This window comes from Lytechinus variegatus, chromosome 1 (assembly GCF_018143015.1).
Source record: "Lytechinus variegatus isolate NC3 chromosome 1, Lvar_3.0, whole genome shotgun sequence".
NCBI classification, from domain to species: domain Eukaryota; kingdom Metazoa; phylum Echinodermata; class Echinoidea; order Temnopleuroida; family Toxopneustidae; genus Lytechinus; species Lytechinus variegatus.
This window is the reverse complement of record NC_054740.1, coordinates 54349493-54414197: the sequence shown is the minus strand read 5'-3', so window position 1 is coordinate 54414197 and position 64705 is coordinate 54349493. Positions and strand designations below refer to the sequence as shown.

Here is a 64705-nt window from a genome sequence, read left to right as displayed (position 1 = left end):
CCCAGATTTTGATATGTTGTAGTTTAGAATGTACTCTCCCTCCTCAGTTTCCATGAATTTTCGTTTTGAGAAACGCATCATTGCGTAAAACAGCGATGAAAAGAGGCATGTCATTTTTCCTCATTTTGCGTGTAATCTCTACGGGACATGACTTTCTCAAAACTAGATTCGACATTCCTCTATTTCGTGAGCCATATCTCCATTTTTTCTTGTCGGGTTTCCCTGAGCTTTTAGTATGTTGTAGCTGAGATTCTAAGCTTTCGGAAGTGTGCCCTCCATTTTTTGATCAGATGCCGGGATCATGCCCGTATTTCGCTTGCAAAATTGGAATTGTAATTCTCAAATTTGCTTACGTGTAAAGTCTATGGGAAATATGCTAGCTCAATCGGTTAGGCGTCAGACTTGCATCTCATTCAATCATGCGGGCAGGGGTTCGAGTCCGCGGGTGAACATGATTTTTTTTTTTACTATCTTGCGCACGATCAATTATAACAATTCTAATAATTAATAGCTAAAATATTGCAAAATAAAACAGATTATAATTACTTTTTTTCGTATTATATCTATCTAATCATATCCGTCCATCCGCTATCTGTTATAAATCTATCTATCTATCCATATATATGTCTATCTGTCTATCTACCTACTTTGTATATGTATCTGTCTATCTCTCTCTCTGTCTAATATAACATCTATCTGTTTAGATATGTATATCTATCTATCGTTCTATATATCCATCAATCTATCTGCCTGTCTCTATCTTTCTTTCTATATGTATGTCTGTCTGGCGATCTATCTATATCAATCTATTTGTCTCTATCTATCCATCTATCTATCTATTTATCTATCTATATGTCTGTCTATCTATGTTTTATTAATATAACCACCTATCATTTATCTCTCAATCGATCACTTGATCCATCCATCGCTCCATCCACCACTCCATCCATCTATATATATAATCATCTATCTTGTATGTATCTGTTTGAAGATGTATGTCTGACGATTGTCATCACCACATCAATAATCACATTTAGCAATGGTCAAAACTTATTCTTGGGATGTCTACGATCAAGATTATCAATAATATCTAAATGATTTATTTCATACATCAACCGACACTGAACAAATCATGACAGACCACCTAATTCGTCCGCATGACGAATTAAATTATAGTTATTATTTATTATTGAGTGCTTTTTTCATAAGGTCTAAAGGGGGAGGCACACTTATTGGGTATGATTGATGCTAGAATTTAACTTTAAGAACTCCAAATAATTGGGTTCCAATGCGTTTTAACCCTATCTAGGCTGCGGGCCCCCCTCAACGATTCGCGCAATGTTTCGCTGCACAATTTTTTTTTACTGCGCCGCTTGCTGACTTTACTTTCAAGTCTTGCACATCTTTTGAGATGAAATTTGAAATTACGCAACATTTTGTATGTGCATGTCAGACCTAAAATTGCTCAAAAACATGATATTGTGTACAAAGTCAATGCAAATTGTGTTTTCAACCAAAAATAATAAATGTATGATTATTTTAGTTTTGCTGGTCTAAATGGATTTATTTTATGCTGTTTATGATCTCAAGAGCCCCCGAAAAAGTTCATCGAAAAAACAATGAAAAAAACGTCCAAAAAGAAATAAAAACAATATAATACAAAAGAAATTGGTCTGATATCGCAATTTTTTAACATTCATTTGCTACTAACACCACAAAGATTCTACACCAAAAATTAAAACATTTGGAGCTTCATCCAGGAATCAGAGGAAAGAATGATTTTGCATACTAGTACGCATAAATTAGCATAATCAATAGCAATTTGCATGAAATAATTACCACAGAATTTTGTAGATTATGTCCCAGGCAACCTGCGTGCCAATTTTCAGCGTGATTGTGCGATCAATGGCCGAGATCTCAAGGGGGAGTGGGCATGCCCCCCCCCCCCGGCCATATGATCTCCCGAAATGCCCCAGCCTAGATAGGGTTAATGAAGATTGATTATGGATTATTCTGCAGGCACAGACCATTTTGTTTTTCACAATTTACATAGTGCAAAGAGCAGAGTCTGAGGAAATGAGACCAGATTCACTAGAAAAAGTCCACCCCAACTAAAAGTTGATTTGAATAAAAAGGGAAAAATCTAACAAGCATAATACCAAAAATTTCATCAAAATCGGATGTAAAATAAGAAAGTTCTGACATTTTTGAATTTCCCTTAAAGGACAAGTCCATCCCAACAAAAACTTGATTTGAATAAAAAGAGAAAAATTCAACAAGCATAATACTGAAAATTTCATCAAAAACGATGTAAAATAAGAAAGTTATGGCATTTTAAAGTTTCACTTCATTTCACAAAACAGTTATATGCACATCTCGGTCGGTATGCAAATGAGGAACTGATGACATCACTCACTAATTCTTTTGTATTTTCTTAAATGAAATATGATTTTTTTTTAATTTTCTTGTCATTGTCATGTGAAATGAAGTTTCATTCCTCCCTGAACACGTGGAATTCCATTATTTTAACATTTTGTGCTTCAGGCAAGGAGATCCTTATCGTCAAATACATACAAATTGAAATATTGTATAATTCAAACAATAAAAACAAAACAAATAGTGAGTGACATCATTGACTCTCTCATTTGGATGTAACTGGATCGTTCATATAACTCTTTTGGTAAGAATAAGCAAAACTTTGAAATGTCATAACTTTCTTATTTTACATCCGATTTTGATGAAATTTTCAGCATTGTGCTCGTTTGATTTTACTCTATTGATTCAAATCAACATTTTTCTGAGGTGGAATTGACCTTTAATTTTACAAAATAGTTCTATGCACATCCCTGTCAGTATGCAAATGAAGGAACTGATGACATCATCCACTCACTCTTTCTTTGGTATTTCATTATATGAAATATGAATAAAATTCTTATTTTCTCCTCATTGTCCTATGAAACAAAGTTTTATTTCTTCCTGAACATGTAGAATTACCATTATTTAACATTTTATGGTTCTGTCAAGTTGGTCCTTACTGTCAAATCTGTAAAAAATGAAATATTGTATAATTCAAACAACAAAAAACAAAAGAAATCGTGAGCAAGGGACATCATTGGTTCTCTCATTTGCATGTGACTAAATTATGCATATAGCTATTTTGTGAAAAAAGGTGAAAATTTAAAATGTCATAACTGTCTTATCTTGCATCTGATTTTGATTAAATTTTCAGCATTATGCTTGTCTGATTTTTCTCTATTGATTTAAATCGACTTTTTTCTGAGGTGGACTTGACCTTTAGTACTGTGGCTGCCACTTACTAGTATTTGACAGAGTTTGGAGTCTAGTCATCACTCTAGTCATTGTTTAAATTGGCAAAGTAATCAAGGAGCATTTCATCAATTTTGTCCAATAAGTTGTCAGTTTTGCCAATTTTCATTGATCAAATGTTACTATGGTAACTTAGATAAACCAAGACTTGTACACGAAGGATGAAACATCCGACAAGTCTTTTTATGAAATGCTCCCCTTGTTATTAATTCTTCATTTCTTTAAAATAAAGGACAGAGAGACAAAAATAATGAAAAGAGGGAAAGGGGAAATGAAGTTGAAAGAGAAAGAAGGGGAAAAGGAAAGAAGAGGGGAAATAAATGAAGAGAGAAAAGAGAGAGAAAGAGCAAAAAGCGTAGAAAGAGTGGGAAGAAAAGAAAACGGGAGGGGGATAAAAAAAGAAGAACCTCTGCTCTACTCATTAGCCTAGACTTTATATACAAAGGGCAGGGCTTGCCAAGTTTTTTCAAAAATTATTTTTTTCCCTTTTCCATCAAAAGAATGTGGAAAGTAAGGCATATTGTTTCAATGGCAGTTGCAACTGATGGCAGAGTTGCCATCAATTGAAGATTTCGCGCAACCGGATCCTGATATCTCACTTAACATTAACACTCGTAATTGGCCATGAGACGTAATAACAGATACGGGTTGACACAGCTTTGTCATTATAGGGATTGAAACATTTTAATAATCCATATCATAATGATAAAGAACGAAAACCGGGATAACGTTTGAAAATAATGGCAAACAATATGATAATACATAAATCAAACACATCAAAGTCGGATGTGCAGAGAGTACATAAATGAGACTGTTAATGAAGATGTTTCTTCTCCATTAAAATGCTCATTCATTTTCAGATGCAGAGAGATATAAATCAATATGATAATGATAATAATATAAGATTACACGTCCAAACAAAAAGTCATAAGAATCGTTATGTTTTTGATACCTTGTGACTAAATATCAAGTATATCGCAAATACATCAGATAACTATTGAAAAACAAATACCAACTACACGGAGACTATTCATCGGCTTTTTTCTTACTCAACTGCTTTTATATGATAACAAAAACAATGTTTCACATTTAGGTGAGACATTGCTCAAATATTAACAGACAATACGATTTGGTCCCACAGAAAGGTTTTAAGTAAAGTCAATACTCTGCCTACAATTAACTAAAAAGAGCCACATATTTTTCATATGATATATCACAAATTAAAATTCTGTATCATTAGCTTTTCCATTCTACATCAATACATAACTTTCAGAAGGAAAAACAAAAAATTATTAGCACATTAATTAGGCAAAATGGGAATGTCGGTTGCAGGGAATCATGTCATCTTCAATAAAGGGAGAATCCTGATCTTTTCATATATTGCAACTTTTCCCCATTAAGTAAATAGGACAATTGTTTTTGCTTTAATACCGGTAATGCATATGATTCCGAACCATATATTTCCATATGTAAAGATAAATACAATTAATGCTTTGTCCTTTCATCTTTAGCTAATTATATTTTTTACTTCTATCTGTTGACCAAGTGAAGTGAAAAAAAAAAGAAATCAAACACATCAAACTATTGATTGAAATATCAAATGCAGAAATATTTTCATTGCAACTTATAAAGTGCTCATATATCTACTCTTTAGAGTGCTAAGGCGCCAATATTTTCATTATCAAATAGCATTTCCTGAAATGAGCATGTTTCTTTACACTGGCAAGGATTAAGAAGTATAAATATATATCAATAATTAATGGCAGTAAATTTGTACTGAGGTCAACCTTTTCATGTGTTTTTTTTAATGGAAAATGAACAAAATTATTGTGCGTCATCATTTCATCTTTCACTACAAAATAATCTTTTAGCCTTCCGCCAATCAAATAGGCACATTTATTTTATATTGACGAATGTCTTTCCTTTCTATAACTGGTCAAAGAGGGTTTGACAATGTGGGCACTAACATTTTTCCAATAATGTTTAACTAATTAATGTTTAATATTGATAAAGAAGAAGAAAAAACTTTTTTAAATATTTTTTTATTTCTCCTTTTGATGGGGGGGAGGGGAGAGTTATCACAGCATATTGTTTGCCCCTCCCTCAAATAGATTTGTCCCCATCCCGCTTGACATGCTTCTTATTACTGATTTTATCTCAATGTTGAAGCCAATTTGTAAGCAATTAAAATATTTAACTATTAATGTTTCACTTGAAAAACTGTGTGACTATAATTATTGTAATAGGGTGTAAGAAATCAAAAGCTCAGCAAAAGATATAGCTATTGTTTTTCAAATATACAATTTTTCAAGGAAGATACATAATTTTTTTTTAATATTACAAGATTGGCATAAGTCACAAGGAAAGATGCCCTGTTAAAAACAATGATAATTTGCAAATGTCAGAGATGGAACATATAAAACATCTAAACCAAAAGTATAGATTATGCTTAAACTAAATATGTTCTAATTTCACATTCCGTACATAATGAATATAAATACATAAGTACATTTTACCTGATACATATAAATACAAGATAATACATAAACAACATTCATATTCATATAACATATTTATTGATTGTATCATGGATTTTTTTTCTTTGTCTTAAGAGGTCGACAACAAAATTTTTTCGTTTGTTTCCAATTCGTAAAGTAAATCCACTGAATATAATCGTTAAAAAGTAGTAAATAGTCCATAAATGTCCATTACATATTTGCATATTATTGGTATATAATACTTGTAAATAACAGTACAATCTGGTAGAGAATTAGAAATTACATGTATACATTTGGGCAAGTGGTGAAAATTGATTTTAGCTATATCTATAAAATCAATCTAATCAGTAAAATGGTCTAGTAAGAAAGAAATAAAATACATGAACATCTCTAAGTTTGCAGATGTATTTGTAACACAAATCAATTTCCACTAAAATATTCTACACTATAGGCTGATTGATACTACAATAAAGACATCTATGTTTGTTATCTCCCAAAAGAGCAGTATACAGATATACACAATAAGCATGAAAGATTACTTAATATATATATATATATCTTTAATAATTATATGTTTTATCATATTATATGGCGTATTTCTCCTATTTACATTATATAACAGTAATATAATGTGTATTGAACATGCATTCATAAATAACATAAAGAAATGTTTGCATTTTACAGTATGTTTCATATTTCACCGGAACTCTACTTTCTCCATACCCAGCCATATAATTCTGTCTCTCATACCATACCATTTGATAGCATATACCCCATATCATTAATAATATCTATGAATATAATTAGAGAATGATATATATTACCTGAAATGAGAATTTAATATCACCATTATGTTGGCCAAGACAGAGTAATAATCTGAAGAAAAATTATTTCAAATCATAGAATATATGAAGAGATAACCAAATATCATGCCTTCCTTACTTTAGAATATTGGAAATTTCCATGTTAAATGTTCAATTTATCGTTTGAAAATGAGAAGTAGCTTCAAATTCATCCTCTGTTTAAAAGTATTTTGGAAATGACAATTAAGGAGAAAGAATTTCACTTGCATTGTATAACTAATATTTCATGTTATTATCAAGGAAATATGAAGCCTTCAATTCAAGAATACCCTTTTAAATGTTTATTTGAATGAATTTGAACCCCACCCCCAAATCATGGAATCTTGGAATGTCATTTGGACTACCTGATAACCAAAACAATAACAAACAAATAATGGAAACGTATGGAATAAGAATTCCTAACACTTTAGAATGGAATGCAATTTTGTGCCAATAAGAGCATGAGATTCGGAGTTCATTGTATTAACATTGTTTTCTCTTTGGTAATAGGCATTTTTTTCCACTACATATACAACATCTATACAAGATTCTTTCCAGAGAATATATATATATTCATATATCTATATACCTCACCTTTCAGTCAGTACACAAATAAAGCTGAAGATTCGATAGCATTCAAGCTCCCTATATCAATAAATATAATGATCTGCAGTTATGACAATAAACATCGTTAAATATCACCAAAGCACATAATCAAAATAATAAACAATAAAAGAGCATTTTACAGAAAACAATCATGATTCTTGCGTCTCTTAAAACCAAGACATTCACTTGTAGCACTATAAAGCAAGTTAGTGCTTAGGATTTACACATATGTCAAAGTGTATTATATATTTACACAATAATGATTATCATATGTACACATATATTTTTCCCATGATGTTATTGCATTTGAAATGACAAAAAATGTATGTGGAGATCATAACACAAATGTCTACTCAATTTACACCAGTCAAAATCTATACCTAACCGTCTACCACAGACTAAGCATGAACTTTTTCATATCTAGGCTGCTTGAACTTGTATTCTAAGAGGTTTCCACGGATATTTCGAAGCCATTCAATGGAGGCCACAACAACACATCTCAGAACTATCACTACGAGACCAATAAACTGTCTACTTTTTAATTCTTTTTATATTTCCATAAAATGTATGAATGTTCCAGAACAAAATCCAACCATTCATATAACAAAATATCAAAAAGTTATATAAATCTAGTCTCACCTGCAGCTGTTTCTCTGTCTAACTTCTTACTCCATAGGCTTTCATAACACTCATGGGTTCCCAGCACCCACCCTATATATCAGCTTCTGTAATTGGTTTAAAATACTCAGTCTTTCATAAGCCCACCAATCAAAACAGAGTTTACAAACCTATAAATGAAGTGTATGGTTAAAGTACTTGCATATACCAACATTAGAAAAATACCCTATGTAGGCATTCGAGTTCTATTTTATCTCATTTTTTTTCTTGTTTTCTCTTATTTCCAATCAGATAATGAAGGGAATATATGAATGAAGTTGTACAAGAAATTCACAAGCTAAAATGTAATCTACTATACCCTACATAGACAATAATACATGTAATATTCATAGCACACATGCCTAGCACAAATTAAGAAAAAAACAAATCAATGTGAGTTTCAAATAACCTATGTTCTTACGCAACATGATGGGATGTTTCGCTCCCTTTCTGCTGTTTTAAGGTTTTTAAAAGAATTTCTTCCACGGAGAAAAAAACAACAACACAATTTCCACTAAAGAGACAAAGTCAATGTAGATATTTTGCCCACATTCATGGAATAACCGATCGCTTGAAAGAATGAAATCGGCTATGAAATAAACAAAGTCCATTGGTATTTGCAGTCTAAGCATATCTCTATCCCAAGTTACATGGAAGTTCTTACTAAGATTTAACAAACATTTCGTATAATTAATGGAGATTACAGTATCTTCATTTTCCATCCTTATAAACTTCAACAGACTACTACAATTCCCATAAATCATCTCCCACATCCTCCTATTACCACACCATAGGCACAATTGTTTTTTCTTTTCCTCTTTTACTCGGGAAAAGAAGGCTTGATATTTTGATCTTGTCAATTCTTCTTTTTTCTTTTCAAGATAAAGGTGTGCGTTTCTCAAACACAGTATAATGTCATTAAAAAATGACAGTAGTTGGTTAGGACAATCTCCAACTTCCAAACCAATTTTTGTTTATTCCACTAATACTATCAATCAAATGTAATTCTCTAGGGTATGAAAACTATTGCCAATTTTCAGAAAATGACAAAGGGAATGATCAAGTAAGCCGTAAGCACATTCTAATTACATGTAATAATAATAATAATAATATTAACGGTATATTTACCCAGGGTAGCCACTCCAGTTCCGAAAACTGTTTTCCCAGCGGGCCCTGCTATTATTATTATTATTATGTGAGGTGCATAGATAAGAACTGGGTTGAATGTCTCTTTTTATTCAAAGTGGTCATAGTGGACTTAGCACCTTGTGGAATAACACATAATGGCTTCTTAAGTGCAAGGGAGAACCAGAAGGCTGTAACTCACAGGTTATTTTTCAGTCAGTGCTATGCAAACATGAATAGAAATACTTCAGCAATATTCCCCAATCATTTAATGATGAAGTAGACATTTTTTTGGTAAACAAAATTCTACATATAAAGACACTCTTACTCTTTGTAGACAATATTTTTGTTTCAGGGATAATTTTCATCACATCAATATTCTTGAAATTTGCATTGTTGAACTGTTTTTTTTTTGTCATCAAAGTCAAGACTTAAATGTCTTATCAGACAACACATTTAGACTTGTTGAAAAGTTTAAAATGTCAATTTTAATCAAAAGAGGCAAGTATTCAATAGTGGTTGTAAATGATTACAACTAGTGAAGTCTGACATTGCTGCATATTGTTGTCTGGTCTAAGTTGATTTTTACTTTGTGGGCACTTGGATGGATTCGAGTGTACAACTATGAGAATAATCCAAATCCACGATACTTTTTTAAGTAAATTTCAAGGAAAAACAATGATTTGGGCCATTAGGATCTTGTTCAGTTTCTCATATATTCCAGGCACGCCTGGATAGAATTCCAGGATAAAAACTATACACAAGATGGAATCATGTATAAGAAATAATTTCTCATACTTAAAAGAGATGGACCTGGGCTATTCTCATAATCATACACTCAATCTCAATTCGTTTTTTTTTAAAGTGCCATTGACTTGTGAGAACTCTGGGCAATATTAGCTTGATCGATCTCTCAGTTTCTGATTGAAAAAATTTAATGAAAAACGATACCCAGTGGGCTTTTCAATATGACAATTCTTCTTCTGGCTTTAGATATTCCACTGCTTATGGAAGCATGAATCAGAATGTTTGCGTGACCCAATAAGGCTTGCTATCACCACCAACATTAGAATAAATCGGGTAAAAATGGAAAAATTTGCACTTGATTTGAACCCTCGTCTTCGGAATCATCTACAAACCTTATCCTAATTTATCAGCTCATTAAGCCTCATGGCAACCTGGAGTTCTGTACGACCAAATATGGTTCGCTTAAGAAGATGCTGACTCGACCTAACGCAGATACCAGAGACAAAATGAAAGATGAATACATGTACCTTTCAAAAGTGCCAATAGACCCTAACCTTCAGTTACTGAGGGAATATAAGAGCTTGGGGACTTTTCCCTGGCATCTGGAAGTCTAAATCACGTCCACAGTGACATTGTGCTCTACGACTGACCCTGATGATCTTCAAACTTCCATAGGAACCAATAACAGGCATCTGTGGCCAGCCAACCTCTGTGGCTAAATGCAGAAGCATCCCCTCTCAAGTGATTAAGATTTGATACATTGAACGACTAAAGGCTTTTAGAGGGGAACTCATTTTGCGCTAGTCAGCGAGACCATGGACCCCTCCAGGGAAGAGATGGAGCCCCGCTGGTGGATGTCCGCGACAGACGAGGTGTTGAAGAGCTTGTACCACCCCATGACAGGGTGTGAGAGATCGAGCTCGGAAAGCAGGATCTGCGCGACCCCCATGAAGATCTTGCGCTCCAGCCGGCCGTAGTCCCCCCACACGGTGATCTGCAATACCTTGTTGCTGTAGTCCTCTTCTATGAACTTGAGTGTCTGTTGGTAAAGCGGATCAAGCGTCTTGCGGGCGATCTTTGTTTTCAGCTTGGCCGCGCAGTGCTTTCCATCCATCAGATACACCTTTACATAGGGAGCTGGAGATGGAGTAACAAGAAATAGAAAAAAAATAAAATCAATCATTTTAAGAAAATTTAGGGTAGAGTATGACTTTTCAAAAAAATTTGATTCAGTTGAAAAAAAAAGAGATTATCGCAAGATGCAAAGGAAAAGAAAGGATTCAGTTTCGTTACCTGGGGGAACTTTGACCCCTGGTTTTGCTACCAGACTCCTCGCCCTGATGACCTCTACTTCCAGGTTACCCCGTTTGTCCTCCAGACTCAGCTGGATGTCTCCCATCCAGGGCGACCCAAGGGCTTGGCGGCCCACCAACTGAGAGGGCCCAAGTCCGTCCAGGAAGTCGTTGAACTGGCTCTCCCCGCCAAAACGGAAGTTGGCTGGGAGCATGAAACTGAAACGGCAAAGTATAAACATTGGATTAAAATGACAAAGAAATTGTAGACCAAAAGACTAATAGTACTGCAGTGACCACATTTGTAGAAGGACCAACTGTCCGCCACCTGTCCATAAAGTCCACAAAGTAGGCTTCCCTCTTTTCTAAGAATTTTGAAGTAACCTCTTTGTTCAGAGAGAGTTATATATGGTATTGGTAAAGTATACTAAAAAATGAATTGAGAAGACCATTATGCTATCTACAGAAGATAGGAATGTACTAAATTTAAAAAACAAAACAGCTGTATCTCAATGTAAATTAATTGGTGCTATGCAAAACTTACAACACAGGCAAATATTCATCCTTATAACAATCATTTCTAAAATAATGTTCATGCTCAAAGAGAGTTATGATGTTAGTAAAGTATACTAAAAAAAATTGAGAAAACATTATGCTATCTAGACAAGATATGAATGTATTACATTTTTTTAGTCCTGCCTTGACCTTGATGTGCACTAATTGGTGCTATGCAAAACTACCCATATAGCAAATATTCATCCATATAATAATCACTTCAGGAATTCAATTTGAATCTCATTTGATGATTTTTCTTCTTCAAATTTGCAAAACCAGTATTATTATTTACATTTTTCAAATCATAGTTTATGTTTCTGCATCCTGATTTTGATGTTACATTTTTTTTCTTTGGAAATTTTCAGTTTTAAATACAAATATAATGGTGCAATAAAAATGGATGAAGTATGTTTTTTTTTCTCTCACTCTCTTCTTATGTTGACCTACTTGTTAAAATTTCTCAACCAAATACTTTAGAGCCAAAACACAAAATAAGGACCCTCTGTTGCAATAAAGGCTGGGGAAAACGGTAAAAAATTTGGAAAATTTATGTAAAAAGAGAGAACTTAGTCCCACATGAAGTATATCACGTGGTAACCAAACCTTTGTTGGACGATACTCACCTACTAGAGCTATCACTGCCAAAACTGCAGATGCTACCATCGTTGCTCTCTCGACTAGCCTGCTTCTGCAACCGATCTCTCATCTCCATAGGCAACACTTCCTCACTACGCTGGATGCTTGCACGGGGCTTCTTACCTGAAAGAAACAAACATGATTTCATGAATTATAAAGCAATAATATTACTGATAATACTAATGATAACAATAAATATAATAATAACTATAACAATAATGATAATAATAATTATTATTAGTATTTGTTTGGCATCACCTGTGCATGGGAAACAAAAGTGAACTGAATCACTGCCCCTCAGGTCTCTCATCCCGATAGAACTGATTTAGGGAGTGCAGGTATGGACCACTACACCGGGGTTTCCCCTATTCTTAATACAAATAGTGCAGTCAGTGGCGGACCGTGACCCCGAGGAAACAAAGCATTGGGGGGGGCACGGCATTGTTCACAAACAATGCAGTGCCCCCCTAATGCTTTGTCTCCTCGGGGTCACAGTCCGCTACTGAGTGCAGTGGATTCTACAGCATGCAAAGGTTGCGACTCTCCTCTACCGAGACCTCCATTTAATGTCGTATTCAAGGGACAGAGTGTTTTTTACAGTAACAAGCCGGCATCAATGGAACAGGGGAGTGACGTTTACACACAGCGCACTGGCTTCAGTCATCCACCCGGGGTGGACTCGAACCCACGATCTTTGGTCTTGACAGGCAGAGGCTTTACCGACTGAGCCAACATTGCTCTCCAATAATAATGATAATGATTATAATAATAATAACAATGATAATTATAAATGCTTACATTTTTGCTTAACGCTTATTGTATCAGGAGTCTATTGGGGATCTTCAGTAATGCAGCATAAGGTCATGCAAAGATGTCAACTTGAATATAATCAGTTAAGTGTCTCAATAACCAATAATACTTTGCAAGTAGTCTTTTGATACAACTCATACCAGTTTATTAAGCTCATAATATGAAAATATAAATTCCATTCCAATTTTTCATTATAAATGTATAAGCAAGACAGCTATGAAGGAATTTATATTAAAAGTATCTAGTGTATATTCAAGCTCTTAAGGTAGTAGCTTCCCAAATAAATGACAATCTCCCTTGACTTAGGCTGAAAAAGCACAAGTATCTGCCTCCGATACTATGGTAATTTTTGGACAAAATAGATTTTGTTAGATAAAAAAACCCCTGACCATTAGGTCATGAAATGCCACCCCCCAAAGGTGTGTGGTGTGGGAGGTGGGGTAAGATGCATATCTGGTGGAATAGCCCCTACAGAAATGGCAGAGATTAATAACATACCTGCAAAATGTCACATCCAAGAAATAGGAATAAATCACTTGAATATTCCCAGAAATAGCAATACATTACTTGGATATTGTGGATATTGTGGAAATTTATTCATTGTGCAGCACTCGACCCAGGTGAGGTGAATGGGTACCCGGTAGGATTTATTCCTTGAACGCTCTAGCGCCTAGTAATATGATACCAAGTATCAAAGCGCAGTTGAGTATATGCATATAAAAACTGCGCTATTTAAATGGACATATTATTATTACTATTATTATTATATTCTATCATCAATATTAGTATCAATTCCTATTTAATAGGAAAAATTGACAGGTAAACATGTAATAAGTCGATGGAATCAAGGATGTTCTCACCAGCCAAATTGGAGGTGCTATTGCTCTTCTTGGAGAGACCGACTAGAGAGGCAACCTTGGCGATGCTACCACGTCTCTTCTTCCCCTCCATGCTTCCCTGCTCAGCCGCAGAGTCCGATATACTGCCCTCGTTCTTCTCATACATGTACATGTCGGTGCTGCTGGTGCTGCGGTTAAGGGGCTTGCGCTGGGGGGCTGGGTGGTGTTCCTGCATCTTGGCTGTGAAGGCACTGTGTAACGATCAAAATAATAAAAACTATATAATTTGAAGCACAAAAAAATACAAACGTGGAAGATAAGCACAAAAGATGTCAAGTTTTTATTACATGGCATTTCTATTTTTCCTACATTGGTTCTTACTTCCATCTCAATATGAATTGCTGTTTTGACTTAACTGGTGACATTTCATCTATATTTTTGGGAAAGTTTTTAAAACGGAGAAAGGGATAGAGTGCAATATAATAATTTCATGGCTCCATTCAAATTATGGAAAAACATTTAATTTGATTGGCATTTGCAATGTATTTTGTAAAGAAAAACATTTGAAATTTGCAGAAATACTTCATACTTATCAATTATAAATATTTTTCATAATGTAAATGATATGTCGGGGACTACGGCTTATCAAACCAGGTCTGAAACAGACAAGTTCATCTAGATATAAAATAACAATAATATAATACATAATATTATTCAACTTAAGCTTTTTCCTCCTTCTTACTGACCTCAATTTTTAGAGAGATTGCTATAAACCGGGAATTACAATAAATCTCACAGCGCTAGACAACACACATCCATCATCAATATTTAAACAAAGTGGCGTGACTACCCTTGCAATATGGATCAATAATATCTGGGCTTGGTTGCCAACAAAACCCAACCCACACACCGACAAATGACACATGTTTTCCTCTCAAACGACCATCGTCATACACCAAGTTCCTTGAATTCCGCCCATTTCCTCGATTGTTTGATCTGGTAACAGATGTTTAATGATGGCTAAGCATACCTTACACCTTTAACCTGGATATTTTATACAACATTGTGTAAACCCTTAGGGGAGTTATAAAACCATAACTATAGGTAAAATGCTAGCTTTTAGAATGCACGTAATGCATAACCTACATTGCAAGATATTACATTTTATTTTAACAATTACAAGTCAAATTTTGCTCTCCAGATCAATCATAAGACGTGAAAACTTGAGATTAATAGCTGGTGTGTTAGCACCTTGTAACTTGCGATATCAATGAAATATATATAAGGGAACATTTATGTCTGAATTGATTTTTTTTCTCTTTAATATGTGAGATTTGAACTATCAGAGGATGCATTGTGAATAATAAAACAGAGGCTCTCCTCCTCAAAGTGAATAAATCTTGTACATTCAATGGGGCTTTTTGAAAGGCCGAGGTATGAAAATTATAATCTCCACATATGTGCCACGCCATGAGAGAAAGATACGAATCAATGGGTGAATAAAATCTAGAAATAATGAACTTTGAGGCTTTTAAAATTCATGCCAACAATTGCTGCATATCACGTTATTCATCATTGGATTAATGTTGATTAGAATCTTTTAAAAGCTTATCCGTGAAGCTCACCCTTGCGTCCTAGTTTAGAGTTCACATGCTATCGGGGAAGTGAAGGACGTGATCGCTTTATAATGATCTGGGCCGGTATTCAATTCAAAGTACTGGTGGAGTAATAAGTATTTTACCGAGCAATTCCATAGAATATGTGTACATCCAACCCCATATATGTGGGACCTTCATGAAATTTCTGTTTCTGATTTCTGGTTCTTATGACAGTCTGTAATGCTCTCAAATAACCATGACTTGGTCAGTTGATTGATTCTTTTATGAAATTGCCCTATTAAGCATTTTACTTGGCTAAGGAAATGTTTCAACTTGTATTCAAATCACTTCTAGGTAATTAAAAAAAATCTAGCAAAGTACTTAATAAAAACCATTAGGATATCATGACATCAAAGCCAAGTAATGAATGCGCAATTATGTATCCACCTTTTTTGTGCAGGATCCACGGACGCATGCATGTATGTTTGTAAACCTCACGCAAGCCAAACTTCAGCCTCCTTACCTCTCTCCCTCCTCTTCGTTTACCTCCCTACCATTCATCTCTCTCCTTCCAGTACCATTAGACTTTAAATTGGCTGTCTTTTTTTATCAAAAAAAGTCTCATCCCACATCTCTCTCTCATGGCTTCACTGCTGTAACCATTTTCCTATTAATTAGAGTATCAATAATCAAATCTTTGATCCTCCAACTACCAGCCTTTCTCGGTCACTCCTCCTTACCTCATTCTCTGCCTTCTTCTCTATCTATCTCTACATCAATACCATTCCTCAACCCTAATTCTCTCTTCTTCATTCCTGTGTCATCAGACACGCCTGTCCTTTTCAAGGAAAATCTACCATCCCATCTCTCTGTTTCTCTCTCTCTTTCCTTCACTGTCATAATCATTTCCCTTTTATCACATCAATAAATCAAATCTTGGTTCTTTGATCCTCCCACTACACTACCTGTTATTAATTTATCAGTCACACTCACCCCCCCCCCCCCCCCTCTCCTATCCTCCTTGCAACCATTTCTTAACCTTTCTCTCTCCTCCATGCTCGTGTCACCGCACTTGGCTAGAGTTAATCACTAATTCAATCTTAAACCCTCCCACTATTTCGCTTCATCATTATCGGTCTAGGGCAAGAGCATCCATTCAATTCACCCACACATGCAAATGGATACAATGAACGTACAGCCTTCCAAATTACCAAGACATAACAGGGATATCCTGTGAGATGATTGGATTTTCTCATTCAGCAAGTTCATAGATTCATCTCATACAGCCCCCCCTCCCACTGGCTTCCCTCCCCCCCCAAAAAAGAGAAACAGAATGAAGTGAATATATATATATATATACACCGTATTCCAAACTCCAGTGTAACTTATTAAACCATGGTCTAATTAAGTCTACGCTAAAATTATGAAAAATCTATAGGTGTCAAACATTTGCTAGCACTGCCAGAATTGGCTAGCCCGGGCTAGATTTTACCAGCCTCACTGGGTTAAACTGCAAATATAATCATTAGAAAGGATGGATAAAAGTAAGAAAAAAAACATACAAAAAGTCTTGATTTTGGATATTTTCTTCATAACAAACAACTCTCTAATATTGTAAACAAGATATAACCCGCAATAGCTGAAACATTGGAGTTTCGTTAATCCTATCATGTTCTGATGGCAAGTGAACGTAGAAACCCATTTTAATATGTTCTGACAAAAACACAGACTATACACAATCTTCCTGGTTATTTTGATCAGCCTTGCATGCTTCACTTCTCTCATACATTACACCAAACGATCGGACGTTCTGCTTGCATGCACACTCAATCATCGCTGCCTTGATATGGTGATCAGAATTCCCAGAAAAAAAAATGATAAAAGATACAGCGAAATGAAGAGAAACCCTAGAAATACATTAAGCTTCCTGAATATCATGTATGATTATATCCATCCACAACACATCCAGCTTTACGAGGTAATCAATTAGATGCTGTTTGCATTTCTGGCAACAGGATGGCGTTTGACCTAGAATCCATTTGTTAGGAGCTCATGATGATATTGCCTCATCTCAAAAACCGAAGTCCTCTTACACAAAAAGTATGAGCAGTTGTACAATTGAATGTCACAGTGGGGAAACCATTTACAATTGTTAAAATCAACTGTGGATGTCAATTGTATAGATATGTTACACCCGGGGGCTGTTTCATAAAGCTGTTCGTAAGTTAAGAGCGACTTTAAGAACGACTTGTGAATCTTTCTTACACGCTTAATCATCGCCAATGAATATACCATTTTCCACAAGAAAGGATCACCAGTTGTTCTTAACTTACAAACAACTTCATGAAACACCTACAGGCCTGATTTGATATCAAAGTAAAATATTTTAAGTTCTGCCTGATACGGGGGGGGGGGGGGGGGGGGGTTAATAAAAAAGAATGCCTTGAAATAAAGAGTTTATCAACAATCATTAAATCCCTATGTTCACCACTTTTATATAAGCATCATCGGTCAAGATTGACTTATCACAATTCTTCCTGATATTCATTGTAAAAGTGACTTCAAAAACCTGAAATTTCAATCTCAATCCAAATCTGACACAACATATTTAATTCTTGGTATCAAATGAGATACACTGGAGTCTAATAAAGAAAAAGGGGAATTAAAAATATATAAGTCTGGGGGTCACAATTATGATGAACATAATTTTCTACAACAAATCATGACCAGACAGGCCGTGTCCCTGGATTTACATTATATACCAATTTAAAGATGGAGAAGAGAAAAAAATCAAACCCACAATGATGTAACCCTGACCTGGCCGAGACTGGCTCGTTTGTTTCCAATTTAGAAAAAGAAACAAGCTTCTAAAAATAGCATCGGGGAGCGGAAATAAAATTGTAGATGGAGCGATCAGCTTTCGAATTATATCCATCAGGGCGGCATCTCATGAAGAAATGAATTGTTGTAAGCTACTGAAATCCTTGCATCTTATTGGCTCAGAGCAAATTTGTCAAAGAAAAATCACCGACCAGATGCTCTGTGAAGCCTTCCCTAGAATTGATGCGTGCCATTGCCAGCATATTGGGGGGCAATAAAAAGTGGCAAAAAAAGAACCTGTTGTTTTTTCAAAATGTAAATGAAGGATTTTCATTAGCATGACGATTTCTTGCCAACTCGTGCATACGATGCCGACTCGATTACAGCTTCATACGTAAAACAGAAGAACCAGTTTGAATGCAAATTGAGTGGCATCCAAACGGGGCATCATCGTCAGTTGATATGAATGCTAAGAGGTTTTAATCTCTTATGAAATGATACTAGAAGTCACATGGCATCATGCATGGTCATTTTCTTTTCTCTGATGATTCAAGTTGTCGTATTAAATTTCAATTCAAGAGGGAGACAGCACGTGTCCAACATGTGAATTTGTCAGTTTTCACAAAAAATCTTAGAAATCAAATCCAAACCAGGATAATGTTGATAATGCCAACTCAGCAATTAAGACTGTAACAAGAATAAACATTATTCCTTGATCACATAACTCTTCTAGAATAATACAGAATGAATTACGATCAAAGAGCTGCACCTGATCCACTCAAGGGTTCATTACATACCGCCGAGCACAGAAAAATCAAGCCATAGAAGTCGTGTGTTAATTGTGGACACCAGAAGTGGGATCGCAGCACGCGCGACCCACTACTTAGAAATCCACTGCCAAACGCGGTTCATGGCGCGAGGTTATTATACTAATACTAACCACGCAATACGTGTGAGTGCACCTGATCAAAAACAATATTGTAAATATTACCCTTGTTCTGCAGTGCTAAGAACTGCATGCCTGAAGTTTCCTGACATGGCAAATATCAGTGCTTGTCGTATGCATTCAACATGTAGCTGTGCACATCCCAGATATATCCAAATGTTCAAATTAGATTTGTTGCAAGGTTAATTCCTAATCTGCTGTGCAAACCATGTTTCGGTCAAAGTTAAGTGGTCAGAATATGCAGCCTGCAAGTACAGAAGACCCTTGAAACAGCAAGTTTTACATGTGTTAGTCTTCTGTGAAGACCCACTTGTTGATCAAAGTTTCAAATCAGGGTCTGTACCTGCAGACTATCTCCTGGGTTGCACCCTATCACGTCCCCAGTGGGCGTTTCATAAAGCTGTTCGTAAGTTAAGAGCGACTTTAAGAACGACTGGTGTACCTTTCTTACGCGCTAAGTAATTAACAATGAACATATCATTTACCCCAAGATAGGATCACCAGTTGTTCTTAAAGTCTTTCTTAACTTACAAACAACTTTATGAAATGGCCCCCTGGTTGCGCATAAAGGCACAAAGCACTTCAGAATGCTAACTCCCATTCAATAAGACTTAGGAATTGTGCATAATTGAATTCCACCTGTTCTCTTGAAAAAAAAAACAACCCAAATACAGGTCTGTACAATGAACGGCTTCTAAATAAACACAATGCTTGCCTGATTTGTTGAATTTGAATGCAGTCATTTTCAGGCTGTTAGTTTTACAGTATGTAAAACTTCACAATGGGGAGAAGATAATCTGGTGCTGAATGTGGTTCATTCTATTCTTGTGTCTCTGTATCTCTCAATCTACCCCCCTCCCCTCTTGTGATCTTTCTTTCTCTCTGAATAAAAAAATCATCATTTATACTTTATTGCATCTCTCTCTTCTCTTTTTCTCCTATCCCACCCCCTTTATCTATGATTAAATACAGCTATTCTCACGCACCAATTTATTTATGTCTTATTCTCTTCATTATCTCCTCTCCTCTCTTTCTAATTTGTTCTCTACATCTCTCTCTCCTATCCTCACCCTCTTCCCTCTATCTCCATCCCCCCGACCCTGCCTCTCTCTGTCTCATAAAGCTGATAACAACAAAATTTACAGGTGCAGAAAGGTGAATATAATAATGATAATAATGATAATAATGATAATCATAATAATAATAATAATAATCATAATAATAATAATAATAATAAAAAACGTGATTTGTAATGCCCAAATCTACTCTGCAAAGTGCTCAAGGCGCAGTGAAAGAGAGAGAGAGAGAGAGAACAGTACAAATACAACGATTGAATAAATATCATTCTTATGCTACCATTAAGATGGGGGGGGGGGAACACACAAACCTGGAGTAATATACAAATTTACAAATATTTTACCATTTAAAATGTGAGAAAAAATATCATGAAATTTGATCAAGTACTCACAAAATAGATGAGATGAATGCTGGCATCTTGCTATGTATTTTTTCTGTCCTCTTTAATTAAGAATCAAAATGAATCAGCTTTGCACTGCTCAATGGCAATCAATGGCAATACAAATCGACTTGTTTGAAAATATAGATATCTTCTGATCTCAAAAATGCAAAAAACTGAAGGCACGGCTTCCTTGCGTTGAAAATGTGAAAAAAAGGCAAAAATAAAATAAACAACACGACAGAGCCAGCTGTGTGTTGGAGCCTTCAACCCGCAAAGGCAGCGGATGTTCCACCGGTGAATGTTTGAGCGGAGAGTGAGGGAAGCGGCAGGAGGCTTGCCAATTTATAGTAGAACATCAGCACAGCATATCTACTGCAGTTGACATATATCTACGCTGGTGAGCCACTAGAGCAGCGTGCTGATTGGCTGGTGGGATTGTCATTAGAGTTTTCTGCTCCGTGGTTTATGCATTCTGTATGAGGTGCAGATATAGGTATGATCAAATCAGAGCAGAGATGACCATATGCATGGTCCGTTTATTCTTAGCGTTCATCCTTTTTTTAACATTGAATTTCTTTTATTCTTCTTCACATCTCTGTGTTATGAAATTTTTCATCAATTTACTAAGTCTCAGATGCTTTTAACAGGACTTGGGTTGATTGCCTATTTCATGCAGTGTTTTTTTTTTAATATATATTTCTTGGTTCTTATTATCCAACTGATTATAGAAACACCACAAAACCTGCAAACAACAATCTTCCTATTCTTTACAGAAATTTGATGCCCTCTCAATGTCTCCCCTGAAATTCCTGAGAAGTTCTGCTTGTTTTGCTTCTTGGCTGCATATATCAAATTAATTAAAACAAAATATATTATCTTTTTAATTCAAAGTGATGTGGGTATATTTCACATCTTTATAGTATTGTTACCTTGAAAGCCACACCTTTCCATCATAGCAAGGTATACACAGTGGAATGTATGGTGTGGCAGGGTTAAGGAGGTCCCATAGAAACTATTTAAAGGTCACGATCACCCAAGAAAATTGTTGATTTGAATAGAAAAAAATCAAGCAAACATAACACTGAAAATTCCATCAAAATCGGATGTAAAATAAGAAAGTTATGTCATTTTTAAGTTTTGCTTATTTTTCACAAAACAGTTATATGCACAACTCATTGATGTGCAAATGAGAGTCGATGATGTCACTCACTCACTATTTCTTTTGTTTTTTATTGTTTGAATTCAACAATATTTCACTTCTTACAGATTTGACAATTGGGACCAACTTAATTTAACCACAAACTGTTGGAATAATGGTAATTGTACATGTTCAGGGAGGGATAAAATTTTGTTCCACATGACGATTCAATACAGTCTTTAAAAAAACACGTTGAGATTAAGATTGGGAGTGACTTTTACTAGTTGTTGAGTGATTTTTACACCTTCAAAAGTGAAATTTGAGTGAAACATTTGTGCATTCACTCTAAACCCACTCCAAATATAGCAACGTTGACATCACTACCATGGGGGAGGGGAGGGTAGAAATGAGAGAAATTTCATTCTTTTATCTTTTAAGAGAAGCAAACAGTGATTACTAGATCATTACAAATTTTGCTGTAACATCTCTTTATCCAATACTATTTTTGTACTACAATATGAGTTCAAAGGGAAAATAGAAGTCTGTTTTTATTTTTGATACATTTATGCCCCACTCCTAAGGCTTGCTGTCTCCCACTCCTCTCCCTTTCTTTTATCATTCTCTTTTTCTTTTCCCCTCTCATTTCCATTTTTTCTTCTGTCATCCCACACCTTCTATTTAAATGTTTCTATCCCTTTGTCAATTTCTTGGATCAGAGGGGGAGAATACAGAGTGCATCAACAACAAAAAAATGTTGGAAAAGCTTTTGAAAATGACTATTTCTAAATATGAAGGATGTTTTCTCTGATTTTGATAGAAGCTCAAAAGTCTCTCTAATCAAATGATATCAAAGGCAATTTTTTTCTAAAAGCTCAAACAAACATTGCAACTTTTGTTTAGAGTATAGAAAATGGCTTGCATCAAAATAAAAGAATGGCAAAGATATTAAAGCAGCAGTCTAGGTTAGAAACTACTGATCAAAAGTCTTGCTCTTCGCATCCATTCATGAAAATGACTGATGTTCTTATTCAGTTTCACAATTGTAACATTCTATTTGTTTCATAATTTGCTTGATCACCAACTTCAAAATCCTTCTTCTGATTTAATTTGATAACGGTTGCATCTGACCATCAATCACTACCTCAAAACTATATTATTTAGAAACAAAATTTGGACAGTTTTCCCTAAAATGTATATTTTTTAATGTACACTGTATAGTTCATTAAATGAAGGCATTTTTTGCTTCCTCATTATGCAACTCTAATGAGGTATCTAGCCGAAGCACACATGTACCAAATTATATTTCAGGGCATGGATCATTTTTCCTATCTCTTCATAGTTTTTTATGATTATATCTAACCAAATCTTATCCACCTGGTTATTAAAGAATAAATTATCCCTTTTTTCAGCCTTGGACTATTCCATCATGACCTAAAAATAATGGCAACTTTTTAATTATGCTAACTACCATTGAAACCTTGATTCTAATTGGCTGCTGAGTCCTATTTCTAGATTCGAGTAACAATTTTTTATATACAAATAAGGCATACTCCTCCGGCAAACTTAGAATAGATATTCACAAAGAAAAAGACAAAAACAGGATTTTCAGATTTAGAACTAGTTTTTTTTGTTGACGTTGTTTTCCTGCAACTTTATTGTTCTTACAATTTAGATCTTCCAATATCCCAAAGTTATTCCCATCTTCAAGTACATCTGGGGCCCGTTGCAGAAAGAGCTGCGTTTAAACGCAAGCCAAAAAATCAATCGCAAGTCCCAAATGCGCGCTGTTGATTGGTTAAAAATCAAGTTGCGCATGATTTTTAGAGTTGCGATTGTTGCAGCTCTTTCTGCAATGGGCCCCTGATCGGATATCCTGCTCTTTATTCAAAGTCCCATGGTACGGCTTCGTTTTTATGAAATCCTACATTAAGTGCTTTCAGACCGAACAGACTTACAAACCGACAACGCAGGGTATTCCTCGATTTGGAAACCCTACTCTACTCTGATTTACCACAATCACAGAATACCTGGTATTACTATCACTGTGCATTAAAGCAAATACTAAAATATCCCTCAAAATGAAATATTGGCTAATTAGTGGGTATTTTTTGAAATTACAAGAACTCCCAGCATCCCAGCATGTACCCTGGTTGTATGAGCCATAGGGTACTTTGGTTCCTAACTGGCTGAACTAGCAATTTCTTAATCAAGCACCTTGCTTGTTTAGAGTAGCCGAATGTTTGCAGATCTAAAAAAACAGACCAAACTAGGAGTTGTAGGCCTATGCTCATAATAATTTGAAGATGATACCCAGAATGGGTGTGTTTCGGGGCTTGTGCCATCACAAGGGGTAATGGCGTCTGGTGGGGCAATCATGAAACCAGACCATTTGAGAAAAGGGCCCCCTAAGATCCTAAAACGTCTGGTCCATTTTACCCGACCATTCAAGAATTCGGCTATTATTTTCACAAAACATGGGGTAAATGAGACCCAACCTTTTGGAATTTTGGGTGCCCTTTTCTCGAATGGATGTGTAATCTGGACCGAAGTTTCAGGAATTATTTAGTGGGCCCCTTCTAAAAAGTAGTTGTGTTACGCGAACTACCGACCAGACGCCATAGCCCGACGTAATGGCACGAGCCATGTTTGGGTGGACATAAGTACAGAATATAATCAAAGATATTGAGAACTGGACAAGTTCTTACAAAAATTGATATTTTGGTAATCTAGTCGGTTTGATGGCATCAAATTACAAACCAGAATAAAAGATAAGGATGTAATTATAATGGTCTGAGTTGTACATCTTCAGATTGTGCCATTTGAGGTTCATATCTATTTACAGACGGAAGCATTACAAAAAGAATTTGACCGGAAAAAAGGGGAGAAATTAGTGATTTTGCTTTAATCCCCATCTCCTCCGCAAACTTTATGATTTTAAGAAGTCACGAAAGAAAACAGAAGACATGGATGTTTTGCAAGAAATCCTGATTGTAAATGTTTGCTTTTATCATTTCTATGAAACATGGGGTGTTTTCAACTTCATACAATCTTCTTTTTTTATAGATAGAGGTCATATCTGTATTCAATGATATACAGTTAGCAAATTAAAAAAGGGGAAGGACAATTCTTTCATGTTTGTTTTATTTCTGTGAAACCTTGGTATTTTCAAGAACAACAGACTAAAAAAAACATGTTATGGAGGTAGAATCTGTCTCTAACAATGCAATTTGTTAATTAAAAACAAGGGACAACACAAGACAGTAGAAAAGTGCCAGTAAACATGAATTCTTGAAGGTTTTCCTCATATTGAGAGTCCAACAAATAGCTCTTCTTCTCGAAATAAGCAAGTTTCATATCTTTCTTGATTTTTCAAAAGTATCACTTTATCATTTAAATGCTTAAGTTGAATTCATTGAGGCTTTTTAAAATTTACCAAATCTAATCCAATTTTTTTGCTTTTTTGTTTTTTTTGTTTAATTATATCTCATCAAAAGTGACCATCTGATAGATATAATAGTAAGGGAAAGATATTTATAGTGACATCGCAATTAATCAACCTGAGTAGGCTATCCTGAGGAAAAATTGATTTTGGTTAATTTTATATCTCTCCTTTAAAAAAAAAACTTGTGTGGATTCTAAACCTTGAACATTTCCCCTCCTTCCTTTTTCGTGCTATATGTATACAACCCCCACTCTTATTAATGAGAAATATGAGAAAATCAGTATTGAAAATTCTGTTTCCAGTAAACAACTTAACTATCACCCTCGTCCAAGTTCTTCATTCTATGGTTTGTCTTTTGTCCAGCTATACCATCCTTCCTTTGTCCGATACATATTATGATTCTGTCTCACCACCCCATATCTCACCATTATCTCCTTCTCTCGATCTCTCTCTATCTCCCTCAATCTCCCACTTTCTTTCTCTTTTTTTTTACTATCTCTCTTCCTCTCTTTTATCCCTCCCTCACTTTTCAAGTTTCCTACTTATTTCCCTGGAAATCAGGTGCTTAAGTTCATAAAGCCTCACTAGATACTAATTTGCAGAAGACACTGTTTTCAGACGGCAAGAGCTAATGCACTCCTGGAACCATATTTTACAAAACTTGAAATAAATTGCAAGTTACAAGCAACGATTGCAATCTACTTGAATACAATGCCATTTGACTCGTTTAACAGATTTTTTCAGTATCCGTTTGTGAAACATGACCTTCCTGTTAGGTTTTAATGCTGATTAGTACTCTCTTAAGGAACATGGAGTGGAAAGTCACTGGATACCTCTACTTTCAATCCCTTAAAATCAAACACATTGTCTTAAGGACAAAAATAATTAGGAATGTACTTCCAGTGCTCCTGAAACTAAAGAGAGCAATTCAATTTTATATATGATAAGAGGAATATGCGTCTGGCAGTGGGCGTTCTTGCCTGCATTATGCAATACAATATACTTGAAGTGCTGACTGGAAAAAATAAAATAATGAAGATATTTTTTAAGAAAGAGATAAAAAAACATGTTAATTTAGGGAGGCGTGATAGCTCAGTCGGTAGAGTGGGGATTTCGGATTCCGGTGACCCGGTTTCGATTCCCAAGTGGTGCGCTAGTGCCCTTTGGTAAGGCATTTATCCTCATTACCAGGTCCCTCGGAGAGGACCTTAAGCTGTTGGTCCCCTGGTTGCTTGCTCACAGGCATTCGTGCTTTCTTAGCAGTCAGGTAAAACAACCTCGGTATGTAAAAAAAATCATAATTTTGTTAACCTCAACTACAGAACTTGCAATCAATTTTTTTTTGCGACTGAAGAAAATGGATGACAATTTTGAATAATCTATCTACCTCATCAATAATCAAAATGTCCTCTCCGAGCTTGAACATTGCTAGATCAGTGCTAGATCAGTGCTAGATCAGTGCTATAAGGATGAGATTGTTAAAGTCTTTATTCTTTAGAATCTGTCAATCACAACATATAACTAGCTTCTAACACTAAATATGCAGTTACAATAGTAATAAAAATAATTTTATACCCACTAAGTCTGTCTATTGATGCACAAAGATGCATTAAATAAGTTTCAAGTAAGTGCACTGCTTTCTAGTTCAGAGCTCAGACGGCTAACATGTGCCATTGCATGTGATTAAAAGAAAATCATCTCTAAGTGGATCCTTCACCTTCTCAAAACTCTAATCCACGCTTATCCCTCTTTGTTCTGAAATAATTAGTGTTTGTTATAAAATACTATTTCCTCGGGGGTGTTGAGGTAAACTGTTTTAGTACCAATCATAAGCAGGGGAAATAAATATAAGCCTAGATTTAGAGAAATGAAAAAACATCCATGTACAGTATATCTGACTGGTTCAGATGGGGACTATTGTGCTGTGCAAACCCTTCACTCGTGTTAAGGGTCTGAATGTGCAGACTACTCATGCCTTGTGTACTGAAGGCCCTCTCACTCAGAATTGAAACAGCAAGTTTTGTATGTGCTAGTCTTTGCGTGGAGACACACTTGCTGATCAAAGTCTCAATCAGGGTCTGTGCCTGCAGACTAGATGGAGACTGCCTTGATCCCCTCCCCCTCACAATATTGAAAGACAAATTCCCCAATCAAGAGGGGGGGGGGGGAAATAAGCCTGAATTCGGAGAACCAAGAAAACATACAATCGAAAGGCAAAATCACCAAAAATGTGAGAGCAAAAGAGGGGGTGAGGGGTGTCACACTTGCCTCTAACATGCATCAAGGCACTGTCTTACAAAGAGCTATGATTTATCCAATCAATCGTAACTCTATGGAAATCCATCAGCGTCAGAATTTTTTCTACAGGAAATTTGTAAAATGTCCTTTGTATACAAAAGAGAACACACCAAATTGTCAAGAAATCAATGAATTTATGGATATACATTCATATCTAGACATTTTTTTTTTTGAACAAACAAGCATTTTATATGTTGACTTTGCTGGCTTTCCATAGTTGCAATTGATCAGATCGATCGTAAATCTTTGTAAGACGGGGCCCTGCTAAGATCAGTCCCTTTGCGTGGATTCAATCCTGAGTACAAACAGAATTATAAGTGTAATCACAAGAGTCTAATGGGGCATTGCAACAAACTAGCGATCAATAACAGATGTATTTGGGATCTCCAAATCAATCACATGTCTTATTATCAATTACAAATTTGCAATCGATCGCTTCTCACAAGGAGTGTAAACTGAGGTCCTACAATTAAAATTGATCTATCAATTGTAATATTGAAAAACAAATTGTAATTGATTGCAGATATTTTCTTCCAACACACCTTGAATATAAACAAAAATTATCAAGGACGCCCACAAAACTGTCAATAAAGCTCTACAATGCACCCATGTAAAGTTCATTTTTTTCTGTCTCTCCCCCACGTTTTGAATGCCCCCTATGAATAATTCCTGGGTTAAAATATTGGGTTGGTGCGAATGGAAAGGGGATCATATTAGCCTGGCGTCGTCAACGATGTTAGGCTTGAGACCTTCTCTCTCTGGATCATCTTGCTTCCGTTTGAATAATTATTCTTGGCAAAGAGGATGAATAAAAGATTAGAAATACAAAGGAGGACTTCTTCAGACACCCTGCAGCCAAGATGAATAAAGTATTATTCACGATGGGTTACACTACAGCATAATATTTGATGTGCATTCGTAATTGTTTGAAACAAAGCAGAAGGATGAGGATTAAGTTTGACTGCATTAGAAAATAAAACTCTGTTACGAATCAATTCTTAATGCTTCTTAAGCTCATACGTGTAATTAATTGTGATATAATATAATCATGTGATGAGGGGCTGATTCATTTAGAATGATACCAACTAATTTTAACTTGTGGGCAAGATCCAACAACACAATGGTTAGTAATTGATCATTTTATAAATGATTGTATTGACAATCATGTATAATCAATCGCAAAATCAGTGACTGAATTTTGTGATATGGGACGATGTAGGTATTGGAACAATTCCTGTATTTTTCACCAACTGAGGGAGTTGATAATTTTCCTTTAAAAATTATACAGCGGAACTCACAATTCGGTGAACCCCATCAGAAAATGGACATATTGAAACTTAATTCTGCCATATGTTTTAGATATTTAAAGGTCAAGTCCACCCCAGAAATTTGTTGATTTGAATAAATAGAGAAAAATCAAACAAACATAATGCTGCAAATTTCATAGAAATCGGAGGTAAATAATGAAAAATATGACATTTTCAAATTTTGCTTATTTTTCACAAAACAGTTAAATGTCCAGCTCAGCGATATGCAAATGAGAGAGTCAATGATGTCCTTCACTCACTATTTCTTTTGTTTTTTATTGTTTGAATTATACAATATTTTTTCAAATTTTTACAGACTTGACAAATAAGGGACCAACTTGACTTATAAACTGTTACGATAACAGTAATTCCACATGTTCAGGGAGGAATAACATTTTGTTTCACATGACAATGAGGAGAAAATTTGAATTTTTCATATTTTATATAATAAAATACAAAAGAAGTAGTGAGTGGGTGACGTCATCAGTGTGCCAATTTGCATACCAATTAGGATATGCATATAACTGTTTTGTGAAATTAAGCAAAACTTTAAAATGTCATAACTTTCCTATTTTACATCCGATTTTGATGAAACTTTCAGGGTTTTGCTTGTTGGATTTTCTCCTTTTATTCAAATCAACTTTTTGTTGGGGTGGACTTGTCCTTTAATTGTAAAGTCAAGTGATGAAATATTACATTCAATAAAGTTTGTTTCTCTGAGCTCACTGAACATTGTAGTATTGTTGTCTCCATTCAACACCGGGCATTGAGTGCATTTTGTGGAGGTGTTTACTAAGCACAACTGTACATGTCCAATGTCATAAATCTATATAAACATGTTTCCTTCCATGGTTGTCTTTTTTTTCTCCAAGCAAACTGTCGATGATGTCAATCATTCTTCAAATTGTGAATGTTATAATAACTTGGCAATAGATCATATCTGTTTGGAAATATATTTTTTTGGTAAACGTTATCTATGACTTATGCCCAAACATAAATCATGATATCATGCTTGTTATGTTATGAAAAATGTATCAAATATATGAAATGAATGCATAAGAAAACCCTGATAAAAAATAAAAAAATCAAATGGTAACCAAGCAGGACGACAGTCAAGGGTGCGCAGTGCACATTTACCCAGAGCCAAACAGTGTAGATGGGTTTTCATAAATCTGTTTGTAAGTTACAAATAATCTATGAAGGAATGGTGATCCTTTCCGAGAAGCAACATCAACTCTGGTGAGAGTATGTCATTCACCAGAAAGAAAGGATCACCAGTCGCTCGTAGCTTGCGAATGACTTTATGAAACTTCCACCAGGGCAAGAGAATGTGCTGCTTAATATGTTAACCTCTAAAACATGGTCACATTTGCTCTACGGCGGCCATACAACAAGTTGAAAACAGCGGTTTTATATTTTATTTTAGATTGGTACCAGCTACATAATATTTGGTTTGAATAAAAATGAATAAAACGGCTGTTTTCGACTCGCCGTACGGCCACCGTAGAGCATATGTGACCAAGGTATAAAGGTTTGGACGCAAAACGTGTTCCATTCTTCAAATTTAAATTACACAAGAAGCATTCTTTGAATGAAGATTGTAATAAAAGATTCATTAGAACCATCAAATAAACTGATCAACAGGTTAACATCTACCATAGATGTACAACCAAGGAGGTCGTTATTAGAGACAGACTCTAAGTTCAAAGGTTATCGAAGATCAAAGGTGAGAGAAAATTATCTCATTTGAAAAAAAAGAAGAAATCATTGGTATGCAATTGCTGTGACTGGTACACTGCAAGGATAAGCTTTTGATTATTTGGATATGTGTGCATATGAACAAAGCGTTTTTATGCACTATGCTCAAGCTGTTCCATAAGCTATCCACCACACACAATCGAATCTGTAGGAATGGAGACACCGGTTGCCTACTTCTTTTTTTTATTCTGAAGAGCAAGAGCTTACTGTACTCTGATATTACCACGAATAATGCATTCTATCTCTCCAGGATGGATAAATCCCCCAAATCTCTCATTCTCCTATTCTGATGGTCGTTTTATCTTCCTTAAAGTCAGCATTATGTCTCTCAAAAATCTACGATAAGTAGGCCTATGTGGTTATCTATCTTAAGCTTTCAATGGACATTTCAAAAGTTAAAGTAAGCTCCACTCAAATTTAGGATTTACAAGTATATGGTTCACTGAAAATACAAGGAAACAGGTGACCCCTTTCATCATTTTTGTGAGGCAGAACAGAAGCTCTAGATACTCTTCTACTAAAATCCACTGCATAGCTACACTGTTTTAGTACAGCTTCAGTATTTTGGCATGGCAATGCAACAATTGTCTTTGCCTGAGATAAGCCTCACCTTGCAACATCAATGATGTCCATGTGGCAGCATTCTCCCTTCCAATCAGTGGGTTGGTCAACAACCTGAACTTGGCCTCTAGGACGCCCATGATTGACGGGGCAAACAAACATGGCTGAAAAACCCACAGCCCCCGAATACCAGAACCGGCCGCACAGAAAACGTTGTTAGCGCTTTAGCAGTAGGCCCAGTCGGATCCTTCCGATTGTGATGTCAAACTTGGATCCAAGATGTAAGTTGTGACGCTGCAATATTACCGGTTGTAACAGGGCCTCTATTATCGCAGTGTTAGCGTTAAATAATGTTTCTGTGCTGCCGGTACTGATTTAACCAGTTGACTTCTAAACTCAATAATCTCCAACGGCTACGTAGAGGGACCACCCGATTCCAATGGGCAACGGTTTAATAACTACATCGCTGCTGAAAAACAGGAGAATTTGAATGTTTCTATCAACTACCCACTGCTTGGTTCCCAAAAGAGAAATGCACACAAAATGAAACACATGCATGCTTTGATTTATTTGTATGATTATCTAACATGGTATATGCCTCCTAAGTGAGCATATGTTCGATTGTTGAGACCTACTCATAAAGCAACTAAATCAAAACCATCAATCATATCAATGGCATACTGTATTACTGTATTCGGTGAATAAAACTGAAAAATCTTGCTTTATAATTTAATCAACTTATTTGGATGCATTTGCCACATAGCTCTATGTAATGACTTAGGGGGTAATGCAAGGATCAGACAATAAAAAGCAAGTCAATTTCAAGACGTAAAATGATTAGAAGTCCTTTTGAAATCAATCATTCAAGTTGCATTTAATTTCAATTGATTGCCTAGTCTGCATCTTAAATTGCTAAATTTACATAAATAACATGGACAATATGGTTTGGAAAGTGGGGGTGGGAAAACCATGAAAAAAAACATGATCAGATCGTAATTTTTGCACCTTTATACACACTCATCAAAAAAAAAATGATATTCAGTCTTAAGTATATAGCATTAATAATATTATTACCCTAGTCATAGGAAGCACACAAAGAAAACACATTTTGAATAAAAAAACATAAATTTACACAAATAAATAGCGACAGAGGGTTTCAAAAAATTTTAAAATTTTTATATACACTCATTGAAAATAAGCTGGGTATGTATAGCTTCAACAGCCACCGCCTACCAGCCCCCCATTCTGCAGCCACTAAGTAATGTAGTTTTTGCTTTAATATATAGCACTTAATATTATTACCCTAGTCGTAAGAAGCAAAAAAAAAACACACATTCTGGTGGTAAATTTTACAATTATGTACGCACTCATTGTAATAATTGCCAAACAGCCCTGCCAAACGGCCTCCTGGTTCGGCAGCCTCTGAATAATATTTCTGTTTTAATATAGCATTTAATGCATCAAAATGATGTCTCTAAAGGCCTGGTCCCACAGGCCGACAACCACAAAACATATTCATAACAGACACAGTGGACAAGCAAAGTTTGTGGGTGGCTCTATTTGTTTTCATCCACTCCAGACAATGGACAATATGGGTGAACGATGAAATCACAGTGGACGGATGCTCGATGGATATAGAGCGCATGAAACAGGTATATTCAAAGAGTACACAACAAATACATAACATTTTCCAATGGATATGGCAAGATTCTTTTCTGTTTACATCATCTCTGCATCCACAAGTGCAGTGGGACCAAGCCTTCTTCAGTTTCTGGAATGCCTATGCTTTTCGGAGCATTCCCGCAAGAGTTTCCAAACCCCATCACTTAATTTGGATAAGCCTGCTTTATGCACATGGTTTTTGCATCCTACTGGGTACCAAGTTGACACCCGGGTGGAGAGTGGCAAAGTGTGGATGTATGCCTGACACTAGGCCACAATGGGAATCTAGTGTGCAAGCACAGACTCATATTTGACACTTAAACCAATAACAGATCTAGAGTGAAGACTATACGCCAAAGGCTCTGTCTGTATAGAGCCAGCTGCTGTACATAGTGAATCTAGTCTCGCTACTTCAGACCCAGTTATGTACTATGCGAATTGCAAAAAGCAAGGGTCTGTGCCTACAGACTAGTGGGAATCAAACACAATCGCATCTGATGACAAGTCAAGAGTCAGAACCAATACACTGAACTTCCACTTTTGAAAATTGATGATTAATTGCAAATCTACAACCGATACTTGTACTTGATCAGGAAATACCATCCTTGCCATTAATACCCCCTTAGATTCTACAACAAAGAAAAAGACAGCCTCTTCCTTATTTGGAATCATAATCATAAATCAATTATGCATGGTTTAAAAAGTCTTTGAAATATAGACACTATATAGGGCGTAATTTGTTCATATTGCCACTGCTAAAACCTAAAGAAATATAAAATTTCATTTATAATTATGATAAAATGATATTTAAAAGGAAAAAGGAAGCCATATAAGGGATTATTTAGGGGCAGATTTTTCTTTGACCCCAACCGGTACTCTATTCTGATCGAAGAGGTGATATGAATTGGAACACCTTAATGTAGGGTTTCATGACAAATATACAATGAAATTCTTATTTTAGAAAAGTCATCACAATTTAAAGGATGTTTTAAAACACTGAACTTCCATTTACTGTCAATATGGACTATGAAAGCATGTTCAATGAAAATTCACCCAGACTTTTCTCTCACTTAAACTTTCTTTCAGTGCCATGTCACTTCCTCCAAATGCAACTTAACCGCCTCCACTGATATTAACTTTATCTCTTCTAAGGGTAACTCATTTTGCCTCCCTCCTCGCTTTTTGACACTTCCTTCTAATTCAACCATATTGCCCCCCCCTTTCATTCAAAATTCTTACTTGCCCCGGCCCTCACTAGTCCGCAGGCACAGACCCTGATTGAAACTTTGATTAGCAAAAGTGTCTCCACGCAAAGACTAGCACATTTAAAACTAGCTGAGAGGGCCTTTAGTACACAAGGCATGAGTAGGCTGCACATTCAGACCCTTAACTCAAGTGAAGGGTTTGCACAGTAGACCAGGCCATTCCCCCTACCACTCATTTGGAAGTATCTCTGAATTAAATGTGACCCCCTCTTAAAATTACCTTTCAATAAAACTCAATTATTCCCTCCACATTGATCATTTTAATCAGATCCTCACTTTCAAAAGGGGTGAAGGGGTGCACACTTGGGTAAAAACAACTTATTTCCAGTATGAATTTTGATTATGCCTATCAAAAGGGGGAAATTAAAAGGAAATAATTTTTTTAAATTTATTTCAACTGTAATTGATAGCTATCATGGAGAACAGACCACAACATTGCCAAAGTACAACAACATCTTTGCCGTTCTGACATTCTCTGACATCATACAGAACTTTGGCTTGGTTTGTAAAGATGGAACATCATTAGCACTTCAAAATTTCAATGACTATATGGCTGAAAGAATGAAAATATGCTTAGGATTAGGTCAAGCTCTTTTTCAAGATAATTTTTACAAGTGTGATGTTATTTATAAGGACTACTATACCATAAACCTGATTGGTATTGAGTTAGAATATCACATGGCAGGCCATGTGGAGGCAACATGTTTATTTGTACAAGACGAATTGCGTGACACATATGGGATTTAATAATAATTATGAAGAATATTGTCTGACGCAAAAAGAGGAGAAAGAATAAAGAGAAACAAAGAAAAATGCTTTAACGATAATATATTTTATTGTTAGGCGGGTGGAGAATCAGGAGCTAATTTTTATTTGCTTACTAAATATATCACTGTTATTGTCGTCAACTCTGTTAAGAATTTAAATGTGATTAATTCTGATAAATATTCATTGACAGTTTAAGATTGTCAAATCTTGCTTTCTTTTGCTGAATTCCCTATATAAATAAATTATTAATGATTTACAATAGATTGACAGAAAATCAAGCTCAAAATTTATCATGCATACATTTTGGACTCTGAAAGATATGATAGTGAGGAAAACCACAAAAAGCAGACGTCTGTCCCAAAAAGGTTTAAATCAAGTCCTCCTGCTTCTCAACTGTTCATATAACAGTTCTTTCTATTCGTAACTAAAATAATTCTAAATGTACATACAAGACCTTTCTTCTGTAAGCAAAGGCAATCATACTAATGAGTTTGATGTTTATTCATTCACTTTAATACTATAAATGGTTGTAGACGTTCCTTCAAGAATACTAGACAAGCGCTATTTCAAATTTAGAAACAATATTGTCAAGTCCACCCTAAAAAATTGTTGATCGGAATCAATAGAGAAAAATCAAACAAGCTTAATGCTGAAAATTTCATCAAAATCGGATGTACAAAACAGTAAAACAGTTATATGCATGATTCAGTGACATGCAAAAGAGAGAGTCAATGATGTCTATCACTCACTATTTCTTTTCCATTTTATTGTTTGGATTATAATATCTTACTAATTTGACATTAGGGACCTACTTGACAGAACCATAAAATGTTATGACAATGGTAATACCATATGTTCAGGGATGAATAAACCTTTGTTTCATGGGACAATGAGGAGAAAAATTTAATATTTCATAAAATGAAATACAAAAGACATAGTGAGTGGATGATGTCATCAGTCCCTTTATTTGCATACTAACCAGGAAGTGCAACTGTTGTGAAAAATTAATGGAACTTAAAAATGTCATCACTTTCTTATTTTACATCCGATTTTAAAGGAATTTTTAGTGTTCTGCATGTTTGATTTTTCTCTTTATATTCAAATCAAATTGTTTGTTGTGGTGGACTTGTCATTTAATGTTCATCATCTTGGAAATCCAACACAAATCTCCACAGAGAGACAAGCAAAGCCTTTGTGGATAAAATGGTCATGAAGATGATTAAATATTTTAAAATCTTCATGCTGTGAGATAATTTTAATTAGAATTTTATTGATGGAAGCAAATATTTCCTCGATCCCGACTGCATGGTGATCTTTCAAACAAATATCACTACATATATTACCATATTTTTTATTTACTGTAATTACTCATCTCAATTATTAGAACATCATTTTTGTGTGATATTATATTCCACATTATTATATGAAATGTCTTTCTTGGCAATCCAGCCACAATCTTTAACATAAATAATATTTTCACAATCATGACAAACATATTTTCACAAAAAGCTCAGGCAAATAAGCAGTATGTTGTTGGTGGTGGTGGTGTTGAAATTACTAATTGCTCTCAAACGATAGTACATTGTGTAAACTGACACTTCGCCATTCACAAATACTAGGCATGCTTGACTATCATCCACTTGTGAAAATATAACATTTCACAAAATAGCTTGGGCAAATAAACAATTTTGTTGTTGTTGTTCAAATGAAACTCTGCTCCTGAAGAACCAAATATGATATATTTTAAAAATATATTTTGGAACACTGATACATTTCCCTACACAGTTGAGGTAGACTTAAACAAACGATATTGTGTAACACTGATACTCTGTCTGTAACATTTAAGATCATCCTCAGCCCACCTAATATAACAATTTTGCTTCTTGATGGACAAAATTCAAGTAAACTGTGAATTTTCTGGATCATGCTTAGCAATTTAGAAAGAAATGAAAAAAAAACAAATGGTGCAAAATAATTCACACAGAGATTGTAACTAAAATCTTTCTTTGTTTCTAAATTGGACTCCCTACGGAGTCGTTTAAATGTCAACCCAGTGGCTCATTAAATACAACCTTTACAACTAAATCCTTAAAATGGGACTTTTCTCCAAAATAGCATCTTACACTCCAGAGAGAAAAGAGCAGTATTTTCATAACGACGCCCGATTCAAATGGCAATGTAACAAGCCGAGCTTGATAGATGCCAAAGAAGACGTAAACAACCAACAAGATGACGTTGCACGTACTTTCAGATGACATCATATCTGTATCTCAAGGGATATAGACTAGTTTCTGGCTAAAAATAGTCTCTAGACCTCTTAAGCCAAAAATAATCCACTTCTTGATCTTTCTATTTTTATGTCTCATCATGAATTTATTCAAGTTTATCTTTTTTTTTCATGCTCCCCCATCTCAGGGGGGTATTCTCTTGAATCACCTATTCTGTCTTCTTTATGTTTGTTTTCATTTCCATTTCATTCTCATAGTGACATTACAGTTTCCATGTATTCTTCTTTCCTGATTAATATATTCAATTGTTAGTGTTACTTATTCCATGTGTCACATCTTTCCTAATTATCTCTATTTCTCACTGCCTCTCTCTCTCTCTGTCTATCTTTCTTTCTCTCTTTCTCCATCTCTTCCTTCTTACGTCCCTCTCTCATCCTCTCTTCTCTTCTTAAACCCTTTCTTGCCTTTTATCTTTATCTAACTCTCTCACCCAATCTCTGTATATCTTTCATGTATATCTGTACTCTCCACTTTCTCAGTTGACAATCTAATCTTCTCGATACCATTCTTTCTGGGAATACAATCATTTAGAGCTACTCTCATTATATCAATGAGGCTTGCTGATGCAATAATGAATCATTTAAAAAAAATTATGTTTTTTGGTCTGAAAAAAAATGTAATGTAAATGCCTCTGTTCTCATTTGATTTTTAGGCCAGGCCACTTACGTGAAAGATATCCCACAATCAATTGTAACTCATACACATATGGAAAACCACTTACATAATATTAGTCAACTGTAAATATCAATTGTACCATTTCATGTTACGGAGTTGTAACTTTGCTGACCAATATATTCACAAAGTCACATAAGATGGCAGAATCCTTCCTTTGTGTAGTGATTTGACAGACTACAGGCTTTTCATATCAATTTAGCAATATCCCACAACTCTTGTGGGAAAAGCGATTACTGCCTCACAGTTAAAGATTCAAAGGATAAAATCATCCCAGATGTAACCATCAAATTTAACTGACATGTTTTTGTTTGCAATGCAAATTAGACAGCGTCTGAACCCCCATTCTTTATTCATTCCCTGTCGCGAGATCAAAACGAGGCATTGTATAGACTTTGGTGAGTGGGTGGAGCGTATGTGGGTGGGTGATGAAACTTATTGTAATTTGTTGACACCACAAGGTATTCATGTAATTATGGGCAGAAATTAAATACTGTGTATTTGTCCTTTAAGTTAATAACCAAAAAGACAGAATCATACGTTCTTGACTGAATTTCCTTGATGAAAGATGTCCTTTCCACACAACGACGTGCGTCCCAAGCTATTAACTGTTCCCCTTCCTCCTACACAAGTACAAACACACATAAACAAATACAACACACAAAAAAGCTAGAGGGTAGGTTGCTGTAAAAATGTACTGAAGGTTCACTTTCGAAATATGGTTTATTATATTTACAAATAAAGAAAGACATGTTTATTTTTAATCAAACCTTGTGAAATCATGTATAAAACAGATAACAGCTGGAGCTAGCTATAAGTAGTGGTGGACTATATTTTTTTAACAATTAAAGACATTTAGCATAGCTTGAGCTCTTTGAAATCCACGACCACACCCACACAAGTGAGTTGTCATTGAAAAAGGGAATGTAATCAAAACAAATGCAAACCTTCTTCATATGCAGATACCCTAAGGAAAAAAAATGTATCATGCCTATTATTTAATACATTCAATAAATGACTCTTATTCTGGCGACACTACATTTTCTCCTGCGACAATTGCTCCGAGCTTTATTTCATGTAAGATGTAAGATCAGGGTAGCAGGTAGAGTGTTAAATCCTGGGTTCAAGTTATTCATTCGATAAGGGTGAGGAATCTATAGGGGATAAATTGCCGCCAAACCGAATGTCATGGAATCGCTTATATCCTAACTCCTAGAATTTAAAGAATTTGTACTGGCCTTTTTATCATTCAAGATTTATTCTTTGTGTAAAAAACATATTCATTTGACTATTGAGTCTCTCAGTGATCTGTTTTGAATAAGGGCTTACTAAACATTCATCTTATAGATTGAGTAGTGTATTAGGAAGCCAAATATTGAGATTGTATCCTGACATTTTCACCCCTTTTGCTGAATGATAACAGAGTTTATAGTATATAGGAGACCCTATCCCGCCTCTTATTTAACACATTTTCAATATAAATTTTACCTATATTTATTATATTTTAGATTGCATTTTTAAATGGAATATGTTGTATGACATTACAATATTCAATTTTCGCCAGTGAATTCAAGCTAAATAAAGCTTGGATTTATAAAAATATTGGCTTTAAAGTAATATGCGGAGATTGCTATTCCATTAATTATTCCAATTTTTTAAGTACAATTTTTACAATTCATTTTTATCGAGGAATAAGAATACTGATTCAACACATGTTTGGTATCATATGAATCATCACATGAAAATTCATAGGTACAAAAAAAAATTGGGTTTAAACATACCCATTTACCGGTACTTTTATTTTTTGCTAAATTATTCATGCACACATTTATTGCAACCATGACAAGTTGGATTATCCAAAATGAAAAAAGAGGTGTATACAAATAGACAGTTACATTCAAATATAAAAGCGTTTTTTTTTTCATTCCATAACAAACACACTGTACATAAATATCAAAACAATAACAAGGGGGAAGAAAGGGAAAAGATCAAAAGAGAAGATGAATAAAGAGGGCCAACCATAATGGAAGAATAACTGGAATCAGAAATGCTAAGGGCTTATATCCATGACTCAACTAGTGATTTACTGTACATCATCCACTATACATTCATAAAACAAATAAGGCACAGTTCTTTGTGTATATAAGCTGAAGAGTTCGGATTGTATAAGTTGATTGTGGCTACACCGAGGTTACAGCAAATGATGTCTTCTGGACTCCCAAGACCTGTCACATCAAGCTTAGCAATCGATAATAGACCTGATTTCTATGATTGGATGCATTGATTATTGTTCATGATCAACTATAAAAATCAGCTCCTGACTCTATGTTAACTTGGGGGTGTTTCACAAAGATTCAAGTATAACTTAAATTGCACCTAAATGCCAACGCGCATCTGAAATGCAACGCACCATCTAATTGATCAATACGCAGTACTGCGCGTCCTCTTGGCATGATCTGACCAATACGGTTATACCTTTCATACTGCATGCAACTAGACATTTGAGTGCGACTCTAATACCCTTTTTACACAGGATTTTCTTAACCCCGGACTATCGCTAACCCCGTACTATCCTTAACCCCGTACTATTTTTTTTTCCTTTTCACACATGCCAAATTGTTATTGCTAACCCCGGATAAGGAATGCTTGCTTTTCACACACGAAACTCGCTAACCCCGGACTAGTGGTTTTTGTCGATCATTCGTAGTACAAGTACTTCACTTGTACACTTTTTACACACGCTACAATTTCCTTAACCCCGTACTATAGGTGGGGCCAAATTGCCATTTAGCCCCACCTATAGTACGGGGTTAAGCTTAGCCCACTTTCGTTTTACACATGCGATCTTAACCCCGTACTATTGCTCTTAGCACCGCAATTGGTGGGATAACCCTGCTTTTTTGCAGGGCCAAATAATCCCATACTAAAGGTGGGGTTAGCCCACTTTGCAAAAATGCTGTGTAAAAAGAAAGTGGGCTAAGCTTAACCCCGTACTATAGGTGGGGCTAAATTGTCATTTAGCCCGCCTATAGTACGGGGTTAAGAAAATTTTAGCCTGTGTAAAAAGGGCATTAGTCACACTTAAATCTTTGTGAAACAGCTCCCAGGCCCAGTATACCATCTGCCCTTTATGCGTAATATGATATGAGAAAGGAAGGATGCCTTATTTGAAAATACTTAAACCTTCTGAACCCTAAATTATTTTGGGTGTCCATGACCCATACCCTGAATGACTTGCACGTATTGAGCACATTCACTAACTCCAAGGATTCTAGCATCCACGCGGCATCTTCCCCCTGCTGGTATACCCTGGCCTGCCCGGCTGAAGGTGTTTAGATTCTTGTAGACCTGGGCCCCATATCTTACAAAGAGTTATGATTGATCCAATCAATCGTAGCTCTATGGAAATTCATCAGTGTCATAATTTTTTCTACAGGATATGTGTAAAACGTCCTTTGTAAACAATGGAGAACATGCCAAACTGTCAAGAAATCGATGAATTTATGGATATTTCATCTATTGGTTTTTGCAACATTTTTCATAACAAAATTCTGGACACAAAATACATATCTGAGGCTTGACATCAAAATAATGAACAATAGTTTTGTATATAAATCCTCAAACATATCTTACATAAGTGAAAATCATTAAGTGGTATTTTCTGTTACAATTAATAGAATAGTTGCAAGGGTCGTCACAAAAGCAAAGCTTGAAAATGTAACAACCCTGAATATGAATATTCATTCATATCTAGAAAATATTTTGAGCAAACATGCATTTTGTATGTTGACTTTGCTGGCTTTCCATAGTTGCAATTAATTGGACCAATCACAAGTCTTTGTAAGACGGGCCCCTGGTCTACAGAGAGAAATATCAACTTAACTGAGTGTTTGTTTTAGGATAGCTTCCAATTGTTTCCCAATAGTCAGCATGTGACTCGTCGTGTATTACACTTTGTATTACAGCACATGCCATCGCAGTATAGTAACATATTTTGGCCATTTGCTATGCTAAAACCTTCCGAAATCAGTATCAATCTTGACTGAAATAATCTTCTAAATATCCCTACACGTACAAAAGAGATTACATCATTTTTAAAGATCAGCTGACATCTAAAACCCATGTATTATAAGTCACATGTCTTCAGGCCGGTATTCCTGCCTATGGGGTTCAAAGGCTTAAGTGACAAGGTTATATACCGTAATAAGAAATAGCAACAGTGATCACCCCATCCCCCCCCCCTTGTCCCAGAATTTCATATCTTACTACATTAACTACCTTGCTAACCTTCACTCATAATCAATTATACATTGGAGGTTTAGTACGACAAGGCAAGATATTTTGCAGTCAAACGTACACCATCTTGTGACTATATGACCTTGATATTATATTCATACTCCACATTTGATTTTTGAGGTAATTGATGTTATTGTTGTGTTAATGGCACTCATTGAAATATTTTGTGTCTTTTCTATATCTCGTCACATTACTTCTAGCCAGCTACAACCTTCACTAATAATCAATCATACATTGTAGGTTTCATAGGGCAATTATAGACACCTTTTTTTTCAGTTAAACTGGTTGTGACTACAGCCTTGATATTATTACTCAACTAAAATTGTGCTGATATTCAAATATATCATGTCGATATTTAATACTAAACACTGTAGAAGAGTTTAAAAAAAAAAAAAAAAAATTATTTGCCCCTGATCTGAAAATGTTAAATACAGTTACGGTGCAAATTCAATTTGAAATGCCTCTGATTTGTTCAAAGATCCACATGCCATAACAAGATTTCTATGCATTTTTTCTTCTATTGAATTTACACAAGAATTTCTACAATATCATGAGGGCATTGTAAATGCAATTTCTATATTGACCCTAAAGAGATAACTATCCTTCACTTCTTAAAATTAACCCACGTGAGAGTTTTGTCATGCTTCCTTCATCTATACACTCAGGGATAATGCCTCAATTATTTTACTTTCCAAGCCAATGAAATGTATTTATATGCCCTTCACAGGATTATATCTTTATATTTTACTGCAACCTCTATACTTTTGTATCCCTATTTGTGCGACTTTAATAAAATAATAATACATAAGATTTACATAGCTCACCTTCCATCTTGATTATATGCTCAAGGTGCTTCAGAGCAGAACAACAAAAAACTATTTACATATAATACATGTCTGAACAGAATTCCACAGGCTAGGCCCTGCATGATCTACCTATTAATGTACATTGCCAGTCCTTGTAATCTGACTGTCACAAGGTGTTGCTTGATTAAAAATCCTCATTTTGTATGAACCCTGCCCGCAAACAGGCATGAATTCTCATGACCCAACTTATATGCAGATTTTTTTTCATAGGTGTAGAAGGTAATTGAAAATCGTGTAACCATTTTTTTAATAGATATCACAATGACATGACATTTACATTCATAATCACCAATATATTATACTTCCAGTGTTTTCTGTTTTCCTTGATATTTTGTGAGTCCATCCATCCATCACTGAACTATAAGAAACGTTGACCCATTAATTTCCATACTTATGAAAGGTAAAGCAAGAACAGTCGGTTAAAAAAAAGATTTTGGAAAAAACATGCTTTTTCAGCTAATCTAATCATTGTTCTGAAACTTACACAAACTAGGCTATATAGGCCTACTGTTTACAAGAACTATCATTTATTTCTACACAATTCTGTATTGTTATGACTTAACCAAAAGAACAGTGAGATTTTTTTCTGTAAAACAATAACATGGATAAAGAAAATCACAGGGAAATGGCTACTAGAACTTACAGAAAGTAAATTTAGCGAAATAAAAAAGAGTGAGGTTCTGTACATCATCCACTATATTCATATAACAAATAAGGCACAGTTCTTTGTGTACAAGCTGAAGGCATTCTTGACTCAAGGGACCAGTAACATAAAGCTTAGAAATTGATCGTGGAGCTGATTAAGATAGATGCATTTATTTTTGTTTATGATCAATTGCAAAAATCAGCTCCGGGAACAATCTCTAATCTTTATGTTCCCTAACTCAGTACATCATGAATATAGTGGAGCCATGGTGTAATGGTTCTGACTCTCACCTTGTAAACAGAGGGTCGTGTGTTCAAATCCCACCACAGTCTGGCATCCTTTGGCAAGGCATTAATCCATACTTTGCCACTCTCGACCCAGTTGCTAAATGGGTACTCGGTAGGATGTGAAATTTCATTGCAGCTTGTCCAGTACTGTGTGTGACTCACCGACTCGAATACTCCCCAGGGAGTGGAGGATATACACACATTGCGTGCAGGAATGACTGATTGAATCCAATGACCGGGGTAATAATATATCTGTAAAGTGCTTAGACACATTGTGCAGATGTATTAAGCGCTATATAAAAACGGATTATTATTAGTGGATGATGTACAAGAACCTCGCTTATTTTTATTTCGCTAAATTTATTTTCTGTAAGCTCTTGTGGCCAATTTCCCCCATGATTTTTTTGTAATCCCTGTTATCATATTACACAGAAAAATCACTATTCTTTTCATTAGCGTACCAATATTGAATTAGGAATCGATGAAATGAAAATGTTTGAATTAGACAATATTTCATGGACTTTCATGTGACATTCAGTAGTTCTTGAACACAGTAGTTTATGTAAGTTTCAGAACAATTACCAAATTAGTTGACAAAGCATGTTTTATTTTGTCAAACCTTTTTTTAACCTTGTCACCTCGCTATACCTTTCAAAAATACAGAAATTAATCAATTAAACTCTCTTATAGTTCAATGATATTAAGGATAAAAGATGATCTTTTTTCAATCATGCAGAAGGTAGCTTCAAATCATGTAACCATCCTTAAATAGATATTACATGGATATTAATTTATGTTGTCTTTGTTTTATATATTATGTTAGTCAATTCTTCCATCACTGAATTTTTTAAAAAAAAAAACTTTGACCCATTAATTTCTATATTTTTGAAAGATAAAGCAAGGAGAGTTGGTTTTAAAAAGCTAGAGGAAAGACAAGTGGAACGCCTCTGGCAGTCTCGCCTCCATTATGCGATTTAATATAGCAGCAGTGCTCGCTTTGAAAACTACTATAAAATAATCATTCACAAAAACACCATTCATATGACATAATACCACGTTCATTGACCATAAACGACATTTGAACGGTGACTTAAGACTTGTAAACTACACCCATGTCCACATTTCATTCACTCTATCCATAAACTGTCAAAGTTATGATGGCAATTCAACAATTACCCCAACATGGCCTAAGTTTATTGACCTTAACTGACCTTTGACCTTGATTTTGTGACCTGAAACTCACAGGGGATGTTCAGTGATACTTGATTATTCTTATGTCCAAGTTTTATGAACTGGATCCATAAACTTTTAGAGTTAGGATTGTAATTTAACAAAGACCCCCAAAACGGCCAAATTTCATTGACCTTAAATGACCACTGACCACAGTCATGTGACCTGAAACTCGTAAAGGATGTTCAGTGATATTTGATTGACCTAATTTCCAAAGAAATAGATCCATAAATTATCAAAGATATGATGGTAATTCAACAAATATCCCCAACTTGACCAAAGTTCATTGACCCTAAATGACCTTTGACCTTGATCACGTAACCTGAAACTCAAGCAGGATGTTCACTAATACTTGATTAACCTTATGCCTAAGTTTCATGAACTAGGTCTATATACTTTCTAAGTTATGATGCCATTTCAAAAACTTAACCTTCGGTTAAGATTTTGAAAATAATTCTCCAAACATGGTCTAAGTTCATTGACCCAAATGACTTTGACCTTAGTCATGTGACCTGAAACTCAGGCAAGATGTTTAATAATACTTGGTTAACTTTATGTCCAAGTTTCATGAACTAGATCTATATACTTTCTAAGTTATGATGTAATTTCAAAAAAACTTAAGTTAAAAAAAACTTAGGTTAAGATTTGATGTTGACGCCGCCGCCGTCGGAAAAGCGGCGCCTATAGTCTTGCTCTGCTATGCAGGCGAGACAAAAAACATGCTTTTCTTTCCATAGTGTAGAAGGTAGCTGAAAATCATGTAACCATTTTTAATAGAAATTACGAGGACATTCACATTTATAATCACCGATGAAAGGAAATCAAAACAAGGACATTTTGTTTAAAAATGCTTTGTCCCTGGAATACTTATTTAGTAATTGTTCTGAAACTTACATAAACTGCTGTTTACAGGAAGTACTGAATGTTACATGAAATTTCATGACATAATGTTTTATTCAAACATTTTCATTTCCTTATTCTGTAATTGTATGACTAATTGGAAAATGGTAAGTTTTATGTGTAAAAAATAATGGGGGTTGGAACAAAATCAGAGAGTGAAATGACTCTTTGAGCTTACAAAAAGTGAATTCAGAAAAGTAAAAAGAAACAATTTCATCCATTTTAAAAAATGGTGAATCACCTCCTGTTTTGATTTGATATTTAAGGGGGGGGGGCAGTCAAATTTATCATTTCCAAACACCTCTAACAAGTTTTTCGCAGGCTTTATTTACACATTTTGGCCCCTAAACAAGTTGTCGCCAGAGTTTGACCCTGGGGAAAAAGCTTGGGGGAAAAAAAAACATACCCTACACACATTTGGCTGGTCTTAAAAAAAAAAGATTTGGAAAAAAAAAAACCTAAATACGTTTGACCATGCAATTGACCATTGACCAGTCTTTCAAAAATACCTTTTTTAAATCGGTGTTTTTGACACCCTTAACAATTGCACGTGCTGCCCTCTTCTAAAACTGAAAAAGCACCCCTTCAAACGCATTTTTTTTGTCATGCGTGTGTACAACAATATATTTGATTGCCCCCCCTCCCAGGAAATTTATAGTTCAGAATATATCAAAATCCATAATATACTTCCAATAATTTTAAAGAAGCAAATTTCCTTTTTAATTTTATTAGAGACTGATTCTATAGGCCTGTTTTAAGGTCATATTTTGGACAACCTTCTCAGATATAGTATGAGTCAATTCACCTCTTGAAATACACAAGGTCAAAGTTAATTTTTGCAGATTATGTAACTCTTTGAATTCTAGATGTACTCGTCCTCGTTATCCGAGCCATCGGAGTAGTAAAGCATCTGAATAGCAACCATTCTTGGCTCCGACTTCTGGACAAGCCCACCTTTACCCTCGACACGCCCACTCTCATCCTGGAACACCTGCTCTGATTCCTGAACCTTGACCTGGTGGCCGACATCCTCCAACCTCTCCTCTCGGTGTCTGCCGAGTTTCCTCCGCATCAGCCGAACAAAGAGTCCTCTTTCCCCGCTCCGTGGAGACCGCTTGACCTGACTTTCTGATAAACTACGCTTTTTACGTGATGCAGAGTGAATATGCTTAGTACTGCGATTTTTACCCAAGGAATTTAGAGAGTGTGTACTATTTGTGTAGGATGTAATGAGATATTATTATGTTGGTTATTATCGTAAATGGAGCAATGAAATTTCAATATTGTGAAAACAGTGTATATAATTTAAGCAGAGTATAATAAATGGAATATTTGATGATCAAGTATAAAAGCAAATATATGAATTTTTTAAAGAAAATGAAATGTAATAGGCATCAATTTCATTTCAAAGAAATTATTGAATGTAGAGATACACACCAACAAGAGATGATGAAAACATGAATATGAAAATATCACAATATGGAATGTCAAAAAGCAGAGCACAATAAATGATGTCATATATATAACATTATTTTTTTTTATAATGTAAAATAAGATGAATAAGCAGAAGAAGATTTGCAAGCATTGAAAGAGGATGGTTGGGAAGAACAAAACAAGACAAACAAAAACAGAGAATTAGACTTGACTCAATACCAAATATTCAACAACAAAAAATACTGCAAGACTTTACGATCATCAGGCAAATGATGAACAATTATGGTTCATGTTCAAATGGAAAAAAAAAACAGACATACGTTTCAATTGAAGAATAATGATGTAATGATGAGGTAATGATGTGTGTCTATTAAGGGTAATGTCTTTCACTCATTCAGGTGCATTGTAAAGGCTGTGAAAGATACTCAATCCTTTCCGAGAGCAGTTTTCACAAGTTTGAAAACATACCTCTTCTTACAGATATTTTCAACTCATGTGAATATATCTAAATCATGAAAAGCCAGCAATGGCATTACAATACACTTTCAACGAAGTGTATTAAAAAAAATCGAGCATGTCAATTGGTAGAATCATGATTGCATAGATGCATTTACTTTACATCTCAAGGGCATGTCACTTGGACAAACACATTCCACATCACAAATAATAATCATTGGCTTTACAGTCCAGTAAAATCCCACTTCATCATATTGTATTACACTTTGCCTTACTTCGAAATTTTATTGTTGAACTTGAAATGAAATCAATCCTTTATCACTCAAAAAAGCAATCAATCAAATGACATCAAATTGCATGAATCGTATTTGTTGAGAATTCCTACTGCTTGCCTTCCACTTTTCAACTTTCACCTATGAACTTCACCCTTGACCTTTCACCCATGACCTTATGGTATCTAAGGGAGATATGAAACTAGCAAGCTAGACAAATTTCCCCAAGAAGCATCCTCTTACTTCCACCTATCATAGAAGTTGAATGACCTGCTCTTTTTTGTGTGTCTAAAAGGTTGTTATCATGAGTGTAAAATTGCACCTGTCATTTGCTTTTGTACTATTCCTAGGGATCTTTGATTAATTACAAGTACAAGAAATCAACAGATATTAAAAAATAAATCTAGTTCCAGACATGTATATTATCTTTATTTTCACATTTTCTTGCATATCATCTCTCCCTCTTTTGTTTTCTCCATTTATCTCTATTTCTCCTTATTTCTTTCTTTCTTTCTCTCTTTCTTTCCAACTTTCTTTCTGTCTCTCCCTTTATATACAGAATATAACTTTCTCTCATTTTCTATCTGGTCATATACATTTCATGGATATCTCATCTCATAACCAAATTGAATGTCTCTTGCATATCTCTTTTCTTTGTGTTTCCTGCATTTCCTATAAATCTCCAAGAAGGCTTGCAGATATTGATCAAATTCATTAAGACATGGCGTATCATATGACACAAAAATCTTCAGCGCTCAGATAACAAATCATACAATCAGTGAACATGCATCATCATGTCAACTCTCAAATGAATAAGGTTTTCTTTTTTTTCATCTAAATGTTACACGTATGTGGGCCACGTCATGACATTTTCTCACCATCTGTATGGGAATTTTTAATTGGTTTCAGCTTTTCCTCTTTATTTAATCGCATTCGTTACAATGGTAATGTTTTATGCAACAGGCCCCTATTTAAGAATATGCAAACATAGAGTCAAGACTTGAATTTTGAGAATTTACCACACATGAAACAGCATGGACATATGGACTGTCACTCAAGGAATAAAGCATAGAAAAAAGTAAATTAAGGTCGGCCTACCTGAACTTTCTGGTGGGCCGGGGGCGCTCCGATTGCGTTGAGAAGGCACTCGCCGTACTCGCAGCTGTTACGGCCGAAACGTCGCTGGTGCTCGACAGGTTGCTGTCGGAGGACTTGATGCTGATGTTGTCGGGGCTCTGCTTGCGTCGGTGCGAGGAATGCTGGAAAGGGAGGGACATGTCGTGGCCTGGCGACCCCATGTGGGACCCCCTCTCTAGGCTTCCACCACCGCTACCGCCAATACCCCCGCCGCTTCCGTGAGGGGAGAGGGTGTTGGCGGAAGCGGCCTGCTTGTACTGGCTCATCTTCAGCTTGATCTGCCTGGCTCGCTCTTCGATGTCGGCAGTGCCTAGAACAAATGGAGAGAATCACCATAGGTTTCATTACACACGCAAAAGATGATCTTTGTGTAGAGGTGTTGTGGCTCAGTAGATAAGTCTTCGGACTTTGAACCACAAGGTCCCAGGTTCAAATCCCACTGCAGCACTAGCGTCCTTTGACAAGGCGTTTATCTACATTTGCCACTCTTGACCCAGGTGTAGTAAATGAGTACACAGTAGGAAGGATTTCCGTGAATGCTCGATGCGCCCGATCAGGGTAGCCGTGCTAAAGCCGGGGAAATAGTATGCAGCGCTTAGAAACACTTGTATTAAGCGCTATATAAATGTTGGATATTATTAATTACTACTGCTCTACACCAGTATGATTTAATGTTTAATTGTGCCATCACTAGTGGCTTTCCATAGATGTACATGGCGACTCAGCCAGGACTAACAAATGTTTCATCACCCTGGCCAATTTGTCTGTAATTTCCCTGCATTGTCTACTTGAATGGTGGCAGCGGTGGGATTAAAATCCATACCATTGAAATGACTGGTGCCCTTAAACCAGAGATATCCTTGGCAATTTCACGAATCATGAATCGTATATTGTGTAATATTGCAACTACAACTTGTTTTCTTATACATGGAAATTGGAGAGAACAAGGACAGGGACAACAAAATCAGCACTAAATCTTATAGAATTGAAATTCTATAAATTTAATCTCTGCTTGAGTTAAATCTCAAATTCTACCTCTGCAGTCTGAGTTAAGCTAAAATTGTTGAAATTGACTCCAACTTCACATAGAAGGTGCCATCATGAAAGAGGATGTAGATCAAACTTGTACTAGAAAAAAAATTTGCTGAAATAATATCTTCACAATACCAAATTTTTTAACGACACCCGAAATTAATTTCAATTTACAAACAACCAGGATAAGCACCTTGGATGTACTAGAGGTTTCCCCCAGATTGTCACATTAAAAAAATGTACATAGGGAAACAACATAAGGAAAATATAAAGAATACAAAATAGGCAGTACAGATTTATGTCAAATTGTCATGGAAAAGGTATTTTTCCATACAGTTTTAGCTGCATCTTCAGTAATATAACCAAAGTGATCATCGCTTATTATTCAGCTGTAGTTGTGATTATTGCTTGGCCTGACCCACAATAATGATAGGTAGTTCACATTCCCTTGAAACCCTCAAGCCTATTTGATGCAAGGAATTAGATTATTCATTCATCATACAAGAAAAGTTAAGCGGGCTTTATAAGTAAGACCATTATGGAGAGAAAGACGCCCGAGCACATCGCATTGCTTATTCCTGATCAAGCTTTTAATTAGATTTCTGTTGGTGAGTAATTCAATAAAGTGTGAACCTTAACATGTGGTTGACCGCTGTTTACAAGGAAATTGACCTTCGTATCAAGAAATTGGGGGTAACCGGAAGAGCTCTTGGAGATTAAATTCCAAAGAGGGGTGAAGATAGAATTGCATTAATGAGGGATAATGAAGCCCAATTGGCAGGGAGCCATAGAGAGGGAAAGAGAAAGGAGAAGAGAGGAGAGGTAATAAAAAAAGAGAGGGAGAAACAGGAAGAGAAAACACACCCTCATGAACACACAAACACATAATATACAAACAAAGAAATATTGGGGAAAAGATCAAGGAGGACAAGTTTTTGGAGAGGGAGAGAGAAGTGAGGGAAGAAAGAGAGAAAAAGTGGAGATGAAGCAATAGAGAGGAGAAAGACAGCAATAATAAATAAAAAAAAGGTGAGAAAGAAGCAACAAGAGAGAGGAAGACACACAGGTACAACAAAATGTTGGGTAAAAGACAGAGGATGAGAGAGAGAGAGAAGAGTGATACAGAGTCAGAAAAAGATAAAGAAAGGAAATACAGAGGAAACAGAAAAAGACAGCAGGGGCTAAAGCCAGGGGAAATTGCCCATCTAATTGTGCTATGTATTCTCTGGAAGAGATGCGCTGATGTAAGAATCCAGCTATTATAATTGTTATTAGGAAGACGGCTAGGAAAGAAGGAGGGTACGATAAAAGAATACTTGATATTCAGAAAATCCAATAATTTTAATAGAAGGGAAATGAGAAAAGGGAGATATAGTAAGTGAGGATAAGTGTGTTGTTGTTTTTTTGTGGGTGTGTCACTGTGCCTAATGATCACCCTATTAAAGGGGTTTGATTCTCTTATTTTGCAATGTATGTATTTACTCATGCAATGTTTTTTTCAATGAATTGAATGGCATGTGAATGTGTGCATTGTGTGTGAGGGAGAAAATGAAAGGTGTGGAATGAGAGCTAAAGGGAGAGTGAGAGAGATACAATATAAGAGACACTGACAGAAACAAAGAAAGTGTAAAAAAAATGCCTTAAGGTATTGAGAAAAACCCAAAACGAGTGATTGAGACAATGTGTACGTGTCTGTGTGTGTGTGTGTGGGTGTGTGAGATATCTGAAAGTGTGGGAGTCTTCACAACTGCAATCATAAGTGGAATCTCCATCATTGGATTCAAGTGCAAATGCTTGGAGGTCAAACACCAGTGACTAAGAACACCTGATTGAATTAGATCTGATTACCTTGGATATATTGGTTATAAGCATCCCTCACTGTCTATTGGAGAAGAGCCAACTTCTCTACGACTTTGTCATGATTATGATCGCACAAGATTCATATTATCTTATCACCTTCAAACACTTCATTGCTTGTGAAGTAATATTAAGTTAACCTCACCTAAGCATATCCCCGCCCCCTCCCATTGTCACCTAATCTTTCTTATGGTTTGCTGCATTCAAAGAGATAAAAATCAATGCAATATGGCTCCTTTTTCTAATTGAAACTATGACGACACTCGTACAGATCCTATTTTTGGTAATCTAGTTGGAAGACATAATTCTAAAGCTCAAGTTTTCAATTTTTGGGGTGCTTAATTGAGCACCATAACTTTCTAAAGCTCAAGTTTTCAATTTTTGGGGTGCTTAATTGAGCACCATAACCTTGCATTTTTTTCTTTTTTCAATATATTTATGACTGCGTTGTTCTGATTTCATATCTGTTTTAGCATCTTACAGCATCAGGATGGCAGGAAAAACTTACAGCTTATTTTGTCTTGATGAATCAATATAGTCTAAGCTATATCAAGTGACTAAATGGCAAATAAATTTATAGTAATTGCATTGATTTTTTTTGCATAGTTTTAGGCAATGAGAGTATGAGTCTAACAGATGACCTATAACATACAGTTAATTAAAGGGATGGTCTGGGATGAAAATATATATATATATATATATATCTTAATAAATAGAGTAAAATTCACTGAGCAAAATGCTGAAAATTTCATCAAAATCTGCTAACAAATAACAAAGTTGTCGAATTTTTAAGTTTTTCAATATTTTGTGAAAGCAATTATATGCACATCATCATGAATATTCACTAGGTGGGCTGATGATGTGACATCTCCACTTTCCTTTTTTTATGTTATTACATGAAATTATTAATGTTTCATTTTTTCATACATGTGTATAAGTGATATGTCTCCATTATATTAAAATAAGTTGCAGCAATAAATAACTAATGCACTTAATCAGTCGTCAATCCAATTGGTTTAGTTCTTGGTAGAAAATGTTTGAATAAACCTAATTTCATACAATAAAATACAAAAGAACAAGTGGGAATATGACATCATCAGCCCACCTAATGAATATTCATAAAGACATGCCTATCACCGGAATAATGCAAATCTTTAAAATTCAATAACTTTGTTATTTGATATCCGATTCGATCAAATTTTTCAGCATTTTGCTCTGTGTATTTTACCCTCTTTATTGAGATATAAATATTTGCAGCCTGGACTATCCCTTTAAAGATTGATCAGCTAATTTCTATGATTAATATTTTTAAATCGTCAATTGTTAACATCAGCCCCATAATGACGCATTACGCTCTATGTAATTGGGCCCTGGGTCCCATTTCAGGAAAAGTTGTTATACAATAACAAAAGCACAATTTCTGTAACAAATTTACTTTCAGCCAATCAGGGCTCCGTAACACAAAGGTTTGCGATGAATAGCAAATATGAAAGAACACTTCTGATTGGTTCCTAGTCAGTATTTTGCGCCAAACGCGCGGGTAACATTGATCTTGATTGGTCAGTTCATTTAGCGATTGATCGCTAATCTTTGTGTTACGGAGCCCAGATTGGCAGATCTTTCAACTGTTAGTGCAAATGTTTTATCATAGCAAATTTAATGAAATGGGTCCCATGTATTGGCGTCAAGTGGTAGCAATTACCTTTATCAGCTTTAGATGAAGGGGGTATCTGGGGTAGCCTTCGCTGTTGCTTGCGTGGCGTTGAAGGGGTAGAGGAAGGACTGTTACGTCCCGCGTGGATAGGAGAGTTGGGTAAACTGGAGGAATCTAGACCCGACGTAGGAGGAGGAAGCATGTGGCGCCCTCTGTACTGTCTGTCGTACTCCATCTCCCCTCGGACCTCGGACCTGCTACGCCGCTGGTACGAGTCCGACTGCGAGGTATCGACTGACCGGCGGCTTGGCGACCGGGATCTCCGGGGCTCACTGTATTCGTACATGTTAGGAGGGGAGAGTGTCCTTGAGCGGTGCTCGCGCTCCCGACGTGGGGGCGAGCTACGGTCTAAGCGGTGAGGGGACTCACGTTCATGACCCCGGGAAGATGTTGAATTTGGGGAAGTCCTTATATTATCAACCTCTGTGCCCCTGTATGAGTACATATCCCGCTCTCTCTCGCGGTCGAGTTCGCGGTCAAGATCGCGGTCGCGTTCCCGTCCTCTCTCCCTGGTGTGATTCCGGTCCCTTTCCCGGTCTCTATCCAAAGGTCGGTCCCGATCCCGATCTTGATCACGATCCCTCTCCTGCTGGAGGTCCTGTGCTCGATGTTGTCTGCCATATTCTATTGCTGGTTCGGAATGCCTCGTTCTCGTTCTCTCTTTCCTGATGGGGGACGGCGATCGTGGCCTCCGGGACACTCTCTCGGGAACGGCAAGCGTGCTCTGAGAGTTGCGTCTTTGTTTGCTGGGCATGGGTTCTTCGTTCGGTGTCAGGTCCTCTTGAGTTGGAGGTGTCACTGCAGAATAATTTTTAAAATATAGTTAATTAAGTCAAATCTGTTTATGCCATCACCTGTAGGAAAGGACTATACGACTATAAAGACCATAAATTCAGTATCCTGAATGTTTTCCCCCCATTGCAACATCTATTGTAGGAAATCGTCTACAAAGACCACCTTCTTAGAAAGACTGTTTTTCTTTAGTATCTCCTTTGGGAGATCCTTAATACAGGTTTCATTGAAAATGGTAGATCAGCATACTAACTGCTTGTAGAATAGAGAGTGGAGTTGTATTCCTCTTAATATTTCATATTGGACTATATACACTATGAATTGTATATAATACATTGTAATGTATATATATTTTTTTACCTCAACTGAAATAAAATTTGTCAAAAATAGTCCTCTGAATATTTCAAATTGAAATATATGTAACACTATGTATTGCATTGTACATTGTAATGCATGTATATTTGTATACCTCAACTGAAATAAAGTTCGTCAAAAATCCTGAGAACATAAAATACACAGTTATTAATAAATAAATCACCAATAACAGGGAGAGGCTTAGATGAAAATACATGTATCCCAAGGCAGTTATTTATTCTAGAACATGCTGAAATATGATACGCTTTTATAATACATGCTGTAGAGATTGACAATTCATATGATAAATGAGTTGGTGCAATTAAATGTACAGTTATGTCATATTAGATAGTGCTAGCTCGAAAGTATTGTACATGCTATTGGCATAAGAAACAAAAAAGAAACAAACAAAAAACAAACAATTGTTACATTAGACATGGTAAAATTTAAGTGTGAAAATAAGAAACAATGGAGAAAATAATAGAAGGAAATAATAATAAACAATAAGTCCTGTCAATGTTTGAATTTGCTTTTTCACAATGGTTTTCAACCCCCAAATGGCCGATTTATTAGATCAATAAAAAGAAATAAACTTTAACAAAATCATATTTGTTAAAGTTATTTTTTGGAAGCCTGTTAAAAAGGTGTTCAGTGAAGTACCCACTTTTCTGCAATACAAGAAAAAAATGTTTGAATTATGAAAAAAACATAGCAAAAACCATACAAATCAAAGCAAACTCAAATGAACAAAACAAATGGTGCATTGATGAAAAATCTGATGATCTGATCACATCTATTTGCATTGTTAAGCATGACTGAGCTCGCATCTGCATGATTTTACAGATACTAGTAGTACTTTTCTAAGATATCACTATAAACAACTGCTCCATCACAAATTTTATACATTTCATTAATGCATATGGAATTTGATGTTTAGAACATTGAAAAGGGGAAATTTGCGTTTTGGAAAGAGGAAAACTGAGGATTTAAGTCTAAAGGGGAAGGGGAGTTGAGCAGTGGTTATTAGGAAAAGGGTAATAAGGCTAAGAAGGGGGAGGGGAGGGAAAGGGGTAGGGAAGGGATAGGGGAAGGGGGTAGGGGAAGTTGCAGGGAAATGGAAGGGAAGGGGTAGGGAAGGGAAAAGGAAAGGAAAAGGGAAGGGGTAGGGAAGGGGATGGGTGTAAGAGGGGTGGGGAAGGGATAGGGAAGAGGTTGGAAAGAGGTAGAGGAGGGGGTGGGGGAATGGGGTAGGACAAATGCGTAGGGGAAGGGGGTAGGGAAGGGGTGTTAGTACCTATGCCAGCACGCCTGTGCGGGGCTTGACTACGTGGAAAGTCAGTATCTTGACTAGAGGGCCTGTCATCCTGGTCGCTGACTGGGGGCGGGCTACAGCTGCTGCCAAATGATGAGATACTAGCTACGTCCCCCGCCCCTGTGGTGGTACCACCTACAAGGTGTCAAGGTTTGGTTTGTTAATGGAGAAAGATGAAAAGGCAGAGAAAGAGGAAAACAAACATTTACACAAAATCTTGTGTAATATTGATAATCTTTTTTTTTCTTTTTACATCACACAAAAAGTTTAGGAAAACCAGAAACTTATTAAAATGTCATTGTCAATATTAATATTTTTTTTCATTGGTATTATTTCATAAGTTTTGATTGAACAGTTTTTTAAAGTAGGATATAAGAATGGTTTTAAATTTTTCCAGTTTAGGGTCTTATTTTGAACCAAAACAAAGGCAAAAGCAGAAATATAATTTTTCATACTGGATAATCTGTACATTTTTCAAAACAAGTCAAATTCTTTTCCATTTAAATCTGAAGAATTAGTTTAAAAACACACAAGCTCTGGCCTTTGTAGACTAATCATCAAACACAGATTTTATTTACAAAAAAAGAACAGTAGAAAGCAAGAAAACACATTATGCCAATGCATTAGATACTTAAAGAAGGAGCTTATTACAGAAAGAACGATGCTAGGTGCAAATAGGATATAACTTGTGGGATGTTTCTTAAAGCTGTTTGTATAGTTATGCATGACTTTAAAGACTGGAACATATTCCTAGATACTAAGACACCATTCTCACTTCCGTCCTAAAACTAAAACGTGTAATGAAAACAATCGAAGAGGTCTTTGAAGCGATCTTTCAAATGGTTCAGAAAACCACCTCGGGATAAAGTTTTGAAGATCGCTTTGCCTCGTTTTAGCATAAGTGAAGACACAACCGCTCTTTGGGAAGCGATCTTCGCACATTTCTATCATGCTACTCCACAAACCTTACCGTATGTGGAATGCCTACGCTTCAGTTTCAAATTTTGTGCAAAACAGGTCACCCAACTGAGAACGTTCCAATTGCAACAACACCACTTTACGTGAAGTGGTTTCGAAAAATACTTTTGGATGATCAAATGGGAAAGCTAGCAATAAGTGATTTTCCAAATTGGTTTCCTGATCTGATTTCCAGTAAACTAGTTTTAGAAAGTATGAGAACGGCGTCTATGTCAGCTACATAGGGATCAATTCCCACAAGAAAAGGTTACTAGTTGTGCATAAAGTCATTCGTAACTTACAATTAGCCACACCTACCTGAGATCCGGGGGGGGGCAGTCAAATATATTGCTGTACACACGTTTGACCAAAAGAGGCATTAAAAGGGGTGTTTTTTCAATTTGGGCTCGGGCCGCACATGCACTCGTTAAGGGTGTCAAAAACACTGATTTGTTTTTAAAAGGGTAGTTTTGAAAGACTGGTCAATGGTCAATCACAGAGTCAAACATATTCAGGGTATGGTTTTTTTTCCAAAGTTTTTTTTATTTAAGACTAGCCAAACGTGTTTAGGGTATGTTTTTTCCCCCAAGCCCTTTCCCCAGGGTCACATTCTGGCAACAACTTGTTTAGGGGCCAAAATGTGTAAATAAAGCCTGCGAAAAACTTGTTTAGGGATTGTTTTGCACATAGAGAAAAAACTTGTTTAGGGCATGTTTGGAACTAATTTGGCCACACGTGTGCACAGCAATACATTTGACTGCCCCCCCCCCCCCCCGGCCTGAGATGTTCCATAATGCTGTTGGGTAGCACACAATTAACACACAACTAGTAATACTTTTTTGTGCTAAATGCAATATATGCAAAATGTTCACTCTTTCAATGAGATTTCACTTTCCATAACCCTAATCAAATTTTGAAAAATATTAAATTCTACAATGGATGATTTCAAATTCAGTGCTGACCTTTTGGTGTTGGTGTTAGAGGTCAATTGTTTGATGACTCTTTTTTTTCTTTGGTTTTTCTTTTTGTATTTAATTGTGGGCAAATACGCTTCTTATATCTTACTACGTTAATTATATTTTGTCTAATTCCATTAGGGGAAGTTACCCAGACAAACTCTATTTGTTTTTTTTATAATTTCCCTATTTCCTTTGTTGTTTGAAATTTTAACTGATTGTATACATACATATTTTATGTGGAAGACTTTTGTTATACATGACTATGATTAACATTTGCTCTATTATGTATTTTCATGATTTTTTTTTGTATTGTGGATTTTGATCGGAAATAAATGAATTAAACTTGAACTTAAATTTTTTATGACACCAAACAGAAATGGAGATGGTCCTGAAAAGTCACTCTCTGGGTGTTGAGCTGTAAATATCGTGGTCTGGATCATTTGTGTAAACTCAGAATAGGTTTAGGAGCTGGGATAAACACAATCCAAATCGTGCTTTCAGCACCAACACCAGCATCGGACTTGAAATCACCCATTCAGGTGCTGGATACAATCGACAAAGATGCATGTACATTTCAAGATGGGAATCAAAATTAACCCATTGCCTACAGGGTTCGGATAATTTGTGTACAAAGACAACTGTGAAATAAAGACACCAGTGGTCCATGGGTTAATGAGAAGCTGGTCTAGCACCCGAGTGAGTATATATGACCAGCCATTCATAACTTACAAACAGCTTCATGAAAACTGCCTTTGTTAGATATTAAACAAGTAAGTTCATCAGGAAATGACATGCTCATTAAAAGCAAAGCAGTATTTCATTAAGAGGAAAATATTACAGAATGCAACCACGAAAACCATTCATTCCACAAACAATAAGTCACCATGAAAAAAAGGTTATCTATTAAACAAGAAATTCTTGCCATAAGATAAAATCGAATTTTCACTCTTGGGAAGAGAGTGCACCTTTTCCCATTTTATAAATCGTCTTAATTAACTGTTTTGTTTTTATAAGTTAGATTATTTTGAAATTCTTGAGACTTAATTGTTTTGATTTTAAATAGCTTGTTGGTTGCAGAGTTAAGAAGATATAAATGATTATGTATAATTACTCCCCCATGCCTAGCTAAACCAGATGTTAAGTGATTATTAGTTAAGAGCCACAATACCACAAGTCAGTGGTATATATTATTCACAAAAAAATTCTGCAAGTGCATGGCTTTTCCTTGCAAATCTATGGTCATATACCTGATAGGCCGGTCAGTCCATCATCAAAGTCGGAGACATCGCTGTCGGTGATCCGACCCCCTGAGCTGGGGGAGAGTTGTTCTCGCATGCTGCCGTTCTCCTGAGCCATGCGCTTGCCGATGATGTCATGCATGCCAGGGTTGCCGTTGTTGTTCGTGGTGAGCGGGAGTTGTTTCTTGGGTTGTGGCGGAGGTTGTTGGGGTGGCGAGGAAGGCTGGTTACGTGAGCTGCCGTGAGGGTAGAGGGAGTACCAGTGCGACTGGCCGTCAAACGGGGCTCCCTCTAGGGGAAGTATCATCTGCAAGGTCAAAGACAATGTTATAATATTAGCTATAGACAGAAATATCCACATGCGGCTTTAAATACAAAAGAGACAGACTGAAAGGTTGAAAAATAGAAAAGGTAGAAAGAGAAAATATATGTTGGTAGAAAATAGACAGACAGACAGAAAGATATATATGTATCTATATAGATAGATGGATAGAGGAATAGATGGACAGTTTTATTTAGATATGAAAAGACAAATAGGTAGGTAGATATATACACATATAAACAGACAATATTTAAGGCTTACTAAGTGAACCCCCCATCAGAAGCCACTACTCCTCTTTATCCTTGTTAGCCAAGTGGCCCAGCCCAATCAATCTAGACTGTATTTTCCTTTTTAATGAACGCATGTTCTTGCTATGTGATTTTGAAAACGTCCTAAAGTTCAATAAACTTTTCAATAATCCTTACCTGTCCCAGGAATTCTTTAGCACCGTATTGTTCAAAATCCCAGACGGTGACCTCCAGGTCACGACCCCTGAACTCTGACCTCTTGATGGGGCCAAAGGTGAAGGTTTGGTTCCATTTTGGGCTGAGTGTGTTCTGAATGGTCTTGGTCCGTCGTTTTGTCTCCTCACTGAAAATAAGAAGAATATACATGGCATAATAGAGACAAGATAAACAAGAATTATTCACTGCTAACAACTTCACACTTGCTTTCAACAAAATATGAAACATAAAAAGTCACTACCCATTGCTATTTTTTTTATTTTGATATGGCTGATTGACAAAGTGTATGCATATGATTGTCCATCTAACACTGATTCTATTTTTGGTAATTGCTGAACTTCCTTTTCCCCAATATTGGGAAGAAAAATCACCAATTTCGGACTATATTTTGACTGGCGGAAGGATAAGGGCTATTTTGCTGTTTGAGTTGATGAATCTGCTCCCCCCGACGATGTCTTTAAACACGCCAATTTATTTTTAAAATGAGCCGGTCGAGGGACCCTTTTCTGGTCAGATATGGATTGCCAGATATAAATCCTATCCACTGGTAGTAAACATTCGACCCCCGAATTTCATCCTTATTTTTTATGAATTTTTTAAAGTGCCAATTTAACACATGAGTCTATGGGGAATGAATTAGGCCTGTGAGACCGAATATTTCTAACTTCTTGGGAAGGCAGAGCGCCATCTTGTGGTCATAAATTGCCATTTTATAATTGTGTCTCTCATTGATATTGTTGTCCCAGTAAGATCAGACAAGGAAACATATCAATTTGCCTTAAATTGATTTATCTCTGTTAATTGCTCTTCACCTGATGTATAATTCAGTTTTCTTGTCTTTGAAAAATGATTTTTTTTTTCAGATATGTGACTGTACAAAAGCATTATATTCAATCAGTATATCAAACTACTTGTCCCTTTTAATATTTTGAACCAACAAATTAACATATTGCATTCTACTATTCTCATGCACGCCACTTTTCTTTTTAGATCCTATTCATCTTTACATTTTTACAGGGGGGGGCACATTCATTGATGAGTAAATACCATGCGTGACCAAAAACGCATGTAAAAAAGGTGTCAAAAGGACTAAAATAATGAAAAAAAAGTTATATATTTTGAAAACTACATGCTCACAGTCCAATTTGCAAGGGGATAAAAAAGACAAAAATAATTCATAAAGGATGTAGTTTTTGCCCCAAAACTATGTGTTTAGGGTCCAATTTGAGCAAGGTGTGTGTGGTGGTACTAATCCCAATGAAAGTAAAGGTAAAGCCAACGCCCGTGAACACTTCCGTGACAAAACAATTAAAATATTGTTGTACTTGTTTAGGGGGTCAATTCAGGGAATACTTGTCAAGGGTATTGTTTTCTTTCCAATACTTGTTAAGGGTAGGGTTTTACATGCCAATACTTGTTAAGGGGTGCATTATTAGAACATGGAAAATACTCGTTTAGGGTGCTTTTCGAAACCCCAAGGTCACGCATATCCACTCGTCAATGGAAGTGCGCTCCCTCTCCTGGAAAATAGCCATAATTTTGAAAAAAATTTGTCTTCAAATATATACATTTTTGAGATCATTATACCAAATCTGAAAAAGTAAATCCTCTTCTCTGTACTATTACCATTTAAAGTTTTAAACTCAAACTAAAAGCAAAAGTTCTAAGTTTCCTCAGGATCATGGGATTTCTTTTTTTTGGGGGGGAGCCAAACTGGTTTCATGAAGCTTTCACAGAATATACACATCCCTTGGTAGTCCCTAATCTTAGCGCGTAATACATCAGAACGACGTGTCTAAGCGCTTTTATAGATATAATATTACCCCGGTCATTAGATTCAATCAGTCATTCCCCCACACAATGTGTGCACAGCCTCCACTCCGTGGGGAGTATTCCACTCAGTCGCCGGTGAGGCGCACACAGTATTGGACAAGCTACGATGACTTTCACATCCTACCGGGTACCCATTTAGCACCTGGGTCGAGAGTGGCAAAGTGTCTGGCTCCTCCTTCGTTTTCTCATTAGTTTTTTAAACTACCACTATGACTTGTAAATTTAAAACTGAAATTTGCAAATGATCGCAAATCATTGCTTGCAACATTCTCTTAGACATACCTTCTATCTGGCAGTAGGAAGACCTTTACATAGGGGTTGCGGAGATCCCCCGTATCTCTTGGTTGCGCCCCATGCATCGTCAAGACTGTCATATTGATCAAGTAATTATTGCTATCGTACCAAAGTTTGATCTGAAAGAGGAGAGCATATGGAATAATCTTGATACATCTATAACTGAAATTAAAAAAACACATAATACTACATCATAATAAATCTGTGGATCCCCTCAACTACTACTCCATTGACCGGATAGGTTAATTTGTAGCATTATTGAACTGGTAAGCTGTTATACAGTATGTACCTTCAGAAGGCATTTTGTGGGTTTGTGTTGGCCCTAAAAAGTACCACCAAAACTTGCTGTTTCGACAAGTCTGTTCTTGTCACCATTAGGATAATGAGTGATGTTATTCAGCATGTTGGTAGTATTGCACATTCTGAAAATCATTAGTAGAACAAATCAATATAAACTGCTTCTTCTTCTGTTCTGATAGACTCCATCATCAGGTTATCAACCTGACTGGTTTGTGAGTTCCGAACAACCCAACTACTCCTGTTTAAAGTGGTTTCTTACCTGAATTTCACCCAAGGCAGTAGGGGATGTGTTCCTTCTTGGTAGACCAGGACTTCCTGGGCTTGTGATGGTCACCGAGGGCCGCTTGACCCTACTAACAATCGGCATCGGCTCTTCTTCTTCCTTTGGCTTGTTGGATTCATACCCACTCGAACCTGAAAAAGGAGCAGATACATAGATAATGACTAAAATATCAAATTTCAAATTCAAATTTATGAATTGCTATATCCATGAGGCAAAACCGTTGGAGAAGGCAAAGCCCTGTTACAAACCATGGAAAGCCTATATTACCTCAGGCCAGTTATTTAAGTATCTAAATATGTGTTTCTTGACCTCGATGGGTCCGAAAAAAACCAAACTGCAATTACATACGCAGCGTGCCGATTCAAGCAAACTCGCATGCCATCGCATGCAGTCATTTCTATTTCTCTTTAATAGTTTCCTTATTTCAAAATACAATATGCCTTTGAAAACTATAAATATCAAATACAATCATCTAATTCCGAAAGGTCTACTACAGGCAGAGCTGCTCTTACGTAATATCGCAGCTGTTGTTTGTGGTCTAACCCTCGGGCTTGCGCCTCTGAGGAGAAGAACATTCTTTAGAAAATGACATTTAATTGATTATCTTAATTCAAAATACATGAAAATCTGCTTGCATATGACATCACAAATATAGAAATAAACTTCTAATAATTTTGTTATTCCTTGATTGATTTTCCTCAAGCCTTCACCAATATTTTTTAAATTTTTTTCTGCTATTTCTATAATAAACTTTCTTCCAGTCTGGTGTCTCACTCACTCTTGATAATATATTTCAGAGTGAATGCTTTAAAGATTATATTTTGATGATAATAGCATTTTCTTGGCTCACATTGTAACTCACTTTGACTGCTTCTCTTCATGATAGAGTCTGGTCTCGGAGACTGGAACTGGGCTATCTTATCCCTGGAAGAAGGAGGTATCTCACTTCTGTACGAAATTGACAAAAAAACAATCAAGTAACGGTAATTAACTAATGCAAAACTTCTACAGATTCCGCAGAAAGATGCAGCATGGCTCCGACTGTTAACGAGTCTTAGAACCAGCTATAAAAATGTTCAAATGTGCTTTAACGGGGGAAAAAACACTTTCTGGGTATGATTTGTCAGCTCAACAGCAAAAAATTGCCAGAATGTTTTCATTTCTTTTTTTGTCTGTATGACACCAGTATATTGCTATTCTTACTTCATAAGATGAGTGCATTGCAATCTTCTGTATGAACTAGAAAAACAGAGACAAAGTAGATCAGGCACCCGGCTTACAAAGACTTGTGTTGATTCAATCAATCGCAACTATGGAAAGCCAGCAAAGTCAACATATGAAATGCATGTTTGCTCAAATTTTTTTTCTAGATATGAACGTATATCCATCAATTTGTTGATTTCTTGACAGTTTGGTGTGTTCTCATCTGTTTGCAAAGGACATTTTGCGCATTTCCTGTATAAAAAATTATGACACTGATGGATTTCCATAGAGTTACGATTGATTGGATCAATCATAACTCTTTGTAAGACAGGGCTCAGGACAGTCTCAAAA

The 64705-nt window shown here is 35.9% G+C and overlaps 2 protein-coding genes across 10 annotated transcripts in view; both read right to left on the bottom strand.

Annotated features, from left to right (window-relative positions):
• Nucleotides 1-3992: 3992 nt before the first annotated feature.
• Nucleotides 3993-21183, bottom strand: LOC121417056 (regulating synaptic membrane exocytosis protein 3-like). 3 transcript variants are annotated; one of them, XM_041610631.1, is made up of 5 exons: nt 20767-21183; nt 13956-14185; nt 12273-12408; nt 11096-11313; nt 3993-10939 (listed from the first exon to the last, which is right to left on the bottom strand). In XM_041610631.1, the coding sequence occupies exons 1-5, from the start codon at nt 20790-20792 to the stop codon at nt 10593-10595; spliced, it is 957 nt and encodes a 318-aa protein (XP_041466565.1). In that variant the 5' UTR covers nt 20793-21183; the 3' UTR covers nt 3993-10592. The 3 variants fall into 3 exon arrangements, with proteins under 3 accessions (XP_041466565.1, XP_041466556.1, XP_041466572.1); XM_041610622.1 differs by lacking the exon at nt 20767-21183 and adding an exon at nt 19344-19681; XM_041610638.1 differs by lacking the exon at nt 20767-21183 and adding an exon at nt 19150-19236.
• A 27648-nt stretch (nt 21184-48831) lies between these two features.
• Nucleotides 48832-64705, bottom strand: part of LOC121417021 (regulating synaptic membrane exocytosis protein 2-like) — a 51925-nt gene continuing 36051 nt past the window's right edge. For 4 of the 7 annotated variants that reach the window (XM_041610605.1, XM_041610611.1, XM_041610575.1 and 1 more), the window contains 8 exons: nt 64002-64099; nt 63128-63282; nt 62557-62687; nt 60403-60568; nt 59665-59962; nt 56484-56636; nt 54032-54841; nt 48832-49750 (listed from right to left, as the gene is read on the bottom strand). In XM_041610605.1, the coding sequence (XP_041466539.1) occupies nt 49398-49750; nt 54032-54841; nt 56484-56636; nt 59665-59962; nt 60403-60568; nt 62557-62687; nt 63128-63282; nt 64002-64099 (2164 nt within the window). In that variant the 3' untranslated portion in view covers nt 48832-49397. The remainder of the gene's footprint in view (nt 49751-54031; nt 54842-56483; nt 56637-59664; nt 59963-60402; nt 60569-62556; nt 62688-63127; nt 63283-64001; nt 64100-64705) is intronic. The other 3 variants (XM_041610580.1, XM_041610565.1, XM_041610596.1) reach the window with 2 other exon arrangements.

Coding starts and splice junctions, on each gene's coding strand:
- LOC121417056 (XM_041610622.1), bottom strand. CDS start 19,390: ATGTCAGGAAACTTCAGGCATGCAGTTCTTAGCACTGCAGAACAAGG. Junction 12,409..13,955: donor TAGCACCTCCAATTTGGCTG/GTGAGAACATCC, acceptor TGTTTCTTTCAG/GTAAGAAGCCCCGTGCAAGC. Junction 11,314..12,272: donor GGCAGTGATAGCTCTAGTAG/GTGAGTATCGTC, acceptor TTGCCGTTTCAG/TTTCATGCTCCCAGCCAACT.